The sequence below is a fragment of the Poecilia reticulata genome, linkage group LG4 (genome assembly GCF_000633615.1).
Source record: "Poecilia reticulata strain Guanapo linkage group LG4, Guppy_female_1.0+MT, whole genome shotgun sequence".
Taxonomy (NCBI): domain Eukaryota; kingdom Metazoa; phylum Chordata; class Actinopteri; order Cyprinodontiformes; family Poeciliidae; genus Poecilia; species Poecilia reticulata.
In genome coordinates this window covers 6131194-6202188 of record NC_024334.1, presented here as the reverse complement: position 1 = coordinate 6202188, position 70995 = coordinate 6131194, and the positions used below count along the sequence as shown (strand labels likewise).

The window sequence follows — 70995 nt, the reverse complement described above, 5'->3', positions numbered from 1 at the left end:
ACAAAAAAGAAAAACAAATCAATGCTTTGCAAGTGTGAGTCTGAAAACCATGTCTAAACCCCGATTGTGGTAAATGCATTTCCTCATTACTTTAGTCAGAATTTTAATTCTGTCAGACTTTGCTTCACTTTGCGGCAGCAGCAGAACTAGAAAGCTGTTTGCCAGCCTGACGGATTTTAGTAACGAAGAAAAAAAAAAATCTCTGCAGCCGATTGTGGAAAATAGCCCGGCGCTGAACATCAAAAACAGCTGCAGGTCTTTTATTTTCCTGCTGCGTCTGTTTATGTTTGTTCTACTTGTTTTTCTTCTTTCCAGGGGACGAAACCTACCAGGACATCTTCCAGGACTTCACCCACATGGCCTCCAACGACCCGGACAAGCTGAACCGCTACCAGCAGTACGACCCTCAGAAACCCTGACGCTGCGGCCCAGGTCAGACTTTCACCACTTCAAAAAAAAAAAAAAAGGCCTGGAGTGACGTCGGCTTTCCTTGCAGGATCATTCGGAAAGAATCTCATGTCACTTCTAGTTTTTGTAAGAGCCTGGAAGCACTTTGGTCAACTGAATAAAAAAATAAAAATAAAAAAACCCCTCATTCATTCATTCGCTTTTCAGTTTGACCTTCCTGCTGTCAGCCAATGGTACAGTGTTAAAGCTGTTTGAAAGGATCTCAGATGAAAACTGAACTCTGAATGTAGAGCAGTCATCGTTCTTTGACCAAGTTTAACTTCTCCCATCCGGATGTGCGAAACATATGTAGAGAAGTTATGAAAAAAAAAAAAAAAAAAAGCCTTTATTGTTTTTCATGAACGGTTTGGCCTGTACATGCTTTTACTTTATTTGCACAAGTCTCTTCATGTACTGGAAGCAAACCTGTTAATATTTCATTTGTGATTTTAAAACGTTGTTGATTTAAGTAGATTTGTAAATGTTAATAGTTTTAATGTTTTTGTGCCTGCAGATTGTATCATTGGAAGATTGGGGGGGGGGGGGGGGGGGGGGGGAAACGTTTTATCTTAGACTCTCGAACTAAATGTTGTGGCACAACAAGAAAACATCAGCCAAACATGTTAGCTGACAAGTTTTCTTTCACATCAATAATACATCATAAGAAACAAAGACAAAGCTACTTTCAGTACTGAAAAGGTGTCACACTTAAACGTTTTGAGTCATCAAATTTAATAATCAGGTGAGTAAATACAGAATATGGTTTATATAGAGTGTAAATCTAATCAAATTAACTTATCCTCACTAGAGCAAATACCTGGCAGAAAATGGAATGTTTTCCCAGATGTTTTGGGATCCTTAAGCTATTTTTTGGGGGGGGAGGGTTTTTTGCGCTAATGAGTCGGATCTTTGACTTCTTTTTCCCCGTCTCTTTCTTCCTGTTGAATCGTGAACTTTGACCCTCACCAAGGCACTGGAGGCCTACTCTTGCTGCTCTTTGAGTGACTTCTCTTCTCCAGTTTTGAATAATGACTTTACTGGAATTCACTAGCATAAAAATAAATAAATAACGTTTAAAAAAAAGCCCTAAAATGTCTTTGTAACCCTTTCTAGATCGACATCCTGACTGCTTTTGTTTTCTTAAACGCATTTTGATCAGGGCATGACGAGTTGTTCTGCTTCGTGTTCTTGTGTCAACAAATGAAGCATCTTTTCAACAAGGGGGGTGATTGCGAATTCACATGAGGCCAGCTTTACTCAGCTTCTCTTTGTCTTGAATTAATGTTCACTTAATGATCTGAAACATTTAAGTGTGACGAACAAAACAAGAACAACTGAAAACCCGTAAAGGGAAAAATCCTTTTTTCACTGCAGTGCAGCTGTTACCTCAGTGGTGTCCGAAGTCGGTCCTCGACAGCCGCTACCCGCATGTTTTACCTGGTTCAACACACCTGAATAAAATGACAGCTCATTAGCAGAAACAGGAGCAGGAGGAGGTGATTGGACCATTTGAATCAGCTGCGTTAGAGCAGAGACGTCTAAAATGGGCAGGACACCAGCTACGCCACAACATTTAGCTACAGAGTTGTTGCTCCTCTTCTTGCTCTTCTGCTGCTCATCTTGCAGAAGAAAACAGAGATCAGCCCAACAATCATAGTAGAAATGTCCGTTTTTGATCAATTTGCAGACAGTAGCAGTGCATTGTTTGTAATTATCCAGCCGAGCCGGAGCTGATGCATATGGGCAGACAGCAGAGGGTGTCATGAATGAGTTTTCATTTTTATTGACTGCATTTCTTTTTCAGTTGAGGAAAAGAAGCTTAAAGTGTTTTTGTTGAATGAAACTCAATTCAACGTTTGTATCTAGGATCTTAGTTTAGGAATTTGCCTACATTTCTGAATAAGTTCCCAAATGTAGAAATTCAGTTTTAAAGTTTAGATGGTGATTTCAGCATTTTGTGCTGAAATCAGGTTAAATATGACACAGCTCTGTTTTATCCTGTAAGTTCTCTCTTTTTTTTTGTAATCTCTTTGATATTCTGTGTAGATTTTTCTGATCAGAGGACAAATCTGTCCAAAGCAACATGGGATACAGTTTTTGTACATTTTGTACAGATGATTTCAAATTCTCAAGACTGAAGTATGGAGTTAGAGGTACTTGAATGATTTAAATAAGCTTTTATATATGCTGTTTGTATCCTTTGATAAACATAGCCTGTTTTTATATGTGCCGTCTGTTCGCCTGTATACATGTACTGTATAATACACCTGTAATGATATCTGCAAGGTCTTAAATACACAGAAACAAATGATTCACCTCCAATTGTTGGGTCTCTTTTTGGTTTGAATGGGCAGGAATGCATGGATGCTTTTTGCTGATTAAAAATGTAATCTTTGTTTTTAATTTGCTCAGGTTCTTTTTAGTTTGCCTCTACAATAAACTGCATTCTGAAATTTATCCAGCAGGGGGAGAACTGCTTCCACTCCCCCTTCACGCTGTGAATACAACCTGGAAATCAAAACTCCATCCATCCCTCTTTATTTTTTTACCTTTTTGAAATTCATTTTTATGGTGTCATCCGCAAAAGATGTTGAATGGCAAAAAAAAAATAGACTATAGAGTATGAAAGTTAATTTATGCCATGGAAATAACATAAAATCTCAAGAAGTCATAATTTTGACTTTCAAAGTCATTTAGAGATTAAAGTCACCATTTCTCTAAGGAGGCATGCTCCTGTGGAAGCCCATATCTCATAATCATGACATTATAGGTCATATTTATGACTTAGAAAGTCAAAATTATGACTGAATCTTAAAATGTATGTCTTTATATCTCATAATTCTGAAATCAAAAGTCAAAATTATGACTTTCTGTTGGACTTTTTTCTTTCATGGCAAAAATGAGTTTGCACGGTCGAGATTATGGACAATTTAAAATGTTTTTTTTACAGCAGTCAATGTGGTTCATCTGTTTGGTTACGACTGGAACAGTTAGCCGGCTAACATAAAGTAGACTCCACTCCTCTTATTACTCCACTAATGTATTTTCTTTTACAAGGTTATAAAGATTAATAATCCCTCCTTTGATTAATTGCCCCGATAACTTCTTGTTTCTGTCTTTTACCGTCCCTGCAGATTAACCACATCTGCCTCGTGACCCTAATGACCTAAACTAGCAGCGTGTTCGTCCCGCCTCAGTGTCCACATGGATGAAAACCGACCCGATGCCCATTAATACGTGGCACAGCCTCCTTCCTGCTTTAATAATCACATGGTGTTTATTTCTGCAGCTGTTTAAACAAAGTCCACCACAAACTACTGAGTCTGCCAACAAATCTGTTTAGTCTGCTGCTAGCTAATGTTCCTCACAACAAATGCCACAATAAAACTTCGCCTCAAACACAAAGTGCAGGTTAGTCGCTGCTGCTTGTTCGCAGATCACACGAGGCTGCAGGGCAACGCGCCGCCATCTTATTTTATTGGCCCTGGCCCGCTCTTGAGACTCGCTTTTTATTCCCAGTTCAGTTCAGACGCCGCATTCCCACCTAGAAGTCATCCTGCAAACATGTTGCCTTAACTACATTTGAGCCCGACAGAGAGATAAACTGATTTCTGGATAAATGGCACAACACGAGGAACTGGAACAGAGATGTTGCAAAAGCATTTTGCAGCTGAAGGGTAAACTTGAAACATTTCCCGATGCTCGTTTTCCTCTAAACGGTTAAGTCGTCGACCTGCTTCCCTCCTGTCCCGCCCTGCCTGCCTGCAGCTCGTTGCTCCTCTCCCTCTGCTCTGAATCTTCTCCTTCCAGGAAGTCTGCGGTCTGCTCGCCTGTGGAGAAACGAAGGAGATGTTTCCCCCCATAAAAACGCCACGTGAACAAATGCTCAGAGGGCCAAGCTCCCATTAATCCTGCTGCGACTGCCAAGGGCCCAAACTGTGCAGCGCGGTCATGTTAACAAGTCTCTACGTCCAGCGATAACTGAGGGCTTATTTTCTTTAAACAAAGGGAGCGTGCAGGTGTTTGTGGGATTAGATCACTTCACCAACTTTACATCCAAAAGCCAGGAGTGTCTTGAGTTGAGCGCCGTGTTTTTGGGTTGCCTGATGTCAACATGCCGACATGTTAATGCTGCTCAGATTGAGCTGCAGGTTCAGTCTCTGCTTTCTTCACTTCAGTTCTCCTGTCCAGGACTTTCCCACCTTCTGCAGTTTAACTCGGTAAGTTACCAAAAGTACAAACTTGTACATCTTTAAGTCTATAAGGATTTAATAAAAATAATAAACTCGATTAGTGCAAAAGTCTGGAGTCATCGCTCGTGGCTTTTTAAGGTGCAAAAATGCCTGATGGAGGGGTTTTATTTTATTCAAAAGAGGTGAAAAGCAGAGGAAAAAAGTTATTTTGTTAGACTGGCCTCTCTTGACATTGACTCACTGTCAAGAGAGTATTAGAGTATTAGAAATGTCCCTGTAGGCCTTTTAGACCAAAAAATTTGAACAGGTGTTTATCTGTTCTTGAATTTCTTTAGATCAGGAGATGATTGGTAACATTTTGAGATTTTTCAACTTTATTCTCAAGTTGTTGATTCCACATTGTGAAATACTTCTTGCAGCTCTTTAGGTGAAGCTAATTATTAAGAAATCTTCATTTGCTGCTTTAATGCGGAAGAAGTGAATCCTACTGCAGCTGATTTATCCGTTGGTAGATGGTTCACATTTTCCACAAGCATCCTCTGGTTTTTAAAAATGCTGGGGAATAAACCAGGAGGTTCCAGATTGCGTCCAACGCGTGAAGGATTACAGTTTGACAGAAACGGCGGATCGTCGAGAGTCACCTCAAAGCTCTCAGCCTCCACGGCGTTGGAGAGGAGCCGTCATCCTGTCAGAAACGCTGAAGAACATTTGTGCTGTTGTGGTCTTTTGACTCCTCAGCCCTGAGCTGTGGTGTTTACACCGCCGGCGCTCACAGCGAACAGAACAACTCGGGTTTCATATTCTGCAGCGGCCTTGTGCCGACAATCCAAACAGCCCTGCCCGTTTACTCCCAAGTGCTGATGATGAATGGACGGCGGCATGAATAGGCTCAGTGTTAACAGCACATGTTGGCGATGGAGCAATTTGCTGCACCATGCGCTGCCTTCACCTCCACTCCTGCAGTTTATGTCTCTGCTGCACGTTTCCCAGAATTAACACGCCTTATTTTCCCCCAGCAGGAGCTTCCCTGGAGAGCAGTCAGATGTTTCCAGAAGGTTTCTCCACCCGAAGGGGAAAAATGGGCCTTTTGCTGCTGCTGTTCCTCCAGCAGGTCTGCCCTCCAGCTGTTGGACACCAGAGTCCTACAGTCTGGGAAAGACTGGAGGCTCGCTCCAATATTTTCCAGGTCTGAAAAAGTTTGGAGGAAGAAAATTTGGGTATGAAAAGAAGTGTCCTTGCTTCTTCTTTTGTGTCCGTCTTTCCTTACCCCTCTTCCGTCCTCGTGTCCTTACTTCCCTGTGCCCTCATTTTCTTCCTTGCTTCCTCCTCATTCCTTGTTACTTATTTTCCTTCCCTGCCTTCCTCCCTAATTGTTGCCAATAGCTCTATATTTTACAGAAAAATACATCTTTACATGAAAAATATGCAAAATATGTGAAGGAGTTTGAAGGTCTGAACTCTCACTCTGCTGGTGGGTCATCTGTTATGTTCCCTCAAAGCAGCTGTGAACAAGTGGAAGAATAAATTTCACTCCAAGCTTTGTAAACAGCTACTGGAAAAAGACAAGCTTGTCTTTTTTTTTTTCTTTTCTCTGTTGACCTCCCAAAGTCAATAATAATTCATATTCTCTCAGAATCAAACGCTAATGTTCTGTAACAATATACAAAAGCTCTGGGGTTTTTTTTGTATTTCAGTATCTGTATCAGTATCAATGGATTCAACAAGGTCACACTCAAAATTAAGTTTAATTTAACAAAAACACTCAAGACTGTTATAGAACCAAAAACATCTAAAATTCTGCAGGCGTCACTTGCCTCAATAAAATAATTGTTTGTGATTCAAGAGAAAAGATAGAGATCAATTTTAAAACCACTGCTGTCCAAAACAAACACAGAAGCCCATCCTAAATCTGTCCATCTTAATCTTAAGACTTGTGCTAAAGTATTTATTTTATTAACGCTACTATCTTTTGCTTATGCTAATTGTGCGCTAACCTCAATTCAAATAGTCCTTGAGAAACCAAAAACCCTGAGCACCAATTAAATTTTGACATACTTTGCACATTCTACTGCTCTTTAGATATTGTAGGTGATTTATGTTCATATCCTGTTCTCTACCGTCTTTTTTTTTAGTTCCTGTATGTTTCTTGGTTGAAATAAAGTTATGGGGGAGAGAGCTGGAAGAGAGAACGCGACGAGAGGAAACAGTCTTTATCCTCTTCAAAATAAGAGCATGACTACCCAGATTTCAAACTTTACTCAACTAAAAGTTTACAAAACAGCCAAGTAAATTAGCACTTAGGAATTTATCCAGAAAGATAACTTGGGGGATTATAAACGCGCTAAACGTTTTTGAAGTTAGCAAAAGTGCTAAATGCAAAATTAGCAACTACATTTTGCTCAAGCCAGCTTGTTTTCCATGTCTTTTCCCCCTTAATTAACGCTCAGTTTCTGCTCACATTTGTCTGAAAATTAAATGTCTTCAATGATCTGAAACACCTGTGACAAAATAAAACTTTAAGAGTTTACATCAAATGGGATTTTAATACGAGACGTTTCCGTTATTAAGCAGATTCCAGAGTGGTGACTTTCATCTCCACTATAGCAGTCGTTTGTCTACATGGTAAATGCTGGGAGGAATCCAATCTCGTCTCCACCGTTTCCACGCTGGAGAACCCAGAAGTCAGCCTGACTTCACACTGCTCTCCTCCCACAGCTGAATGAGGAATTCGAGAAGCTTCAAGAAACTAATTAATCAGCGAGGAGCTGCTCAGGGATCAAACACAGAGTTCACACTCGCCACTCGTCCTGCACAGCTGCTGCAGCTGACGGCTGCCAGAGACGACAGCCAAGCGTTGTATAACTCTTTAAAATGTTTTGACATCGGCCGCCTCTCCCGAGTCCAGGCGTGCCAAGTGAAGATGTGCGCAGTGAGCTGTGGTCACACTGGGACAGGGAGCTTCCCAGTGGCTCCCAGAGCAGCACACAACCTGCGATACAATGACACACTTGTCACACTTATTCACACAGTGCCTTGCAAAGGCATTAAACTCCTTTTTCACATGGTCATCTAGTGGCAAGAACCCAAAGGAGCGTGTTTTTAACACGTTTTCAATTGCTCTGATCATGAATTTTGAGTAGACCTTCATAGACGTTAAATGATTGATTATTCTTCAGATGATGTTCTTGTAACAGTGAAAAATATGCACTTTTTTTTTCTTTTACCCTGAAGTGTGACAGCAAACAGTGGCTCTAGCGGGTGTTGAATCAGGATGGTTGATGTGACGGTCCAGAGAAACCGGGACTGGCAGGACATCAGGTGCTGACTGGAAACATCTGGGCTCCATCTTCCTGCTCTGTTTAAAACTTCTGACATGTAGAGTCGCTCTCACTCCTCCAACGAAGGCATGCCACACTTCCAACTTGTGGCATGCATTTTGTTTAAAAAAAGAATATCGAAAATCCTTTCCTTCCATTTTACAACTTTACGCTTGTCTCTCACATAAAATGTTGATAAAGCACATACAATTTTGTGGCGGAACTGAGGAAAATATTCAGTGTTTTAGAAACTTTTAAGTAGGCCTACTAAAAATATCTTACTTCTATTATGAGGAATCCACTGAATGCTATTATCTGCCGGTATGTTTTCAGCTTATTTATCTTATTCCATCCATCCATCCATTTTCTTCCGCTTATCCGGGGTTGGGTCGCGGGGGCAGCAGCTTCAGAATCAAAATCAATTCTGATTTTGGCCGATACTGATCGTCTTGTCTGAATATTGCTAAATGCAGAAAATGTCAGTGGGTTGGCAACAGTGGGGTGACTATTGATAACTGCAAACATGGAGACATGACCTAGTGGGCTGGTCTATCAGTCAAACGTCTCTAACAGGAGAGGAAAGCATTTGATTTTTAGAGCTTTACTGAGGTAGATAAGATCAGTGGATGAAATCACTTTCACATGTATTGGCGGATCACCAATCTTCAAAATTAAGGATCTGGGGAAGATTTATTGGTGCACCCCTAACATACACAATATGCAAATATTTTCTTTTGAAAATAAAAACATACACTGATTTTTGCATATTTGTTAACATAAAGTCACCATGTCATGATTTTATGTCACGAGACGTATAATTTGTCCCCTGAGCTACTATTTCCATATGAAGAAATCCATCACTCCCAACCAAAACCAACCAATCAGAGACAGGAGGATAGTCTTAGCCCTGTCAATCAACCTCTTCATGCTGTCAATCAACTTAACATTACAGGAAAACCATTTATCCACTGTCATCGGTGTCCATGCTAACTAGCCTTAACATTCATGAGAGGTTCCGTTAGCTGCAGCGTAGCCAAATGCAAGAGATCAGGGAGAAGTGGGATGAGCAGCACCACAGTGACAGTTTCAACATATATGTAAAAAAAAAAGTATCATAAGTTACATAGTGCTGCATTACATAGTGTTGCATTATTATTAAAAAGACACATAAAACATTATGCCTATGTCATTGTAGAAAACACCACATACTTAATTTAAACTAAAGGTTTAACAGGTTGAGTAAAACAAAAACAAATATACACACCTATTTTAAAGATGCCTAGTGTTGCTTTCCAGGAAAAGTTCAGGAGTGTCTGGATGCAGCTGTTGAGGAGAGGAAACAAAATAACCATATAAGGAGATATAAATATAAACACCAAAACATGCAAGTCTTCCAATAATTAAATCAATAAGTTTTTTTGGGGGTTTTTTTTACAATAAAATGAAATAATTTGTTCTGACAACAAATTTAGAACAGTACTATTTATATAGTTTTTAAGCTAAGCTACAGTAACCAATAATGAGTTTGCAAGTAGGCATTTCAGTAAGAACTCCCAATTGGAATTTTTTTTTTTGCAAACGTCACTTTTATTTACTCTCAGTGATGTTTGTTCCTATTTCAGAAATATGAAAATTAACTATCTGTATGTGCAATCCACTAACTTACAATTYATATGAGGCAAGAAGCTTCTGACCCATTGTAACAGTTTATCAACATAACCTAATCTCAACATGCCTGATTAGAGCACCGAACACGCAACAAATTTAACGCTGAAACACGAGCCGTCCCCACCCCACCCAGTCTTACCGTCGTCCCCTGGTCTAACGGTTTCCCTCGGCTCCAACATTACGTTCGTTCTCTGTCCCCTGGTCTAATGGCTGCTCCTGCTCCCGCTCCCCCCCAAGTTTACGTTCATTCGTCGTTCGACCCCACCATAATCCCCACCCGCGACATTTCCCATATACTAAAACCCCAAACTTGACATGGAAAGTATATTTACCGAAGTTAAATGGCCACCTACTTTTATGTTAACAACCGGGACATCAAATCATGTTATCAAATAAGAAAACTGCAGCTTGATATTTTTAAAAAGCAGGATTGAGACATAACATGACGCCATGAACGGTTAGCTTTCACGCGCCCAGTTCAGTTTGACTTGAAAAAATGGCCGGTACTTTGAATTCGGTAAAATACATGAATAGTAATACCGCAATCGCCGCATTTTACTTTTATAATACACAAGCAAACACAGCATTGTAAAAAAAAAAAGACTGCAAAACAGTCTACAATAATAGACTGTGCTAGGAGTCTCACGAAGTCAACTACAAATATTTCAAAACATTATTCACAGAAAAGCATGTGTTTTTATTTATTTTACTTTACCAGGGAGTGGCAGAAAGGTAACTCCGTCTCTTAATCCAACCAAAGTCCAAAAGATATATGCTCCAGGGTCCGGTTAGCGAGCTTCAAATGTCGTTTGACCAGTTTTCGCGCTTCGCGAAGGTTCTTGTTCCCATAATGCAATGCGTAAAATGGAAAATACGGTACAAATACCTGTAAAACTAAAAAACGGAGAAATTCCTTCAAATTCCTCAATACATTTACTCGTTTTTTTTTTTTACAGTTTTTTTTACAGTGCACGAGCGATATTAAAAAATACAATGAAACAGAAAACATAACTGGAGTGCGTTACATCGCTTCAAAAATACTTCGTTGGTGTTTTTTTTTTTTTATCTTTGTCTGCGATTAGAGGAAACATATTCCTGAGGCCAAAATACACATCATCATGTTTTGTTTTTTTTAATGTGTCCACCAAGAACATCCAGAACTCCACCATGGACCACCAGCACATCACTCGCTGGCCCCACTGAACTGCCAGGAAGTCTGCGAGACCTTGACCTGGTGGAAGCAGGTCGGGCTCTCTGGTGGGTCGATTTGTTTGCTTTAACCGAGCTGCTGACCCCGCTCCCTTTCATCGACTCAATCACCGCCATCACCGCATCCACAGACGGTGACTACATGCTCCGTCTGCCGGCCCGCTCCGTCTCCTCGACAGCTGCTTACAACCAGTTCGTTGACAGATATCAGCTCCTCCCCACAGCCGCAGCATCACTTTTTCCTTGTAAGGAGATTTGTAGCTCTTCTTTGGGGCTTCAGGGGTGCAAGTTTTTTTTTTTTTTTTTTTTTTTTACCTCAAACAGCAAAGGTTAAATTGTGGTTTTATAGGTGTAAGAGCCACACACGTCTGTTCCTAAAAGGAGTTATAGAAAAGGTCTTATACACCTCAAACTGTATCACGTCAATGGGATTTTATGTAGTAAATGGAATTTAAAAAAAAATACAAATGTAAAAATTGTGTTTAATAATTTTAGTCACACTCGTTTACTGATACCTCCAAATAAAATCCAGTGTCTACTACAAACATTCACGCCACAAACTTGGCCGTTTGGAAGAGTTGTTAGAAGAAACCATACGTAGTACCACTTGCAGTATCTCAAAAGTAGTGAAAAAAACATGTAGAAAATCTCCAACATACAGCAACCTGGTGAAACAAATTAAGACATACTCAAGTTTAACACAAATTATAATGATTTTGATTAACAGAATCAGATATTCAGTTGTCAGCATGCGTCTTTAGTCAGAGGCCTCTTCAGATTTGTTGCAATACTGACTGCTACGGAGATCCTCCCTGCCCACAGCATCATCCACAAGAAACTTTATTTTCCCTTCGCAATAAATATTGAGTGAGACCTGAACATTTACCTGTTTTTTTTATTTCCTTGATTTTTAAAGCTCAGTTAGTCATATCCATGCAGTCAGATATTTTGTAGACTTCTGTTTTTTACTCCGACTGATTGTGACAGCCGAGCTCTGAAGATCCCTCACCTGCCTTTATGAATCACCTGAAACAGCTGGAGACCTTCCACACGTTCTCAGTGGATTCCCGTCGACTGGTGGAGAAACTGAGACGATGATGAAGACGAGGTGGTCTGCCTCATCACAGAGGAAGCATTGAAGTGTGGCCTTGAACAGAGGCAGATGCTCCACATATCTGCAGCTAATCCCAGCGGTGATTTATGGAGATGTACTGGAAGTGAAGGTGAGGGCGAACATCAGCTCATGTTGGACGGAAAGAGGGAGGGGAAGGAGTTCGAAAGCATGACTAGAGACTCCATCTTGTTTGCTGCACACCTCCAGGAATGCAGCAGAAAGCTGTGGGCTCTATGTCTGGGATGTGCAGAGTGACAGGGATGATAGAGATTGAAACTCAAACTGGGACTCTGAATCAGGACTTTGTTCCCGGACGGCCAATTCCAGGAGATCCGGAAACAAAAAGCTTGTTAAACCGCCTGCCGTGACAAGAGTGACAAGAGGAGGAATTGATTAGACCTAAATATGTCTGGCCAGAAACTCACATGGATTTGTTCCATGATGGGAGCCGACAGGCAGCAAATCACATTTTTAGATGTTTCTTCTTTGCAGTCCAACATATGATGCATAGAAGAGCTGCCGGTGTCGTTGTTTCCTACAACATTTCCAAACCACTTTTGCTCAGGAAGCTTTGTTTAACCAGTCGACTGAACCCAGAGCGGGGGAAACCGGCCCCTAGAGACGATTCTTTATCCTGAGTCAAAAACCACAAAAAAAAAACCCACAATGAAATAAAATAAATTCCTCTGCAATGAGGATTAATTTTATAACATGAAGGGTTGGAGCTGAACATTTTATTTCTTCGCTGATTGATTTTTTAGGAAATATGTCCATCGCAGGAAAAGGAAAATAGTTTTCCAATCACTCTGAAGAGTTTCAGGTATTTACAAGATTTTGCCTTTAATGACTTGCATAGAAACCGGTAAGAAAATAAAAACATGATAGATCACCATTTTAAAATGTATTCTTAACCTGGTTGATGGTGCTGTGCAAAATGAGCAAAGTTTTACATTAAACTATTATTAAAGTGTTCTTCTTGTGCAACAATTAAGCAGATCAAGATGAATTTAGGTCAAAATCAACCTAAATTCAACCTGTTTATTGACGAGAATACATTCAATATTTTTTCCGTTTTCATCAACTGAGCTCTAAATAATAAGCTAACCAGATGGCTTTTGTTTTAACAAGGTCTAGTTTATTGTTGAGCAGATAAAAAAAAAAACATTTAGCCAATTTTAATTTTTAAAATGTATATTTTTTCTGGTCCATGATTACTTTTGAGTTCATGATTTTGGCTCACGTGACAAAAAGTTTGGACACCCCCTGATGTAAACACACTGAAACAGACCAACACTAAAAAGTCTCTCTTCTTCACTCTGCACTCATATCGCAGTTCAATCTGTGCAATATTTAAATAAACAAGTCTGGTCACACTCTTCACATATTTTACAATTCAATTTAGATTTTATCTGTAGGCGATTTATTAATATTCAGCTTATGTTGTTTTCAGATATTTTTATACAATATATACTGGGGTATATTTTAATTATTGAGCTGCTGTACTACTATTCTATTACATCTTTCAGTCGGATATGTGAGGATTAGGTTATGAAGGCGACTCTTCGGCTCCCAGTACTCAGCGCTAATGTTTCTACAGCAACATCGCTTCAGCTGTAAAAGTAAATCCAGATCAAATGTATGACAGTAGAGAAACTCCCTCAGGGCACGGATGGTGAAATAAACACCCGCTCTCTTCAGTTTTTATTATGTATTTTTTTCTTTATTGAACAGAACAGAAAAAAAAATATACAAAATGAGAAGGTGATATATTCTTTGCGTAGCCAATGAGCAGCCAGAACAGGAAAGAAACGTGTAGAAGAAGAAGTGAAGCAGGGATGTGGCTGGATATGAAGAGACACACACAGAGGGGAGGTAAGCGTAGCTATCTGACGTCTTCTTGTGTCTGAGGAGAGAAAAACAGAAATAATGAAAATTAACAAAATAATCAATAAATCTAGAACAGAACTGGGGACGTTTTTCTGAGAATTGCTGCAATTTGCTGAAAACTTTCTTATTTTTTGCTGTTGTCCAAAAGAGAAGCGCGATTACCTTTTGGATCAGGCAGTGGTCAGGACGCCATGACTGAACATGTTCTGTGCATTTAAACTGGACCTTATTAAACCTTCAGCCGCCCTCAGATCTGTTTGCACCATCCAATCCAAACCCATGAGGTCAGCCGGCTATCCTCTCTGCGCACATTAATCCGCCACAGCGCTTCAGCCTCGTGGAGAGACGATGCGGTAAAGACCAAGGACCTAATTTGGTCATTGACACCTCATCGGTCTCGCCACACGCAACCGTTCACCCCGATAAAGGGAGACGGGCAGCGGACTGTCCAACACAAACACATCAAGCAGCCAGGAATCCTTATGGCGCTTGAAGACAGATGGGTTCATGAGAAGGTTTCTCCTGCCGGCTGCAGGATGAGGAGTTCATGTTCACCCCATCGTGCTTCAGTCAGCGTTGAGTCCTATAGCTGCGTTTCTCTACACACAAAGCTTTGTCAATATTTTGCTAATGTCGAAAAAACTATTTTGCAATTGCTGTGTTTCCATTAAATAAGAAACACAATTAAAATCTCAACCCTAATTCCACCCTCGCCTCTTATCCCTTTTCTAGCCATCCTGTGTGCAACACAAGGTTAAAATGTTAAGCTAACCTGTTTTGATAGCAGTTTTCCTAACAAACTAATAGATTTCTGTCATTTTTTTATTTATTTTTTTTAACCACAGGTGCCAGTAAATGTGGAAACTTTTTTTGGCCAACAGGAGAAGCAAAAACTGCAAGAAAAACAATCACAGGGCTCATTTGAACATACCATTCCTGTGGAAGCATTTCTACTCGTCGATGTACTCGAAAGGCTCGGGAGGCTCAGGCTCCTGCTCTTCCTCTTCTATTTTGGGTCCATGAGCTGAGACGGGTTCCACCAGCTCCTCTTCCTCCTCGCTGGTGTCCTTCAGGATGATGATCCCCCCTGTGTGAAGCTGGTCAGAGAAGGATGAGAGGAATCAGTAAACGCAGCGGGCTAACAGGTTAAATACAGAGTGATATTTTAAATCATCAGCGCCTCAGACAGATGGTGGCTTGAAGCCAGCTTGATCTGAACAAAATTGAAAAAGTCAAGCAGGAAAAAAAAAATTATCTCCACCAAATTAAACAGGAAATCTCTTAATAAATGCTGTTACACTCAACAGATTTGAAGATAAGTCTGTAAAACCTCTCCACTTCCTAAACCCGACCGTTAAATCAAAAACAAACCCTTAAAAGGAAGGCGGCGCAACTGAACTTCAGACGAGCGCAGACAACCTTTTGGCGCTTGACGCAGCGCTGCGTACAGCACGATACTCTGAAGCTTTGTCTGCTGGACACAAGAATCAAACAGAGCTTCCTCTTTATGGGCCTGGGGCGAGCGCCTATTGGGTGACTGCACGCTGTTCCTGCCATTTACTGCACAGAGATGTCAACATTTACAGCAGGAACGCCAGATTCTGCTTTATAGCCACGGAGAGGAAGTTTCTGGACTTTTAGATACGACTCAAAAGCTAAAGAACGCAACAAACCTAGCAGCTTGTTTTGGAGGAGACGTCCTCTCTGGGATGTTGTAGGTAAGAAAATTACATGGGAAGCATGTAATTATTAAAGTGAAGAACTGTTTAGATGTTTCTACACATGAACACGGAGGCTGTGGTTACCGGTTTGAAAGGCTGGTAGCGGCAGGACTCCGGCATCATCAGGACCTTGAGCTGTGCCGGCATCACTCTGGCCGGGTTCTCCAACAGCTGGAAGTTTGGCTCCACCTCTTTCTTCTTCTCTTTTTCTTTCTCCTCATCCTTCTTCTCCTTTTCCTTCTCGCCCTCCTGGACTTCCTGTAACGGGGAAAAATAAACAGAAAAATCGACTGACTTACTTCTCACGTAAATGTCTGGAGAGAGTAATGACGTCCCTGGAGCTTTTCAAAATCACGTTGCAACCGCAAACTAAAAGGTTTTTGGGGGATTTTATGTGACAGACGAAAACAAAGTAATGAGAGGAATCCATCGTCTCAAATTAGAAAGTTAATTTGCAAACCTACCTACCAAGACATGGCTGCCACTGTTACCAGGGAAACATGACCATCAAGCAAAATGTATTTCTGCACTAAATTTGTCCATTTTTAATCATGAAAATCATACATAATTTGACCCATAGAAATAATTTTTTTTTTTTGGTGGATATTTTCACCATGGACACCATGGTTGTAATAGAGAAAAACGTTTGGTTCACTAACCACTAGTTCTTTTAATAATGCTAATGCTAAACGGCTAAACACAAAACACCCCCAGAAGCTAAAGTTAAACACACACAAAATATGATCTCTGCTAAAGCTAAACACATTTTAAAAAGTTAGTGTAAGCTAATACTAAACATTGAGAACTTTCTGTTTGTGTCATACATCTTCGTCTCCTTCCAGTTGACGACTGATATGAGATTTGTAAAAAGCAAAGTCCTGAGAGGGTGTCTTTTCTTGTGACATTTTATTACTTTAAAATTGCATGAATAAGATGATCATTGTGGAAAACATACGATGTGACAAAGTTCATTCAAGTCATAAAAATGGGTAACATTTTATGGCATTAATTGGTCTAAGAGGCTCAGAAATGGCAGCCATCTTGTAAAATGGCCACCATTTGAACTTGAATTCTGAAATTCAAGTTCAAATCGAGTCAAAGTCCGGACCTACACTCATAATTACTTCCCGTTCCAAGTTGATCCATCGCATAAAAACCAACAAATACATGACATATCTGGTTGGAACTTGCCAAAATGTGCAACAGTTCAAGTGGGATGAATACTTTTGTGAGCAGAAAGGTCCAACTGCCAAACAACGGCCCAAACATCTGCAGGCTTGTCTCTCAGCGCTGGAGCCGAGACTCGGCGTGGCAAAGCGAATCGAACATGCAGCACACACCCAAAGAAAACCCCAGAGTAAGTCTCTACCGGTTCTGGTCCGTCTCAAAGATCAAGAAAGGCAGTAGAGAAATGAAACGAGGTGTGTGTTCGGACTCAAAGAGCTTAAGTGGCTGAAGAATGAATGTGTGCTTCAAATACTCCAATAAAAGTCCATTTAACAGTTATTTTATTAGAATACCAAAGGCATTCAGTAAAGGGTGTAATAAAGTTTTCCCATTAGCCAATAAAAATACAGAATGCATTTGAACATTTAGTGTGAACCTCCCACAGGGGTAGAAATCTCCCAAAATGTCACTATGTCAAAAATATCCTATAAAATGTAAATGCAATTAGGTTTATTTACATCATGTTTAACCCAAACTGCAATAAAAGAATCCCTCTTTTAAAACCACAGCGATGTAAATGCAGGAGCAGTGAAAACAAAGGTGCTTTATGGGGGCTTCCACTCACCACTTCCATCTTCTCCTCCTCCTTTTCCTTCTTCTCCTTCTCCTTCTTCTTGGCTTTGGCTGTGATGGAGAGAACAGCGGTGGAAACCTGCCACGCAAACAGACGGAGACATTTCCACGAGGTAAGACAACACCACAGACAGTTCAGGCCTTCTACAAACATTGCTTTAAAAGCACAAAAGCTAGCCGACCACAAAATAAACATCTGCCGCTACGTTCTCCACCAGTATCTCGGAGCAACCGAGAAGAAACAGGCCAGAAGATGTTAGGCAAATAAACACTAACAGGGGAAGGAAATGATGAGTTCTGCCAGAGGGTGTGTGAAATCATTAACAAATCAATATGAAGCGAGATCGTTTTTCCCGGAGTAAAAATGTCAGAAATGCGCCGCGGCGCCTTCGTTCTCACCTTCTCCTTCTCCTTCTCCTTGGGAACCTCCAGAGCCGGTGGGTAGGCGAAGGTGGAGGGCTTACAGTTGGAGCGGTACTGCACCTTCGGCATCTGAACAGAAGAAGAAGAAGACAATCGTGACTTTTTAAGCGATGACAACAAGATTTTTATATCCTAACAGTGTTTCTCAACCCTGGTCCTCACCGCCCCCCCTGTCCTGAATGTTTTAGGTATTTCCCTTCTGCCACACACCTGAATTGTATCTCTGGGTGATTATCAGGCTTCTGCAGTGTTTGATGGTCATGCAATTATTTGAATCAGCTGTTCTGGAATAGAGGCACATCTAAAACATGCAGAGCAGGGGGGCCTGGGTCGAGAAACACTGTCCTATAACAAATGTAGCATATCCAACCACTTTGAAATTCTTGGTTTTTTATTATTATTTTTATTTCCAAAACATGGCTTGGTGTTTAGAAACCTTTGTTCCAGGCAGGCTAAGACACTTCCTGCAGGAGGTCATTAGGGTTGAAGACATATCAGGAGGGACTCTGGTCCGTTCCCCTCTACGTTTCTTTGCTGCTGCTTAAAAACCTGAAGCTTCACCGCAAACCAAAGATTTTCTGCAGGACTGAGATCTGGACACTGTCTGAGCCACTCTGACCTACATCTGCTTCTACTCCATCCACTGTTTTAGGTTGCTCTTTATATCCAAGACCAGCCTTCAACAATCTAGCAGAGTATACAGTGCTCACTGCAGGACAACCTTGAGAGAAACTATTCTGGTTTATCAAAGGAGACCAATTATAAAAAAACAAAACAAAACAAAAAAATCACCTTTTGCACCATTTGGGTCTCATTGTTCGTAGACCGATTCTAACCTGCCTACAGAACAGTATGTAGACTGAAATTTAAAATATTACCTAAATGGTTTTACTTAAAACCAAATAGGAACAACCATACTAATGCTAAAATAATATATTGGTTATTGTACTACGATATTTTAACCTTCATTTAGTGTTATTCTGATCCATTTATTGAGCAGGGATCTAAAATTTCAGTTGTTCTCCAGTGTTTAGATGCATCCCTGGTCCAGTGGTTGAATGATCTCAGTACGAGTTGCTAATGACCTAATCATTTAATTCAGATGAGGTGAAGCAGACAGACAGCTAAAAGCCCCAGAGGACTGGAGTTTGAGACCCCAGATATGCCATAATTACTTATAATTAGTAATTAGTCAGGCTATCTGGTCTGGTACGGCCTGCAGTCAGCTGCTCATAGCTGCTCAGCTAGAGGCTTAAATCAAGGTCGCCGAATTAGAAGCTCAAAGTGTCAGAAATGCGCCAAGTCTCTGAGTCTGTGCAATTCTGTTGAGCTTCGACATAAACAGGCCATATTCAAATACAAGTAAGCTTTCAAAACTGGTTTTCCCATATAATAATCCCAAACAAACAAAATCAATCTTTCTTTCAATTATTGCAGAAAGTGTTAACAGGCATATTCTATGCCGATTTCCAACCTGGCTTGGCCACCTGATTATTTTTTTAAATCAAATATTTCTTACTAATGCAATAACTAAAATTAAAGAAATTAGAAAAAGTGTATATTGAAATGTAATATTTAAAATTATCTTTTAAAAAGGACTTTTTTTCATTCATAACTTTGCTCAAAAAGACATTTGATCCACTAAAACGCTTCAAAATTAGCGAAAATGAAAGAATATAGTGTATGGTGAAGAATGACATTAACAGCATTCAGAGAAAAGAAATTGTAAGAAATATATTGATGCAATTTTGTTTTCTGGAAAGCATTATTTTAAGTGACCAAAGAACCCAGGAATTTTATTTAGAAACTAATTTGCAAAAAAAAAATCACATTTCAATTATGATAAAAAATTAGATGCCTAGTTTATGAAAAAAATAGTGTCATTAACTATTTCATATGTTAAGGGCTGAAATGGTAAAGTTGTCCAAGGGACTGAGGTGAAGCACCAAATGAAGAGTTAAATCCATTTCTAACCAACCTTCTGTTACAATAGCTTAAACCTCAGTTATTCATTCCTCCTAACAGCAGCAGACTTTATCTTCTGTCAAACTGAACCAGCGTTCTGTCATGAAGCTGCAGCTGCTTCTGTTTAGTGTAAACCTCCAGATTAAGACCAGTTCACTAAAGCTAGATGACTTGAGCAACTCCAACAGCAGCTTTCTGCTGCAGCATGTGGAACCAGCATGTTTTACTTCATCTTATTGTCATTTCTTTGATTCGATAACAAAGGAAGTTATTTTTCAGTCTACATGTGAGAGGTTTGTGCTTTGTGGTGCAACCAAAACTATGCAGCAAGTTGATCTGACAGCCCAAACCTCCCGGCGTTCCTGCATTCTTTCTGCATTATTTAAAGCAGATTCTTGTTCATATGCGGCTCATAAAGTGCCCTAGATGTCAGGTGCTCTTGATTCGAGAAGCAAAGAGGAGATAAAGCCTATTTAATGTCAGCTTAAAGCTACAGGATGTCACACTGATCCGTTGGCACCGCTGTTCGAATGGCTGGAGGCCAGAACAGGCCCACAGAGAGGAGCGGCACAGACGCTCTGCACTAAATACACAACGGGAAACAAAATGTTGTCAAAAGTGATTTTAAAAATAATTTTTACACCTTGTTCACATTCTGTCATAACCAAAAACATCAACAATACATTTTTTTCCCTCATAATTTTTAAGAGAAAGGAAATGATACGTAACTTTTTACCTAAAAAAATAAAAAATAAATAAAATAAAAATGTATGTGCACTTTTACTTTGGTCCCTTCACTCCAATGCCCCCAAATTAAATCATATGAACTAGGCGCCTTCAAAAATCGGTCCAGAAATGTAGACAATGGATTTTGATGAGGCTCACTGGTCAGACTAAAAGTAGTTTTGGACGATAACATTAAACCCAGAATTAAATATACTTTGCATTTAGCCCACATTTCTGCATAAAATTTGTGTTTATTGGTCTAATGTAATATTTTTATCTTAAATGTCTGGTTTTCATTTGGTGGAAGCAGAAAGTCATCATATTTAACAGTAATAAAGGCTTGATGTTTAATTCATCTATATATTGTGTTTCACTTTATAAATTGAGTTAAGTAAATTAACATTTCAATAATATTCAAATTTAGTAAACGGGCTTGTATATGTGCTAATTAGATACCTCTAATCCCCACAGATTATATTTAGGGGCATCAGAGTTAAGGGAATGTGCCACAGTTTTGAAAATCTGTTAAGAAAAAGTTAGTAATTTTTAACTACTTTGTGTTGGTCTATAGCAAAATATCAAAATAAATCATTCTGAATATTTCTCATTTGTATTCAGTTTTTGCTGATCTGTAAGCAGAACAGCAAGTGATAAATCAAAGATTTGTTAGAGGCAGCGGTCACAGGTGACGTTTCAGTACCTTCAGATCCTTGTTGAGGCCGATGATGGCTGTTGGTGTGAAGGCCAACGACAGGAAGTGAGACAGAGGGAACCAGAACCAGAACTGAGTGAAGACCAGCAGGCCGACGACCGACGGCATGTGAGTGTGGCCGGTCCTGGACTGGAGAGAGATGCTCACGTTGCGTCCACCTGGACAGCGGAAGACGAGAGACGTTTCAGGCAGAGCAGAGACGCAAGTCAATATGACTGAGAACGGAATAAAATATCCAGTTGATTATGTGGAAAGGAATGATGTGAAGGTTTGTGAGAGATAGTCTAACATATAACAGAAGGGCTCTTGTGATGGTCACAACAAATCATTGACTTTGTTTCCTTAAGCCGCTTTATAACCACATTGTCTGTATGCTGATTATTATTTTCCATTTGGGAACCAATCTGTGCCCAAACTTTTACTTCTGATGACTTTAGATGCTGCTCCAATATTTCTACATAATGTTCTCATAATGTGCTTTCTCTTGTTGTTTAAAGAGACAGTAATAGTTCAGGATGTAAACTTCTGATTTTGAAGATATTAATAAATAAATCTTTGACATTCTTTTATTATCGTGGGATTTATCCAATGGAAATAATTTTGGAGATTCTAACTCCAACAAAAACAAGAGAAATTTGGTCTTATTTCACTTCAAAAGTGGGAAAAAAGGTGCATTTGTGGCTTTTTATTTGGCGCGTGTAAACTTCTGGTTTGAACTGGATATTGGGACCGACAATCGGTGAACAAAGAAGTTCAACTTTTAAAACAGCTGTCATCCGTCCTGAACCATTTCATGCCAGTTGTGCTCTAAATGATGAGATGAGGGACTGTGAGGTTAACAAGGGCTCATTCCAGGAAGCTCACCGCCCAAAGTTGGCCGTCTTTTGACTCCGATTTGTGATGTTTTGGTCATAATTAACAAAGACATTGTGACAAGCCAAGTACACCCAGACAGGCACTGCCTGCTGCATCCTGTGATCAAACCAGATTCATTATCTTCAGCTTAGCAAAACACATTCATAATTTATCTAAAAAGCAGTGACTGAGGACTTCTGAATACTCTTGATTTTAGTTACATTGCTAACTAAATAATGTGTCAGACCAACACCTGGATAAGATGCAGACGTCTCTTCTGATGGCTGATAGATGATGTGCACTAGCGATGCCAATAGGAATATATCTTTACATCCATTGCTGCCATTTTTTTATATCATTTGGATTAAATTGAATGGTGTGTAGCAGCCCAGCTGACTGTATTTGATGTCCCCATATAGGAATATTAAAGATTATATTTAAGCAACATATGTGAACTTCTTAATTGTTTAACAAAATACCAAATAATCATTTATAAATTATACATATTTACTAGTTTAGGTCAAAAGGAGCTTCGTGTTCCAAACAAATTAGTAAGCCAGAAAAAAAACATATCAATTAATTTTCATTCTGGTATTTGATTTAAACATGACAAACTATTTTGTAATACTTTGGGGGAAAAAAACTTTCCATGACAGCATGACTCACAGTGTCACTGTGCGCTCCTCTAAATTAGATCATGTCACATTTATCTTTGGCGTCAGCTGAAAAGGTGAACGACACTGGCCGATGTTGCAACAGAATCCAGTGCGTTTCTGTCCAGAACAAGCAAACAAAAACCAGAAGACAAAAGGAGGGGAAGAATAAGCGGATGAACACGTCATCTCTGTGGGCGAGAGAAGTAGCGCATTTCCCAGGGCAGTAGTTCTTCCAACTAAAAATGAACTCATCTTAAACAATACCAGTTAAATCACGCGCCGTCGTCTCCCATCCATTCTGGTCTGAGGTCGTTGGGATGACTTCAACACAAGAGCCTTATCTTGACATCTGAACCTCCTTCCTCTGCAGCAGATTGAACGAAGGCCAGAATCACTAACGAGCTCCGCTCGTTGCGCCACAAGCCCGTTCTTAAAAGGCTCTTAAATACTTAAGAGTATAAGTGGGCTTCACAAGGAGCCCCCACCATCTCCTCCCGCTGTTTTTGCCAACTCTCAGATTGGAGAGCCAATTTTCATTCCAGGGAGTAGTCAAGGGGGGATGATGGGACAGCGGCGATCCTTTAGAGGTGTAGCGTGACTGTATAAAGTCAGGGCTCGTTTTTCTGGGTAAAACAGCAAATTAATAGACTATATCAGTAAAACTGAAGAGTCTGCCTGCGGACGCTCAAACTGCTGAGGTGAGAAAAAGAAGACTTGGATGTGGAGAGTGAGGAAGGACGAGCTGGAAGCTGACATTTCCTGCTTAATGAGGACCAGTGATCATGAAACTGACCGCTAATCGCTTCCGCCAGTGAAATTAAATACAATTTCCCTGCACCTCAAACACTACTAACGACCTGCAGGACCCAGAACACTTAAATATTTACGCTGCAAGAGCCTGAACATGCCTGATGTCCAGATCATATTCTCCATCTGAATATATTTCGGTATTATGCAGCAGAATACGATGTAAAGAAATGATGAAACCCACAAAGAAACACCAGCGATCAGAGTCTAGTCTGGGTTTATTCTGCTGATTTGACAAATAATGCAGGTCCTCAGACAAAAAAACCCCATCATGGGCTAAAGCTAGACAGATTGAGGGATTCAAAAGGAAATGTGGAAACTAGTAAAAAGAAAAAAATGCAAACAATCAGCAGCTTGAGCCATGTTTATGTGGGAGGTAGAAGTTGTTTGCTTCTTTGTTAGCAGGATCGCTAAACTGTTTGACTCTTTGTAAAATTGTAAGATGGGATGCCTGACTGTGAAGCGATCCACTGCTTGATGTCTAACTGGATCCAGAACTGGTTTTATATTGAGCCTTAGCAGTGAGATACTTTCACCCAAAACTGTTCAGTCCTGACAGGAAAACCAAACAGTGATACCAGGCTGACGGTAGGTACCAGCGTCTCACTGAACGTCTTTTAAACTCTCTACATTTGGTCAGGCTGCATAACCACAAACCTCAGTGGATCTCATTGGGAGTTTAAATGACAGACCGACACAAATTAGGTCCAAATTATGAACAGTGAGTGTTTTGGTGCATGTTTTTGCTGCACTAAAGTGAAAATTTCACAAAATCTTTGCAAAATAGCTAAAAGCTCAGTGTGCTCAGATGAAGAACATCTGGGAGTAACATTTTCCAAGCTCAACTGCATTGAGATCTTGAATCTCCCTGGACTATTCTGATATCTATTTGTTCTGATCTTGCCTTCCTGCTTCAATTTGAACCTTCAGGCCAACCTCTAGCAAGTTTTCTTCCTGGTATATCCTGTATTAGGCTCTAATCGTTTCCCCAAAGAACTAAAGAAACATATCCTCCCACTTGAGCTTCTCAGAGTTTACCCTTTGGCTGCTTCTCTTAAAGGGGCAGTCCTAAGAATAATGTTAAAGGCTTGAAAGAGGAGCGAAGTTGTGATGACGTGTTGAAGGTGCAGTCAGAAAGAGCAGGAGCTTCTTAAAGAGACAAAGGCCCAATTTCAAGGCATTAAATTGCAAAGTTTAATTCTTTTAAGTTATGTTTGATAAACGCAGCATTTTTATAACAACTGAGGTTAAAAGTTTCTTGATGGGCACTATTTGCATGGAAAATAAATAATACTGCCCCTTTTATAAAAGCCCTCGTTGCCTGCTATTGTTCCCCCACCCCATTTTCACTTTATCCCTTATTTAACATCTGGATCAGAAACTGCTCACTTATCTCCTAATCTCTACATGAAGATATCTTCATAAAAGAAAAGCTTGTGCAAAATATTTGGCCCCAGAAAATTGCATTTGGTGTTTTAGCAATCTTGGTCTCTCAATACTGAACCCTGATTTCTGGTCTTTACATCTGTTGGTCTAATCAGAGAAAAGCTTTGACATGTGTGACATTTTCTCTAAATGCCCAGCTGCAACTACAGCCAGCTCCTCTGTCAAGGTTTGGAATAAGAGACGGTACAATCCACCCATTATCTACCGTCATCTGGACAAACCCTGCAGCACTGTTTGTTTGATGTGCCTCAGGCAGAGTGAAGATCGCTTTTTCTTTTTAACTTACTTTGTCAAACTGAATAGTTTAATAAAGAATTTTATTTTATTTTTATTTTTCAAATATTTCTTCATTTCATATTTGTGTTTTCGTCATGAATGTTTCTGTGGTGAAAGAAAAAATACTCTAAAAACTGAAACGGAAGCTTATTACAAATGTATTACAAATAAGTATTTCCCATCTGGAAACAACTCAGGAAGAGAGCTGCTTTCTCTCAGTGTGAGCTCACCACTTCTTTTGTACATTGAGGGATTGTGGGATTTGTTTGAAGCGCTCTCTATATGATGATGTACAGCTCTCATGGACCTCACACACACACACACACCGACTGCTTGGTTGTGTCCACAAATACTCACACAGACATACAAACACAGAGGATCTGAGGCAAACAGTAATCACCAGGTGGAAGCCAACAAGAGCAGCATAGAGCTGAGGTAGGACCCCCAGGGCGCTAATGCACCTTAGCCTGATCTGTTCCAGAAGCGGCGCACACGGGTGGTCAGCACCCGGAGTTACTTTGTGTGGTGGAAAGGCGCAGAGAAACCACGAAGCGCAGTTTGCCTCGTGCATCGTGTAATTAAGCAATGCAGAGCTTTTTGTCCCCCCTGAAGGGTGAGACCACTTAGAGCAACTAGAACCACCAACCGGTTTGATCTCTCGCTCAGTGAGAGGTGAAGATAAACCCGCAGCCGCTCTGACTGGAGACTGACCTGCGTCGAGGATTCCCTGAGCCAGGATGGCGCCGAACTTCGCCATGACGTCATCGTGCTTGTCGTTGATCACTTTAGCGTAAAGCTGCCTGAACTGATTCACCTAAAAAAGAAAATATGTTCTTATATATTTTCAAGGTTTATGCAGTTTTCCCACAGTAAAATTCAAGCGCTTTCAAGCATTTTAGTTTTCAAACTTTTACAGCACCACACTCTGGAGATAAAAACAATACAAATGAACTCAAAAAGACAGCTTCAATTCACTATTACGTTACATTTATTACTGTTAATGTTATAGTTTTCTACATGGCAGGGACAATATAAACTATTTTTATGTTTTGAAATGTCTCTTACAAATAAAATGGTAAATGAACAAAAAAAAATCCTCCAATATCAATGACTTTATTATAAAATATAAGACAACCTTTATTTCAACTACACGCATCAAAACGATGTGGTTTGAATATCAAGCACTTTCAAGAACTTGACACAAAAATCAAGCTTTCTAAAAACACCCAATTGAAATTCAAGCATTTTCAAGGATTGCAAGCACCAGTATGAACGTGTTTTGATTTATGCCATAAAAAACATTTGGCAAAAATGTTTTGTCTGACAAATTACATATTTTTCAGGCAAAGCAAAACTTTTAAATATTTGTAAGAAGTATATCCAAATGCGAACACATCAAACTGTTGATGTGTCACACGACAAGATGAATCATATTTGAAGTGTTCAACATGTCTGCAAAGCATGTTGACCAGTAGGCTGACCAGTAGGCTACAATCACTGCAGTGCTTGTTGGACTGAAATTTATCAAATGCTGGACTGGATATTTATCAACCAAATAGGCAAAATTGAGGCAAAAACAGAACGGACAGATCTTAGCTTTACATTTACAGCTACAACTAATAAATTGTAAACCAGATATCTTTAAATGTGACACATAGCCAAAAAATGAAAAACCTGGAGGAAACAAACATAATATCCTTTGACGTTTAGTCATTTGAAACTTAAAAGAAAAGTTTCAAATGACTAAACGTTTGAAAGAAAAGTGTTCCTTGCACAATCCTGTATACCAGCTCAAGCTTTTAGATCTGTTGCTGTGCAGATGAGAAGTCTTTGAAAATGTGTCTGGCATTTCTTAGCAGTCAGTGACAAAGGCCGGGGCGCCTCGAGGCCGAGTGTGTGCAGTTGTGCCAGCTACGTTCTCTGTTTTAGTCTTCCCAAACAGATTCTCTCCTCCGCACAAATCTGATGCATTTTACTTACTCCAGTTTTTCTTGTTGAGGAACACAAAAGTCCAGATCAACTCATTGATCCAGGCTGCGGACAATAAAGCCAGCTTCCCGACTCACTCACCTTGGGACAGGTAACCTCAGTCTGCTGGATCATAATGAGGGCCGAGGCAATGAGGGCACCTTGTCTCACATAGTTTACCGGGTCGTTAGTCATGGGCTCCAGCAGATTGATCGCTTCCTGTGAAGGAAAAATAGAAAAGTAGAAAACAGAGGAGTAAGTTAAGCTGCATGTCATAAACCTTGAGGTGGGGAATTATAAATCTATAATCCAAAACGTTTCCACGTGGTAATTAGGGGGCTAAACGAATTGAATGATTAATGATAAATATTTCATTTGCATAGTTTTTCTATGAAGGACTGTCAAGAATTATTTGACATAAATAAAGGATCACTTGGTACTTTTTCCATAATTTGTGTAGTTTGCTTTGTCTTCCAGGCCAAGCAGTATTATTGCTGTGGTTTGGAGCTGCAGTTTAGAGACAACGGACCTGAGACCAGAGCAAACCGAGCCCAAGTCAAGACCAAAACTTTCAGGAAGGTGAGACCAACACCAAACCATTTTACTTGCAATAATTTCCTTTTTGCTGCAATCGTTTAATGAAAATATGCATGTTGCAGCAAGCTAACCTCTAAAACGGCTCCAGACTACATGGTTTCACTGGCTTAATTGCTTCAGTTAAGCGCATCAAAACAACATCAGAACCAGAAGGGAAGCAGACCAACAACTACCTGACTTTAATCCAATAACTCCCACTGTCTGGTAACAACGACTCTTGAAGAACAAATGCAACCAGCCAAACAATAACTAACTTGGCTTGAGCTGCAGGTGGTGGACTTAACTCACTTAGCGTTCTTTTTTCCATGTAGTACAGTCAGATAAATATTCATATATTTGCACTGGAAAACATTTCTTTCCTTTGTTTTACTCATCCTCGTTACATTTTCAAAGTGAAAAACTTTGCTGCATTTGCAGGAAGTCCAACAGATAAGAGACAGAAACAAGACTGAGTGGTTACATTTATCACAGCTTGAAATAGTCAAAACAAAGTCTTTTGTGAATTAGCTTTAATTCACAAAGGACACAGCAAAAACGAAATCTTACCATATATTTTTTTGTCTAGCTACTAGTGAAAATATCTCGGTACACTTTAAATAAGACAAAACTAACTTCCAAGTAACTTTTCAGCAAGATACAGAAGCTTGTTTTAAGTTAATAATTCCTTAATACTGATATAAAATACTAGTTTCACTGGCTAGTTTTCTCATGTTACAAGTGAAAATATCTGCCAGTGAAACTAGTACATTTAAAAAAAATAAATTTTAAGGAATTATTTACCTAAAATCTTGCTGAAAAGTTACTTGCATGTAAGGGGAAACTAAGATATTTGTACTAGAAACTAGATAAAAATTCTTGCAAAGATTTTGTGTACCCAGGCTGTCACTTGTGCAAAAACAAGAATCACAGTTTTGTTTAGCAGTTTGTTTTCAACCGTTTGTTGACGAACAGATCACTCCAACAGTGCTACTTTTGTTTGGTTAAATACAGGAAAAGACATTATCAGCAGAGGCAAACAGACCTCACAAATTAATGACATTAGTGTCATCCATATCTGGTTTCCCAGGACAACAGAGTTAACAATTACTCTCTTCCCATGAGTGGTGTGAAGGAGGGAGTGAACGAGGGAGGACAACCTCCCCGCTCTCCTCTGCTCTGCAGCCAGTCTATCATTGCAGCTTTTATGTCTCTTGAGCAGTTATGGCTGTAACTAACACCAGCAGGCCGGGCGGGAGGTGTCGGGCCCGCAGAGGAAAGAGCAACAAACCAGAATGATGACAGTGGAGGTAAAATAAACGACGTTTCATCAGCGCTCTCGGCCTAACTGGCTGAGACGGCTGCGCTGTGGGACGATAAGTCAGCGTGTAAAGCCAGCGCTCGTCTACCACATCCTGCCCACACTGCGTTGTGGGAGGGGGGTAATTAAAGGCATTTACTGTCTTATCCAATCAGCAACCCCGGTTGGCTGCTAAAGAACGCATTAATTAAACTGCTGGGCTGCTTCCTTCACTTTTTGCTCCCAACATTAGAGTTCAGTATTTCTAAAAGCTGTCTGGAAGCTTATAAACAACTGGATTGGAGCATAACTCATTCAACCACAAAATAATTTCTCTATTTATACAAATTTGAGAAAACAGTATCTGGTGACAGAGTGCAGAAACAATGAGAACTTTTCCTCCTATTTGCAGGAAAAGCTGAAAAATAGGTTGAAATTCTCCCAATGGCACAAAATTAGCATTTTCCCTGAGGCGACACTGACCCGGTCAGAAGAATATTCAAAGTCTAAGATGTTGAAAAATAAACAGCTGATCAGGTGCAAAACATTAACTTTAGTGCTTCGGTGCTGATCAGCACTCATAATTAAATACACAGTGAACTGGCAGCACCCTCTACATCTGCCTTCCTCGCTCTGGTTTCTGGACTTCAGAGAACCCGATCACAAGCAAAGAGTAAAGCCGAACGACAGCGTGCCAGCTCACATCACTTTAGAAGCTAATCTGCAATGAACTTTTCACATCTGAGTTTTTCTGTGCTGGCCTGCCATTATAACTCCAAGAAATGTCAACAAAACAAAAATCTAAATATTTTCCACCTTGTCGTAATAAGTAAAAGTATACAAAGCAAAGGGGAAAGTATGTCGGGATGTTTTGGACAAGTTCCTTTCCTGCAGGGGTCAAAAGAGGATAGCCTAGGCTGAAATCTTCTGTTGCATTAATTTCATAAACAAGCCAACAACCAGCTGCTTCATTCAGCCTGGATTATCTTTACATCGGTGACGCACACTTTGTGCCAGGAGAAATGAAAGATGGACTTGAAACACAAAGATAGCAAATTACATGTAAAAATTAGCGACAAAAAAAATACAGGTTTTTGAAAATAAACAAAGATTCACTAATAATTTTTAATCTGTAGTTAATAATCGGCACCTAATCAAAACCCATGAAGAGGATCGAATAAACGTGAAGAAACAAAGGATGAACTGACTTTGTTGCCTGTCCCAGCACAGCAGATGCCCAGAGCCATGGCCGCCCCGCAGCGAACATGAGGGTTGTAGCTTTCTGACAGGAGAGACACCACACTGGGGCACTGCTCCGGAGTCCTGCTCAGAAAAACACAGGGGAAAGAAATGATTAGAGTTTGAAGTCCACTTTCTTTAAAAAAAAAAAAAAGATTCAAGCTCAAAATGATCAGTTTCAAACCCGCACCCACACTATAACATGGCCTGCACTCAAAACAGAAGTGATTTCCAACATATTAAAGTTATTTAAATGATTTGACAAAAACTAATAACTTAGTTAATGTCTATTTTCTCTATCTTTACCTTTGGGCAAACCTGAAAACAAGGTATTTACTGAAATGTTACTAAAAATTTATAACGTGTTGGACTAAAGATGAAAATTACCTGAAAAAGTGTCAAAGAAATTGTCAATGAATTACATTTCTTTTTAACTAGTTCAGTGAGTGTTTTTGCTGTTGTCGCAAAAGGAAGCAGGAATACAAGCTGTTTAAATGATGATGCTGGGTAATGTGTAACAAACATTTAAAAAGCACATCATTTGCTCGCCTGCGTCCATTACAAGCACTCATCTAAACACACAATAAAAACCTGGGTTTTATTAGAAAGCCAATAAACTAGCAAGGATTTCCTTGTTGACACCTGGATTTAATTAAAGCTTAAGCCATGTCCAGGAAGTCAAAAAAAAAAAATCATAAAAAGGGAGGGATATATTCAGGGTAGTATGCTCACATAAAAACAAACGAACAGACTGCCAGAATGTAAAAAAATAAAAATAAAATCCCCTCACAAAAATAAGGTTTTACGTCAAACTTTTCATGTCACAAAGAGGAGTACAGTACACCAAATAAAAAGCAGAAAATGTTTTGCAACACATTAAGAAAATACTTTACAGATTAAAGGCATTTTAAACTCTGTATTTTGTAATGAAAATAAATCCCTGCCATATTTACAGAAAGCTCAGTATTTTTGCCCATTTCTACAGTTTTTAAAGATTTAAAGCTTTAAAAACTGCATATATTTCCTTTGTACAAACAAGAAAATATATGCAAAAAAGTGGAAATAAAATACATTTATACATATCTGAGTGTCCATTTGTGCACTTATAAGCGTACTGTAATCTTCAGATACTAATTTGTAATTTGGTTATTTGTGCAGCATAAATAACTTGGTATTTTATGTTTTCATTATTCAAAATGAAACCATCTATATCTGTATCTCCAGGCATCTCAACAATCAAGAGGACTGGCTCAAACTCTCTTTGCTTGAACATCTGAGCCCAGTGGGGACAAGAAGGGGGAGAAAAGCTTTACAGCACAACCACAACAGAAAAAAGTTCCCCCCACCAAAAACCGCTGCTGCCTCCCCCGGGTGACTGCTCGTTTCCAATGGGGGAGAGAACACAGAGTGGCAAATATAAACAGCGGGACGGCTGTGTTGAGGGAAATTACCTCCCTGAACCGCTGGCACGTGGCCAGCAAGAAGACATTCATCTGTTTCGTATCGAGTCTGGCTCGCAAGATGAAGGGGTGGGTGAAGTGGGGGGTGGATGAGACGGCGAATGAGACAGGACAGAGTGCGAGTCGACTGCAGACTGCGAAGCAGAGCCGGCGAGAGAGGGAGGCAGCGGGGCCGCAACATCTGAAAGTTTTAAACCTGTGATCGCTTCAGGTGATGCAAAGCAAACTTGGAGTTCCTTCCAGCATGTGGAGGGAAAGCCAAGTCGGCATCATGGATCGCTACAGTCTGGGACAGATTTAACTGCTGCGGCAGGGCGTTCGGCTTCATTCTTACGTGGAAAACGTTGCAGTAAAAGGAAGCAATAAAAGCTGTGGAAGAATATACATAGAAAGCCAAGATTGAAATGCATTTGGCTTTGAGCTGCAGCTTGGGAAGATACTTGAGGGACTGAGATGCAAAAGGAGCTCATCAAGCACCGAGCTGGGAAAAAGGTAAGAATTTGTTTTTGACATTTTCCAAAACAGCGGCATATTTTAGGACATGGATTTATTCTAATAGACAGAAACTACACTAATGAATTAGATGTAAAACCAAGTAAGCCATATTCTTCTCCATAATATCAACATGGGGATACATTAAAGAACAAAACGTAAAACTTTTTCTGCTGTTTTAAGTGGATGACGGGAGAATCGGCTGCGTGGGAAAGCGAGGACCTCTGTGATCGTCTTGCTGTGGAAGTTCTGCTCGTGATGGGATTATTCCAGCTCCGGAGTTTACTGCAGCGGCCCTGCTAACTTCGCACCCTGAATCTTTCAGCCATCGTCATTTCAAAGACTTGTCATTCTGCTCACGGGACGATGCATGTTGTGCACCGGCCCTGAGCGGCCCCAGGACACCCTGCGCCTTCGCCTGCGGGACCCAGTGACCATGCTGACCGAGCGTCTGACAGCAGAGAGATCAGAGCCACCGCCCACGCTCAGGCCTGCCGCGGCATCAGCAGCAACATGTTTCACCAGCTCAATAACAGTTCAGATGCAGACGAGGAGCCTGCGGCTCAGCTGAGATGGGCTGCCCTCCTCATCGTCATGGTGATCATCCCCACCATAGGGGGAAACATTCTGGTTATTCTGGCCGTGTCGCTAGAAAGAAAGCTACAAAACGCCACCAACTACTTCCTGATGTCGCTCGCGGTCGCCGACCTGCTGGTGGGACTTCTAGTGATGCCCATCGCACTCGTCACTATTCTCTATAGTAAGTATAACAAGATATTTTATAGCATAAAAAGTGTCCTATTGAGACAAAGCAAAGCAATAAAGTCTTCAAATGGAAAAGCTACATTTAAGTTTTCTTCTTCCCCACTCAATTTAACTTGTTAATTAAAGAGAAAACCTGACAAACTGTTTAACGGAAACGTTTTTCTTCACAAGAAAATCCAGAAAATTTCAGAAAAACTGACACTGAAAGTAGAAAATACCTCTAGGAAGCACCAAATACACACAGTAGAGCACACAAAAGTACTTGAGAGGAGCTAAGACAAAGGAAATAAAATCCCCCCTGTAGTTTAAGCAGTAAGGCCTGTACTGAGCCACTCAGCACAAGCATGAAATATGAAACGACATCTCCCAATTAAAGTTGTTTACTATTCAGAATAAAAACAGCGGCGTGTCTGCCCACTTACAAGTCTATTCCACGACTTCTACACAACAACACAGTTCAAGGCGAAGTACTGCAGTGAAGCTGTTCTTCATTAATTCAATTGGAAGGTAATGGGCCACATAGTAATTATGTGTCTCACACGGACAAACACACACACACAAATGGAAGATGGTGTTACACAAGGCGTCCTCTATCATAATGGTTTTCAAAAGAACTGGATGTGTCTGCTGCCTCAACACATCCCTTGTTCAGTTAGTTTTTTTCTTTTTGACATTTTGAGACAGAAAGAAAAAGATGAAAGTCAAAAAAAGTTAATTTTAAGATTTTCTGAAACGGAAAAGCAAGAAGTCTAAAAGTCTAAAAGAAATCAGGAAAACAAGAGGAGCTTAAAGTACAAAAACCACCCTCCCAAAACAGCTACATACGGTTTCAGCATTTTCTTTAATTCTATCACTGCTGTTGAGGTGCTTTTCAACTCTGCCATCAGTAAAGAGGAAGCCTCTTTAAAGACTGATGATCTTTGCTGACAGCTGTCTTTAGCCTCCGATCAGAGAAGATACAGCACCAAGTGCTGAAATGTGCAGGAGGAGGTCAAGGAGGCGTAAACAGGGACATATAACGTGTACATGAGGCCCGGGTGAGGCACAGCAGAGCTGACTGATCAACATGAAGCTGCCAGGACAACGACCAGCACCTCATACCAAACCCTCTGGCACACGCCACAGGACACTGTACGTAGTGACAACCTGCTGTTAGCAACAAACATCATTTAGAAATATGTAAAAGAACATAAAATAAATGGAATCTCTGTAAATCAAACCTGGTTTTAAGTGGGCTGTCTTTTGAATATTTAAGCAATGCTAAAAGCCACACTGGCCAAGTGGTAAAAATAAAACAGGTTGACCGATACTTTGTGTGTGTGCAATGTAAATCCAGACAGGTATTCCAGAAATGTTCCTTAGCTTTGTGCTAAAACCAGGAACTGTTCTCAAAACGATTTATATTCAAGTTTCTAAATATTTTTAGGGTAAGAGAAGTGGAAAACTTACTTACCCATTAACTTATATTCAACTTAGCAACAAAAGCAAGTTAAAATTTTAACTTTATTAGCCTAAATAATCATTCATTTTTTTGGCTTGTGACTCAACTGTGTTTACACATAAGTTACTAAATGTCATCCATTAAAGCATATAAAACTTAATACTGCCTCAAGTGGAGGAGTTTAAGTATCTGGGGATCTTGTTCACGAATGAGGGAAGAAGGGAGCGGGAGATCGACAGGCGGATTGGGGCAGCGTCTGCCGTGAAGCGGGCGCTGTACCGGTCCGTCGTGGTGAAGAGAGAGCTGAGTCAAAAAGCGAAGCTCTCAATTTACCGGTCGATCTACGTTCCCACCCTCATCTATGGTCATGAGCTTTGGGTCATGACCGAAAGAACGAGATCACGGATACAAGCGGCCGAAATGGGCTTCCTCCTCAGGGTGGCTGGGCTCTCCCTTAGAGATAGGGTGAGAAGCTCGGTCATACTTAAGGATTTTAGCGAGCTAATGTGATTACTGTTTTGATGGCAACTCTATAAATACACAATGCCAAGAAGAAGAAGCTGGTGATGAGCAATCGTGGGAGTAGTAGTTTTGTCACACCAAAGTGTTGCCTGAATTCCTCACTACAAAATTACAGAGGAGGCAAATACTGCTAGTACAATTCTCATGAAAAAGATAAATAAATGTAAACAAGAAACAATGAGCAAACTTATAACTAAATTATTAATTGTTCATCTGTTTTACTTATTTTTCTTGCATGTGTACAAGGAGTAAAAAGACCAGTGTTGCCTAAAAATCACCAAGTTTAAGTTCTTTCTGACTTTTTAGAGACCTTGCACAAAGCCTGTGTGTGGACCTTCAGGTCTGCTATTTTTAAGATCAACATTGTGATTCCAGAGAAGAAATATCTCATTTAAAATGCTTCTATGCCATTTTGTATTTTTTCTAACGATAATAAGACTCACAAAACTACACTGCAATGCTCAGAGCTCTGTAATTCTTAATGAGTACAAGTGAGGACCAAAACATTCTGGAAATTATGATGACCAGTGATGTTTGGTTGAAAAATATATAAAGGACAAATGAAAGAAAATGAAGGCAGTTAAACTGCTTTAAAATAAACTGAGAAGAAGATAAAATGCTTCTGTAAACTAAGTGACCACAACTGGGCAGCAGCCTGCTGACGAAGTCGAATATTATAACAAAGTTGTATGATTCACACATTCCTGTTTCAGTTTAACGAAATGAAAAGCTTGCCTGTGGCTAGGTGACTTTCACAGCCTATTCTGTTTATTCTCAAGACAAATTTAATCAACATTTACAAAAAAAAAAAAAAAGCCTCCAGTGAGCATCCACTCAAGGAGAAGGAGAGCTGCTATTCATCAATGAAATCCTCCCAAACTGACCAAAACTGTGAGTCAAAAATCTCCCCCAGTATGAAACATAAGTGAACATAATCATAATAAGAGAAAAAAAAATACAAAATATTTCCACAAACAGGCTTTTGTAAAGTTAATGGAGTCAGAGACAAAAGCCAGAACAAATTTCTTGCCAGTTTTACGCCTGGAAGTCAAAATAAACACTACTGTTGAGCTGAGTCTAAGCCACAATCTACATGAAGCACTTTTAGCTCCATAAACAGGCAGTGAACCCTCAGTTTCCAGTAAAGACATTCCTCACACACATAAACAAACATCAATTTTTTTACTTGACTGATGCTTGTAATCTCTTCAGCTTCCCTGAATCTCCCATAACAGTCAGAAAAGGGTTTCTCAACATAAGAAAACCCAACAAGTTCATTAATTTAGCTGCTAATTTTAGACATAATGAAATCAGTGATAGCTACCTGTACGAGGAAATAGTTGATAAGATTAACCATTATCTTGTCCTCTCTTCAGACTCTAGGTGGCCTCTTCCAGACTTTCTCTGCCCAATCTGGCTCTTCCTTGATGTGCTCTTCTCTACAGCGTCCATTATGCACCTCTGTGCCATCTCACTGGATCGCTACATCGCCATCAAGAAGCCGATTCAACACAGCCAATACAAATCCAGAGCCAAAGCCCTGGCCAAGATCGCACTCGTTTGGCTCATATCCATCTGTAAGCTTATTATTTATCCTTCTTCTAAGTAAAGAACTGGGTATTTTACGATCTCTGGATCGTATCCTGCCTTTTAGGTGACCCATGAGGAGGATTAGTGTTCATGCTTGGGTTGCTATGTTAACTAGCTTGTAGAGAGCCGTGAAAAGGTTTTTATTTTTGTCACATTTAGATGTTTTAGATCAAAAGATTATAGTATCAGACAAAATAAACCTATAAAATGCAATTTTCAAATGATGATTTTATGTTTTATGTGGAATATAGGAAACCCAAACCAACTTGATTATTAGGTGAATCAGAATCACCTAATAACATCTGTCTGGCGACATGAAGTGAGCTGCAAGATCTCAAGGAGCAACTAGAACAGACAACACCCATCTAGAAAGGGCTATAAAGCCATTTCCAATATTTATATTTTTTTGTGTGGAGTGCATTGAGACAACAATGGTTGTGAATGTGGCGCTTTACTAATAAACTGAATTCAATTGAAACGTAAAGCTGAGAACAGGGAGCGTCTGGGTGATATGGATTTAAAATCTTGTTACAGTATTTTGTGGTGTTATTGTTATAACAATAAAAGTAACAATAAGAACCATTTATTACTTCTTTTTTTAGGTAACAGTATGACTGTGTCACAGCAATTATAGCCCCACAAACACAAATTATGCTCTTGAAAAACATTCCCATTTGTAAATGTTTCTTTAAGAAACTAGTCACATAAAGATGTGTGATTTGTATTACTAAACTGCACACAAAAGCAGTATTTTCAAATTTATTAGTATTTACTGATGTCTTCATTGAACAGTGGAAAAATAGTAACACTATACTTTTACATGAGTTGAAGTTAATCGTGGCAATAAATCTAAATTCTTGTAAGAAATTTCTCACGATAAATGATACAATAAATGCCCACCCCTATATTACAGCTTATTTTAATGAGTCTAAAAAGACAATCCACTATAACTTAAAACATTAAGCTATAGTTGTTAATAAGGTAGATCAAACATTAGCTTCAGCAGAGTTTATCAAATATATAATATGAACTAGGAACCAATCCTAGTTTTTCATGTGGACTTTTAGGAAAACGAATTGCTCACTGCTGCATCTTCTATTTGTCACACAAATCTCTGGAGTCGTCACATATTACTCAGTAGTTTCCCCCTAAGAACTACGTTTTTGATTTAGGATTTTTGGCAGCTCAGGTCAAGAGTCAAATATCTGTCAGCTGCTATAAATGAAAATCTTTCATCTGGGAAAGAGATTGGGTAGATGAGTAACCGGATGGAAGGTTGTATTGTGGCCAATTTATCCAGTTAAGCTTTTCCATCGTTCACTGAGCTGCCAACAAAAACAATAGTGTTGTACTTGACCAAACATACCATAATCTCCTAGATTAAAACTATAATTATAAGATATTTAAAAACGGCTTCAGAGAGTTTTTAGTGTTTATTTTTGCCAATATTAACAGTCTTTTCTATTTTCCAGGTATTGCAATCCCAATCCCGATAAAAGGGCTGAAGAATCTTCACGACAAGAACATCACCTTCAACAGTAATCACACATGCCTGCTGAAACCAAACACTTTCTCAGAGTTCATCATCTTTGGCTCCCTGACAGCATTCTTCATCCCTTTGACCATCATGATGATCATCTACCTTCTCACCGTGCAAGTGTTGCGCAAAAAGGTTTATTTGCTGCGGTCAAAGGTGACCCAGCGCTTCAGCTCCTCACCGATCTCCACAGTTTTCCAAAGTGACCCGGCCTTAGCTTCTCCTCAAGCTGAGCAAATGAACATGTTGGATATCAGACTTCCCAGGCATCCAGAAAAACCAAACGCGGACGTGATGACCGCTCCCACGGAGAAGGAAATATCCTTCCGCAGAATGTCGACGATGGGCAAGAAGTCAATGCAGACTCTGAGCAACGAGCAGCGTGCCTCCAAGGTGCTGGGCATAGTCTTCCTCCTGTTTGTCGTCATGTGGTGCCCGTTCTTCATCACAAACATCACCTCGGCTCTGTGCTCCAGCTGCGTTGAGAAGGTTATTTCCCGTCTGATGGAGATCTTTGTCTGGGTTGGTTACGTGTCATCTGGGATCAATCCCCTGGTCTACACACTTTTCAATAAAACCTTCAGGGAAGCTTTCACGCGCTACATCACCTGCAACTACAAAAACTACCCTAGAGACAGGCTGGGACGGCAGCTTGGCTCGACCGCTGCAGACTGGAACCTTACAAGCATTTCGTTTAAATCTTCCATGGCAGAGAACTCAAAACTGTTCATGAAGCGGGGAATGAAGAACGGCATTGGACGAGTGAGCTACCAAAGTCCACTACGGTGCCAGCAGGCTGTGCAGTCACCAGGCGGAGTTCTGCTAAATACAATTCTTTTGACTGAAAATGAAGATTTTAAGCAGGAAGAACATGTGAGCTGTGTATGAATACATACACAGATGATGTGGCTTGGTTTGATGCATATTCAAAATCAAAAGACAAAGGCTTTCCCAAAATATAAAAAAACAAAGATTGGAGTCTGCATCTATGTGACATTAATGATGAGGCAACAAAACCTACATTTCCTTGCAAAAGTTTTACAACCCCTTTAACATTTTGTCATAGAGTAGTGCGTAATTATGAAATGAAAGAAAAAAAGTTTACATACTTTTACTAAATGTTTTACAAATTAAGATATATATAAAAAAAAAGGCCAGGACATTGACTGGGGCATCTTAACGAACATAATTTGATCTACACCTCAGGCTGTATCCTCAGACATAGTTGAGTCCCTCAGGTTTATCCTGCAATTAGCACCATCTACTTTCAAATCCACATTCCTGTTCCTAAGACGTTTTCCCAAAGCAAGCATGGTGCTACCACTACCATGTTTCACCCTGAGGATGGTGTGTTTGGGGAGATGTATCGTCTCTGGCATGAAAAGTCAACATTCATTCGTCTCATTTGACCAGAGCGCCAATTTGTTGGAATTGATTTAATTTAGGGGCATCATTTCCTACAACTTTATAATGATCAATTTAATCTTTATCACATTAAAAATCCTCAATACAGTGCATTAAATTTTGAGAATATAAATTGACAAAAAAAAAATCTCAGGGGTTTGAAAACGTTTGCAAGTCGGTGTTTCTTGTTGCATCATCTTTGCAGCGGGCCTTTAAACACAGGTTATTTTTTACCATGTAATTTGTTGATATACTTGAAGAGAAAGCTTCAGTTTCCAGACAGTACTCAGAAAAGAGCTGAAAAAAAGCTGCAACTGTTTCACTGAGCAAGCAGAAAGTGTTGAATAGGAACCCATTTAGGCCAAAAGACGTGACAACCTGGGAAAAACTCTGAATGCTGTATATAATAATATATTCCTCTGCTGATCCTTAAATTTGGACTGTCTAAATATGCTGTAAACCCTCTCAGACCACATGCTTACATTTTAAAACAATATGAATCTCTTCTGTAAAGGGCAAATTCTTTGAACTCTTGATACTTTTTAAATTTGCTGAATGAATGGGAGGTTCTCCTGTATGTGTATTGCAGCCTGCTGGTTTGAAATGTTAAAAATGGTTTTGGAATGGAAGTGTGTACATATGAACGAACAGAGATAAAATGGATTCTGAATGTTCTTTAATAAAAAACACCTTTGTTTTACCATCTTATAAAGCAAAAACTGCCCAAAGCACAACGAGATGCCAAGATACTGCCTTCTGAAAAATGACTAAATAAATAAAAGTTTGAGGGGAATAGAAACACAGTCTGGCAGCAGTTCCAGTGTGTATAGACTTAAAGTGCAACAGCATTAGGACTGGTCGATATTCGAGCGAGAAGTGATTCTTATAGTATTGATACATAATGCGATAAGGATATCAGTTGTGACATTTGTCCACTTTCTTCTTTCCTCTGTTTCTCATATGTGCTTCCTGCACTCTCTGACCTTTAGCCTTTTGGGCAACGTCAGTGTCCTGTGAGAGCGTCTGCTGCTGTGAGGACGTCCAACTGACTAAATATTACATTAGCATAAGAAAATGCATGTTCATAACACTTGGGATGTATTAGCCAACCAGTATTGCTCTCCAAACAGCATTCTCCAGAATCAGTACTGCATACATTAATATATCCGCAATATACTGTGCAACCATACATGTATTCAACTGCAGCTAATTTGTATTCATACATCAGATGACAACATTTTTCAGGGGCAAAAACAATTCAAACATATAAACACTTCTAGTTTAGATTAAACTCAGCCTAATTGAGAAAATAGGATTAACGAGAAAGAAATGCCAAGTTTACAGAGGTAAAAACAAAGCAGCAGAAGAAGAAAGTGTGATCGAGGTTTATTTTTACTTAGGCCTCCGACTCCTTTCAAGAGCTCCATTTATTTATAATGAAAGAGAGAAACACGGTAGACTCAAACTTGCAGTTGACCTGATTGCCTGGTTGTGCACATGACTAGATGAGTCATTGGGGTTGGAAAAGTGTGGACTAAGTGTAATCCTGTGGTTCATGAGTCTTTCTAAACAAAGGAGATTTATGGAGGGTTTTTCAAGCAATTGATCACATACACCATTCAGAGCCTTTTTTGGACTTCAGTGTGTACACACTGATTTTTATTTGACATGCCATTAAACAATGCTTGGATTTAATGATAAAATTCATAATAATGTAAGAAAGAAACGCATATATAAATACAATGCCTGGCAAAGGTATTCACACTCTTTAATACTTCCACTATTTTCTGCATTGTGACTGTCACAATACACACAATGCAAACCCTGAATGTATTTCATTGGGATTTCAGTGTGTACACACTGATTTTATGTGATAGATCTACAAAATATCATGTGTAATTGTGAAGTGAACGAAAAATGACAGCTTGTTTCCAAATTTCATCAAATAAATATCTTCAAACTGTGCCGAGCATAAATGTTTATCTCCATAACAGCTGCAGGTCTTTAGCAGTATGTCTTGACCAGCTTTCAACACCTATAGTCTAAATGTGTCCTTAATAAAATGGCTCCAGCTCAGCTAAATGGAGAGCCCCCAAACCACAGTTTTCATGCCTTTTCATAGATTCTCTCAGCATGATGCTGCCACCGCCAAGTTTTACCATAGGGATTGTTGCTGTGCAGGTTTTCTGCAATATACAGCTTCTTGCATGCAAGCCAAAAATTTTAATTCAGGTCTATCTGGTATAAAGAAAAAAAAAACATATATTTGTTGCCGTGAAATAACTCTACTTTATGCAAACTGTAAAAATAAAAAGTAATAAAAACATAAAAATAAATCAGAAATTCGTAACTCTCTCTCATTCTAGTACCAACCACAGCAAAAATACACTTTACTAAAGCAAACCTTAATGTATTCTTAACTTTACAAGACAACGCATCAGTTTGATTAAGTTGAAAAAGGCCTTTATGGAAAATAAGAAGCGTGCTGGTCAAAGCTGAAGGAATTAAAACGGGATCCTACCTGAAGAGGATAAAGCCAATGGACTCGACAGCAGCTCTTCTAACGTCATCGTTCACGTCACTCACCTTAATTTAAATAAGCAGAGTAATTAGAGAAAGTGGAAAAAAACAGACCTCTTCAGTTTTAGTTTTAATGATGTGGTTTCTCATAAAATAAGCAGCTCCACTGTCACACCCATGAACAAACTTGGCTTGCAGAGAGCGCCCTCTACAGGCCAACCAATAAAACATCAGTGATTCAGTATAAAAACTTCGCTAAAGAAACAAACTTGATTTTTTTTCTGCTTTGAACATAAAGTTTCTGAACCTTTAACAGAATTGTGAAAATCTTTATAGAAATGGTTTAGCTCAAACAGAAATCAACATATAGTTATTACAGTACAGCAGGATTCTTTTTTAAAAAGCTACTTTGCATGTGTTTTACAGCCAGGTGAATAAAACCCGTCCACCTGCCAGTAGAAGCGCTTTACAGATGAAACTCACAGCGACATGCAGCAGGCGTCGGATGGCCTTGTTGTTCCCAGAGCCGCAGTATGCCATTCCAACAGTGTACATACCAGATCGCCTCAAGATGGGGTCCTACCATAAACAATGACAGAAAGCAGAGTTGAGCTGTGTTTGTTTGGGTTTGAGTCCCTTCCCGCCGCTAACTTTAACAGAATAAAACCTGGCACAGAGTACAAAGTCTCACGTAACATAAAGTAAACAGTCTGCTACAGAGTGCACAATACATCAAACATATGTGCAGTGCAACAGCCTAATAAAGAACAATGGCTTTTAGTTTATTCTCAAATTGTTTTATGCCCTCCACATTTCCTCCTCCGATGATGAATCAAGCCAGTTTATTCAAAATCTACTGGGCAATATGTATTGTTCCGTTTTAAACAACAAAAGTTTGTTATCCTCTTAGTTGCTCCAAGTCAAACCTTGTCTCTGCAGAGGCTCTCGATGAGGGCGTCGGCCTCCTCCATGCGTCCGTACATGACCATAGCAATCCCCACAGCAAGGCCACGCAGGATCTTCTCGTGCTGCGTCTCCTGAGCGTAGCCCACCATGTCCTCGATCGCCTGGGCCGACTTGGAGCCCAGCATGACCAGACCCAGAGCCAGGCCTGCAGCTTCGCCTGGAGATCGTATCATACCATCAGCGTGCTTTGTTTTGAACTTTACCTCACTAAACATAAAAGCGATCGGTATAAAAAAATAAACAAGTTCCAGGGCTGCTGTGACTCACTGACATAATCAATGAGGATGAAAAGACCAATCTGTTGAAATATCACATGTATTGTGATATGCTGTGCAGCCCTAGTTTGAACTGCACAATTTATGTGTTTCGTTTTTTTGTAGCGTGAAATAGCCGCCAATTTTAGTTAAAAAATGGAAAAAAAACATTTTTTTTGAGAACAAATTATTTAGAATTCACAACAGTTCTTATATTGTATTTGCTTTGCCAGCAATGATTTGGTGATTTCAACAGCTTACCAGTGACGGCGTCATCCTGATAAAGGTTGGACTTCAGCAGGTCATAAACATCCTGTCTGGCTGTTCCCAGAGCAGCTAAACCCAATCCAAGAGCTCCGCCGTGACGGACAATCTACAAAAGGAAAAAATGAATCCAGACAATTAGGAAAAAAAAAAAATCTGTGTTTCTCAAGCAACATTATATATTAGATTCTGAAAGGAAATAAACAATATTAAAAAATGGGGGAAAAAAAACCTTACATCATTGCTGGCATTCTTGAGCTGACCGAGCAGATAATCGATGATGTCCCCACCATGATTGGCGTGAATGAGGCCCAGAGCATACAGGCCTCCTCCCTCCTGGTAGGCAGAGCCGGGGGAAGTGTCTTTAGGCAAATAGGTGGCCATTAACTGGAGCGCCTCTTTCTCATGACCCTAAAATTCAAAGTCAAATCACAAATTTAAAGAAACTAACAGGTTAGTTGTTTCAAATTTCACTTTATAACGATCAAGTCTTACCTTATGAATGACACCCAGACTTGCTGTGGCTGTAAACTTTGCCCAGTTAGTGGCTCTTGCTAACCACTCCAAGTTTTCTCTATAGGAGAAGAAAAAGTTAACTTGTTTAAAATGATTTGTGTTGCACATATTAAACTCTAGTGTCTTTTTATTTATGCTTTTTTTTTTTACCTGAGGAACTGGTCACTTGTGGTTCCTGTGTGCATAAAGGAGTTGGCGATGACTGTAGCTGTGTGACACACCGAGTTTCGAACTGCGTCCTGCAGCACCAAAGAATCAAACATTAAGCAACTTATAACTATCTGCCAATCATCTGAACATCAGTTTCTGCGGTTCAGCTCAGTCATCCAGCGTTTCCTACCTTTGTGTTTTTCAGAATCATCAGATCTGTGTTGTTATTTCGGATGAGAAACTGTAGGTGCAGCTCTATGGTCATCTCCCCGCTAAGAATTTTGATCATTTTGGCGTTCTGGTCTTTAGGTTCTTCCTTCTAGAACAATTCAGAGAGGTCATGAGGAAAACTGAAGAAACAGTTTTCATTATTTAGACAGAATAAACAGCATGAAATGCTTACAGTTTCTGCAGCCTTTCCAGCTGGTGAGCTTCCAGCCTTTTCATCAGTCTCCATTGCTTCACTGGAATCCCATCAAGAAATATTTTAATTAATTTTAGTTTGTTTACAATTTATTGGTCAAGCTGGCCAGAAAATGTGAACCTAAATAGTTTTCAGCTCTTTCTACCTTTCCTTGTCTGCTGTGGGGACAGTGCCTGTGTTTGTGGAGCCAGGCACTGCGGGGATGGGCGTTCCTACGGTGTGCAGGTTCTGAATGACGGAGGACAGGAACTGCTGGCTGGCGCTTTCGTAGAGGTCGAAGCAGATCTGGTAGGCCATTAGCAGGTTGTCTTCTTTCACTAGCTTCTCCAGGATGTCGCTGACAGCCTGAGGGTCATCCAGGAAAATCAGGCACTAGTGGGGAAAAAAGAACGCAAAACGTTAAACGTTGGCACAGTTCAGATGTTATTTATGGAACTAAATGGAACAAAGAGTAGTCTTTGGTTGGGAGGCAATAAGGGATCTGGGTTTTATTTGTTGTTGTTTAAAAACAGTAAAATTGTGATTGTATCACAATGTAAAAATAGATTTCTAAAACAACTATATATCAGGATATTTAGGCCAAAGATTATTTTTGGACAATTTTTTTCCAGTTTTCTACAATCTTGCCAAATACATCTGCTATTCTGAAATTATGTCTGAATGTTTAATTTACGCAGACAAGAAGAAAACAACTGAAAATGTCTTTAATGAAACTTAAGAGGAGGGAGAAAATAATAATGATGCATCTGTGCAAGAGCATAAAACAGCTATACACAGAGAGCATTTATATAGAGGTATAACAAAAAACTTGTGCAGCAAAAAAAAAAAAAAAGAAAAAAAAAAAGCCTTGACCACTTGAGGAATGTACTCTGCTCGCCCCCTGGAGGTGTGTTGTGGTATCTAGAACCAACACCTGCAAATAAATTGTGATGTTGAGTCCCCCTGTTTCAGAACTGTTCAATAAATTCCCCAGGGAGATTTGGAGGACAAATTAGTTCCTCAAACTCTTTGCTGTCAACAAAACATGTACATGGATGACAAGACCCAAGGCTTGACAGAAGAACATTACACAAAGCATCACACTGGTTCTATAGCCTGGGCTTCTTCCCCGTCATCTACCAGGTGTTGTACTTCGCTCCTGGTAAGGGGTGCAAAAACACCCCACCATGTATATTAAGCTAAGAAAAGCACTGTTCACCAAACTAAAACAACTCTATGCATTCCTGATGGATTTTATGGTTTTAAAATACATCAGATTCACAACCTATTATCAACAGAGTGATAACAACCCTCCATCAAACCCCAATTCCAAATTTTGGCAAATTTTTTAGCTAACTTTGGCTTTTACATGAGTTCTTTCACACTGCAAGGAGTAATGCTGCTGTAGGTAAAGATGCCTACAGTTCTAACCTACCAACTATACAAGCATTTCAGCTATATTTGGCTTTTTAGCTCATTTTAGCTTAGACACTGTCGTGACCTTACAGTTTAGCGTTGTAAACAGTGTTCTGCATGAATTTCTAAACCTTTTCAGGTGGGATTTTTGCATTGACTGAAAGTTTTCACTGCTATTCTACAGTTTTTTTCTGTTTGCATTTTGCAGGCTTTTGCTTTATTCAGCTGCGCCTGTCTATTTTTTTTTTTTTACATTTCTGCAGTTTACTTTAAATTGTTCTGCAATTTTTAGAAAAAAAAATATTCAGCTTGGAGCATTCATTCAGCATTTTTGTAACACTACAATTTTTTGTAGTTGTTGAGTTCAAGTTTACAGACACTTTTACTGCAGTTACCTGACAAACATTGATGAAATCTGGTTTCTCCAGATTCATGTACAGCTTGACCAACACCCGCAGAACCTCGTTACGGAACTTTTTGTTCTGCATCAGGGACATGCAAACCTTCAGGCTGTAAGCAAGGAGGCCGCTCACATCATTCTGAAAAGGACATCCAAAATAATCAATAAATACTACAAATCTAGACAACAAAACAATTATAATGTAATTTCATGAGAGAGAGACACAGACAGATGGAGAAAAAAAAACACACTTTCACAAGTTACATTTGATTAAATACATCAATGTTTGCAAAACAAATCTGACCAATACTTGTTTTGATCTGAAAATGCAATATATTTCACAAGATGCAGAGATATTAGGAAAGGTTTAAATTTGCAGTAAATACTACCAATGTATTCGTGAATGACAAAAGATACTGACCGATTCAAGGATGGTCTTCTCAAAAATGTCAAGACGCCTGGTCTCCAAGGCAATGCCAATAGCCTGTTTGTATTTGTGATCATCTAAGCAACGCAGGAACATCTTGTTGACGATGCCCTCAAGGCGAGGGTCGATTTTCTTCTTCTCCTCATCCTCCGACAGCTCTGCATTTTCCACCCGCAACTTGGTGTAGTGATCAATGCACTTGGCTGAACAGAATAAAGGGGATACATGCGTTAACTCTGCCTGAATAGGAGTAATATGACACAAATATGATTTTCACTTCCACCAGAAAAACGACTGTGTAAACGTTAGCATGTAAAGGTCATCATCTCACTATGTACTAAGTTTTACAGTAATAACAGAAGTATTCTTGTCTCATCACTCACCGATAATGGTCTCCACATATTCGGAGTCATCTGTAACACTGAAAAGATCCCCAGCTCCAAGAGCATAGTTCAGGGATTCTTCAAAGGCCCCAAGATGATAGAAAACCTTCGAGGCCACCAGGGCAGCAAATTCTCGGCTCCGAAAAGATTCATCCTCATACAAGACCTCACTGGACAAATAAGAAAACTAGTTTTATTTGACCGAAAAGGAACACACTGGAAATTCACATTTGTTTTTCTGTAAATGTTTACTCTAATTGTACACTTAGAGTAAGCATTTCTTGCTGTCCCGTTTTCATCATATTTGAATTTATTAGTTTATACTTACATTTTATCTACAGATCCTGAAATCTCAGCCCAGAAGTCATTCACAACAGAGTCTAGTTTATGCAGAGCAAACTCCTGCAAATTAGACAAAAACATTGTTTACAACTTGATTCATATATTTTAAAGCTTTAACCAAAAAAAAAAAAATTCTCATTTACTTTTTTATAAAAAGGACTGATACTAAAACATGAACTGCAAAATGTTCATAAATGTTTTACCATCCCAGGTAAAACTCTGCAAATAATATTTACCTTTAGCTTTGGCTCCTCTTCATCAAGGAGGGAAATAATCCCAGCTTTGTAAAAGACAAACAGAAAGACACTTTAACATCCTGAATTTCTCCGAATGGAAAAAACAACAACAACTCTCCACCTCCCTTGGCCCTAAACTACATTTGAGCACTTTGTCTCCTAGTATGAAATACAGGAGACACACTCCATAAGCAGTAAAATACAGAGAGGCAGTAGATTATAGCTGAAATATTTGGTCCCACAACCCCACACATAACTTTGGCAAATAAAGAACAAATATTTCCAATTCCACAGGATTTGTTGTTCATTGTGATAGAAATAAACACAGCTAAGGAGTTTCTGAAAGAATAATTCATTTCCATGTTGTGGAGAGAACAGATCATTTCAGACAGTTGAAATATTTGTTTCCCCAAAAACAAATGTTTTACTCAGTTAAACCTATTTGAACCGTATGAAGCCCTCCATACGGATTGTATTATCCGCTGTCACCGGTTGCTAGCACCGTGTGACTCAGCTAATTCAATGGCAGCTAGCTAAAGTTAAAACTACAAAATTAAAAACCTTCTTCTGAGACTCACCGGCAGATGTTATCATGACTGCTACTCGAATAAGTCCCCGGATCCACTAATTAGATTTAAAAGGTGGACGTATTCACAGGTCCTTGGAGAGAAAATATAAGATTTGTTAAATGTGTAAACGCTCTGAGCCAGCTACACTTCTTTTTGTCCAATAATAACGTAAGCCCCCGTTGGAAAGGACCTTTGTTAGCTGGCCTCCCTTCTGCCTGACCATAAATACACACGGCAATATTACTTTATTCGTCATATGCTCAAATATGTACAATAATTATCAATAAATAAAAATTTCATGAGAAAAAATAAGTTATTTTGTGTTTATTTTTTATTCAACAGAATTTGAGTGTAATTGGTTTATAGAAAGGCATTTTTAAAGACGACCTCTTTCGTTTGACAAGACTCCTCCTCTCCTACGTGCTACATAAATTATGTTAATTTGCAAAAGGAGGAACTTTTAACGACAGAACAGAACATATAAACTACTTGCCATGTATGGTGGATTCCACCCCAGATTCAACACCCAAAGAAAATATATACTAAGAGAAGGAGGCAGAGGACTATGGAGCCTCCATCCAAGATGAAACATGCAAGGTCCAAAAATACATCAGAAAGATGCCCCCAATTAAGAGACAAAGTGCTCTGTGGATGTCACATGACAATGAAAGTAGAAGAGACTGAGCTGGTTGAACCATCATGGAAGAAAAAACAGTCTACAGAATCCACCACAGACATATAGCTAAAGCAGCTGAAGTGACCACATTCTAATAATAGCTAGAGGGCAGGTCTGAAGAACAGTGCAGAAGCACTGATCAGTCAGTGCAGGAGGCCTTTTATTGGTCTTATATTTTGACTTCAAATGTCAAGTTTTTATTGTCTGCAAGTGGAAAATTGTCTTGCGCCAAGATATCTATCTATGTTTAATTATTCAACATAATGTGTTTTGCTTAGTGACAAATTCCTAAAATAAACGGGCTTTTCAAATTATATATTTGTAATGGACTTAATAGTTCAACACAACAACCACATTTCACAAAACATAAAATAAAATCCATACCAATCCATGTTAGTGTGTTTATTCATACAGACAATTAAACTGACATTCTAAATAAATACTTAAACTTTAAACAGCTGCATTTTGTTCCTGTGATGAACAATATTTAAAACAGTACTTTGTCTAAGGCACAAAGTTCTACTAGAATAAAAGCAAAAACATAAACAAAATCACATTGCTTCACAGCATTACAGAAAATGAGCTCTTTTAAAGGTCTGGGTCATTTATTTTCTGTGCAACAGATGGAGCTCTTCTGGGTCAGTGTCACCTCAGACAGTGCAACAAATTAAGCTAAAAAATGGAATAATATAGAGCTGTACATTATTTCAGTGTTTAAATTAAAGTATAAAGTAATAAACAAAAGACATCAAGAAAAAACCTCACTTTGGTTAAAGGCTGTTAAAGGAAGAGCTGACTTCACTGTACCAACAACCAGCTATTCTGTTGCTGCTTTCAACATGTGCTTATTTATGTATCGCACCTCAGCTGATCTCATCAAATACCCTGTTAATGTGGTGTTACAGTAAAACTATACAGATACAGTAAATCATCTTGAGGTTATTTATTAAGAACAAGGTGTCAGGCAGCATCTTTCAGGGTAGAAATCTGGTTGGCTGAGTGGTGAAAGTTTCAGCACCATGTAATAACCAGGCTGTTACACAACATAATGTTTGTTTTTTGCTAAACTTCCACAGTGAGGATGTCTGAGGATGATAGGTCTACAGCTGGACACGTGTCCTAACATCAGTGGTCCACTGCAGCTTTCACATGAGGTTCAGCAGAGAAGACGCCCGTTTTCAGAGGGAGTCCTTCCTCTGGGCTTCCATCTTCGCCTGAAACCAAACAGGATTTGTTTTTAATTAAGCCACCATTTATGCCTTTAAAAGTTTAGTCGTGAGAGTTTAGATGTAACTACACAGATGTATTTGTTTGAACTAATTCAGCTTCTCTACGTGCTAGAAAAACCAGAATGAAAGCAAAAAACTATAAAAAAAATAGACCAACACAAAGCAGTGAATAATTGTAAAGGGAAGGAAAATAATAATTTCTATTTTACAAATAAGGATTACAAAATGTAGAATGCATTGTTATACTTTACTCTGACAGCCCTAAAAAATGTTATAGAGAAATTTAAGGCAAGTTTAGGTTGCGAAACAATACTCCAAATTTTAAACATGTTCCAAAGATTTGTACAGTGTCTGAATAAAAGCGTGGTACGACTGCAAACCTGTAAAGATGTGATCAGCCCTCTAAGCCGTGCCAACTCTGAAGGAGAGGCAAAAACCCACAGCTCACGGATGAGCACTTCACAAATGTGAAGGAGTGGCAAAAACAAGCCCGCTGTTTAAAAAAAAACAAGGAGAGGTTCTATTTATAGATTGCCTTAAGTCATGCAAAACGTCTTCTATGTGAGGGAGAGAACAATCACACACATTCACAGGTAATGCTCGGCCACACCATGCTCTACATAGTGTTGGCAGCGTCATGCTGTGAACATGTTTTCCCCTGCAGGCTCAGGGAAGTAGGTTGTTGGAAACATGGATGGAGCTCCACATACAGCCTGAGCTGTAGCATGTTAGTGTTTGACAACAGCCCAGTAAAAGTCCAGGCCTGGCAGTAAATGAGATTATGTTCCAAGAATTGAAAATTAATTTTCATAGAAACTCTCTGTCCAATCTGGCTGACCTTGATGCTCCAGTACAAACAACAATGGGCAACAATTTCAGTCTCGGTTGCTGGAGACATGTCCATAAAGACTTGCAGCTGTAACCGCAAGGTGATTCCACAGAGAGCGGATTCAGAGAGTACAAATGCAGGTCACATTATGGTTTTATTCTTACACCATGCCATTTTTTCACTTCACGGTTATGTTCTCTTTTGTGTTGGTCTACGGCAAAAGTTGACGACCACAAGTAATCAAGACAACCCTACATAGTGTAAGCTAACATTTAGCTTACACTATAGTGTAAAACAACATTTAATAAGAATAATGCTGCCACCTTTTGGTCTGCAGTTAGAAGATTTGTTGTTGTTCTGCCTTGTGACTCCTCCCGTCTGAGGCCTGAAACAACACTGGACTGGCCACAAAGGCTGGCTCCCTCTTTCCCCGGCAATATCTGAAAGGCAATAATAAGAATTTAATGATCTGGCATCACATCTAAGAGCCTGATTGTTTTATGAATCCTGCCTTTGTTCTATGGACTTTGCAACTATGCCTGGGAGGGGGAAAGAATGTGTGCAAAAACGCATGGTCTTGTGAATGTCACATATTGACCCACATGTCACGGTGCATGCTGGTCCTGCTTTAGGACGATGTGGGGCCCCTCAGCTATGAACAAGTCTTGGTCACTAGCCACAAACGTTTATTTAACAAATTGCAGCAGCCTGATAAAGACTCTTGAGTAAACGAACTCAGAGATTTTTTGGCCAGCTGTTGTGTGCTTGGCTTTGGACAGTCAGTCCAAACTGGACCATGATCCTTTCTAACGTCGTATAAATGAATTTCCAGTGAATTAGAATAAATAAACCAATATGGGCTTATAGGTTTTCTTTGAAAGTCTCCAAAAACACTCAAAATAAAAAAAATAAGAGAGAGAGAGAGAGAGAGAGAGAGAGAGAGAGAGAGAGAGAGAGAGAGAGAGAGAGAGAGAGAGAGAGAGAGAGAGAAACTGCTTTTTAGACTCCACAAAACCTCATGGTCCAGGTAAAGTCCTGCCCAAAAGAGCCCTGCAGGAATGTGTCACTGTAATCCTAATCCTTAGTCAGTTTTTAAGTCATGAATCAAACAATAACCAAAACTTTTGTAGCTGTAACCAGCTACTAAGATTTAAACTAAATAAATAAATAAATGTTGTAGCTCAGTGACTTTCCCTGTTTTTCATTATCAAAAAACACAGATGTATGTCTCTTTGAATAAATGCTTTCCAAGCACAGTATTTTACAGTTTGACAACATCTAGACCCACCTGGCCGTGAGGTGTTTTAATTAATTGGATTTTGATATATAAAAGCAACATGCAACTATTTGAAAACAATTATGTCCTTCTAATTAAGCCTTTTATAGGAGGACTTTGTACAACAAATACTAAATTTACCTAAAAGCAACAGATGCTTTAGGATGTCTTTTTCATGCCTGTGTTAGTTTGGTCAGTATTTGTTACTATTTAGCCCAGAAGAATGTGTTAAAAACTAGATTTTGTAACCCAAATCTCCTGTCCAAATTTAGCCAATACAGAGACATTCCAGGCAGGTTTGCCTAGCTCATACAGTATCAACACCAAACACATTTCAGCTGCATTTTAACATAAAAAAAGGTATTTTCACTCTTCAGCAAGCAAGCAAGGCCCACAATTTCCTAAGCCCAGCCCAGCAAATTAAGAGAGGTGGTACCACTGCTAAAATTGGATTCAAGAGTTTGTAAAGCTAATTCCAGATGTGTCACTTTTTTATGCTGCACTCAGAGGTTGTTCTTGCATGAATTGTGCCCTAGGCAAAACCTCCCGTCTGTATTCCACAATATTAAATTAAGAAAATTGAGTAATAAATCAAACTAATCTTCAATGAATTGATGTCTACACCTGCTGTTTGGGATGCAGCGTAAACAGCTTTGCACGTGTTTTTCTTGACGCTCAGGATTCTGTCTTCCGTCTTCGGGATAAAACAGCCGACCCAAATCGTGTCTGGTGAGTGTTTGCGGAACACGGAGCGCATCAAAAGCTCCAGGACTTGCGCACAGCGCTGCGTCTCTGCGCTCTCCTGCTTGGTGTGTATCAATCCAATCAGAGCGGGCCGGGTGACCGGGCCACGCTTCGCGCGCGCCTTTACGTCCTTCAGGATCTCCAGCAGACACAGCTCGTTTGAAGTTCTCCCGATGAAGGTCTGTCTGAAGATGAAGACGATGACCGGGGAGTCTATAGCCCGCTTGGAGCTGTAAATATTAAACCTCCTGGTTGCGGTTCTCTGAGGGTTGCTCCCCGGTCGCTTCTCTTTCTCCCCGTCCTTCTCCAAGTCCTTGCTCTTCTCTGTTAAAGGTATCTCGTTGCTTTTTCCGGTCTCTGCCTTGCCTTCAGTGTCGCCCCGACGATCGCGTGGCGCACAGCATGGGAGCTGTCCTTCGCTGACCGCAGGGCTGCTGTTGTGAAACATGTCACGTATGAACTCCTGAAATATCCCGACGTCATCTCCGTCCACCTCCTTACTTCCACAGACATCACTGACTAGGTAAATCCTCTCCTTTCCTCCGATCTGAGCCACAGCCTTCTGAAACTCCATCTCCTCCTCAGGCACAGACTCCAAACCGGACATTTTACCCGCGTTCACGACAGCGCGGATTTGCTTTTTATTACAATTCTGAACTAAAATAAGGCATTGAATCCGTGGAAACCTGCTCCACTGGCCGCCGGCAGGAACTTCCTCCACGACCACAGCGAACACCAATGAGGAGGGATAGGGCGAAGGTTCGCCGCACGCTTCTATTGGCTAATATCATCAATGGGCGGCGCTAATAGTAAACGGTCTTCTTTGACAGTGATTAGGTTAATCTTTAATGACCGGCCAAATGCAATTATTGAAGTTACATTTGCATTTAATGCTTCCACTGTAATTCTCATGCTTTAATCACAAGCATATTAACTCTATTACACATTTTACATCATAGTAGTAGCACATTTTGAATGTATATTTCTGTAAATGTTTGTCTTATAACTCACAAACACCCCAAATTCAGGTTCTCAGAACATTTGAATATTATATAAAAGCAAAACAATTTATTTAAACTTTTTTTAACGTTTTAATGAAAAGGTTTTCCGTGTATTATACAGGAAACAACTTCAGTGTAGGCTCTTTTTACACAAGTTCCTGTGTTAATGCGGCTCTAATGCCACTCCTGATCTCTTATAAATCTCCTTGTAAATCCCCCCCAACTTCTTGAACTTTACTCATTACTAGCACTTTTTTTTTCTTCCACCTAACTTTTTATTATATAGGTACATATCACTCTACATAAACTGAAACACTGAATTAAATTCTAATTCACAGATGTGCCTCTAAATTTCCACTTTACCTTCAGTTTTCAGTTCGGAGCAGGTCAGGTGAGTAAAAGTTAAAATTTCCAAGAAAAATCAACTGAAATTTCAATAAGTCAAAATCTGAGGTTTCCCACAAACTCCGACCTCAAAATATCAAAAGATGGCTACATTTCTTTAAAAAAAACAACTTATTGAAAACTACATGTCAGTGTATTGTCTTTATTAGTTCGTAGGAAGTAGCTCAGTCACTTAGCAAAACCAACTGGTTTTTCAACTTTGAACTGACACATGTTCTAAGTCATTATTACTAAATGTAATCTGTGACTACTAAGGTAAAGGAGACATTACAAATGCAGCCATAAGCACTTCCTGGTTCACTACATTAACGGGAAAGATTCCAGTTATGTTTACATGGATTTCTGTGAAATTCTTTAATCTTGTGGGACAACTGGTGGTGGATGATGAAATCTCCCGCCGCCCACTTTCTTTAGTTTCCCAACTCTCATGGTGAAGAGTCTGGACTTCTGTCCTGTGTTGTAGATATCAGAGGTCTCAAAGGAAACAAGAGACACACAAACATGACAGTCATCATAACGCACAGACTTTAACCTGCTTTTGTTAAAACATCCTGAGAAATGTTTCACTTTCCTGCGAGATCAAAAAGCTGCTCGACCTGAAAGCCTGCTGAGTTCTCCTGACTCTAATCCTTTAATCCACTCACGCCAGGTCTGTAATTAAATGGACATGTCACTCTAAAATACGGCTGATTTCTTCATGTGGAAAACCAGATTTAAGTTAGTGCAGCTTCAGATTTCACGTGTGCGTCTGTTTCGTAATTGTTTACTAATGAACAAATGATAAACTGTACAGTTTGACTTGAACTAATACAAAGGTGCTGGTCTTTGGCCTTTGGACCTTTCACAAACATTGACTGGGTGGGTGCTGCAAGGGTTGTCTCACAGTTCTATCTGCAAAATCTTAACATGCTCACTTTATTACACCGAACAGGAGAGAGCAACACCAGTGCTGTGAAGAAAGTATTTTCCCTTAGATATTTCATCTGTTTTTACATTTTGGTCACACTAAAATGTTTCAGTATCGCCAAGTAAATTTTAATACCAGACAAATATACACAGAGTAAATATTTAAATGTTAATTTCAGCTATTAAGTGGTAAAACTATCAAAGCAACTTAATCAAATGTGCAAAAGAAATTGCTTACAAAAGCCAGCAACTGGTTCTGCCACTCCTGCCAGTAAAAAGGACCTTCAATTGTTATATGACCGGCAATGAGTCATTTAATTTGCTGTTGAGGAATTTCCCGCCCACTTCTTTTAGCATAAATATTTAAATTTAATCCAGAATGAGCGACCTATTTAATTATCTGAATTGAATTTCAGCCTGGACATTAATTAGGCTACCCAAAAACCTTCATTTTGTTTTTTTCCGAGCCTTTTGAAGGTGGACTTTAGATTACTGCTCTGTGCTACACAGCAAAAGAGTGCTTGAGCTTAAAGTCTTTATCTGATGATTGGATATTCTCCATTATTTACTGTTAGAGCAAGATTCGTGGTTCTATCAATTATAACAAATTGTTCCGGTCTTGAAGCAGCAAAGCAGCCCCAGATTATCGCATTATCAACATTATGTCTGATGATATGATGACATCAGAATTTAGTTGACAATCTGAAACATCTAATTGTGACAAAAAAAAGTATAAACAGAAGAAATGTGATTGTGGCAAATACCTTTTCACATTACTATTATGATAACTTTTTGTTGAAAGCGTAAAAAAAAAATCTGCAGAAACTTAGAGATAATCTTTAGACATACTGACCTCTTTGAGAAGAAGAAGCATCTGGGAGTCTAGACTCTCACTTAGTCCAATTAAAGACACATGGAGGCTTAGGCGAACTGTAAGGAAGAACATTTAATGACTCAACAGAGAAAATGACTAACATCTTCAATCTTCCACTATATCTGTTATTTTAGTCACAATAATTAAAAAAGAGAACAAATGTTGAAATTAAATGTTATCTTTTGACTGTCATAGCTGATTAAATATTCGTCTTACTGAATCAACCTCTGTATTTATTTAATTTTGTCAAATAAACATTTAGTCCGTTATTATTTGGGACCATTGGGATGTCACTTAAATACTGTTGAAATTGGGCAAAAACCTCATATGTTTTTTTTGTTTGTTTGTTTTCTTTTGAAAATTTACAATGTTGATTACCATTCACATCTATTTTAGGTCTTATTGAAGCACATAAAGTGAAAAGTATCAAAAAGAGCACTTTGACCAAACAGTATAAATTTACATAGGGAGTTTCATTTTGGCAATGCTAACCAACAGGACAAGTTGTGCAGCCTCCAAACGGACATTTATGAAATAGGGGTATGGAAAGGTGCTCTGGTGAGACGGGATCAAAATGAAATGCATCGGAATAAATGGAGAGCGCAAGGTTTGGAGAAAAACCCTGAAGTCGCCATCTGTCTCGGCTTAAAGGGCATTCCTGAACTCTTGTGTTTTGCTGCTCTCTTGTGGTTAGAGTTTTCCACACCAACCCGATGGGACAGAATCCTTGGTTTATCCAGCTGATCGCTCAGCCTATTGGAAAATATTCAGATGATCAAATGTCAAAAAGTGTGTAACATTACTCAAATATGCATGTAATTTTCCCTACTCAAATATGCATGTAATTTTCCCTTCTTTTGTTAATTAATGTTGGTGCACCCAGATTGAAGCTTGATCTAGGACACTATTTTTATAATCACCTGTGATTTTTCTGTCTGATAATAGATCTCTGAGAGCAGAGAGATGAGAAGCTGTCAGAGTTCTCACAGAGTCTCCAGCGCCAGCAGACCTTCTCGTTCTCTGATCATTATTCTCCATTATGTTGTCCTGTGGAACCTGAAGTGGGGTGAGCATTGCTGCGAAGCGCATAAAAGAGAGGAAGGTTATCTACTTTTGATTAACTTTTCAGGAAAAAATTCAGGATTCAGGAAATTCAGGAAAAAAAAGATGCAAGCATCGTAGTGAGTGGGTGATATAATTCACCAGAACTTGCTTGGGTTACTTTTGTTTAATGAAACTGTGAAAACGAAATCTTATTCGAAGCTTTACCAATCAAAAGCTCTTACTTTCACGTCGTCTGGAAACTGAGTCTTGTTTTGCAGATTTAATTGATACAGGCAGTTTGAACTCAAATTAGTCTGAATCACTTCCTATGTTTTTGTTAATATTTAGTTCATTTAAAAGTAAGGATTACATACTGACAAACATAGCTCCAAAAATCAGCAAAAACAACCAGTGTTTCAAATCCCCGAAGCAAAATGTGCTCTTTGTCATTGTGAGGAAAGCTAATGCAACTCCGGGAAGAAACATTGTGTTAGTGCCCTACTTTTAGAAAAATCACTCACGGGCAATACGGGGTGTAACATTTCAAACTGGTTTTGACTGTTTTGAAAAAGGTTCAAAATTCTGGTTTGATTCAAAACAAGGCTGAAAAGCGCAAGCAGTTTTCCTCAGAAGTCTCTCAATTATTAAATATTGTCCTCCCTTGTGTTACATAAATGGAAAATCTACTAATTGCCTACATGCAAATTGATGTGCAGCACAAAACTGACACTGCACATCACCATTAGGACACCATGTGAACAAGGCTTCAGCAGGGACAGGAAGCAGAAACTTGAGTCGGAGTAAAGGCTCGCCCTCTGGCAGCACAGCAAATCTAAACAAACAGCCTGAGCTTCAACTGTAGTGAATTACGCATCAGCTCACTTCTCAGTTATGGTCTGTTTTGTGTTTTCCAATAAAAGGCTAAAAAGTTTTCTGTTAACAAAATGGGGAAAACTGATATGTTTATTTTTCTCAAGACAGCCATGGACTCTTTTTGAGCTCAGTGGTCATTAAAACAGAAAGAAGGGAAACAAACATCTTCCTCCATTCTTTTGAATTATTAATAGTAAATTATATGCTCTGCTTGATCTTCTAACCCCCACTGATGTTTTATGGTAGGCATTTTTTCTTTATTAAAAAAAAAACCAAAAAACAAAAAAACAAAAACCTTTAAGCAGTTAATGTAATTATTTTACAAATTTAGTAAGACACTAAAGATTAGAAAATTAATTTATATTGGTTTAATGTTTTGTTGTGTTTTTTTCTGCATATAAAATAAATGAACAAGTTTAAACTACATGCTTGTTATCTTAAAAAAAGCAAACGTTGCAGGAATCAGGAGCGGTACTAGAACTCAGATGGCAGGATTAAAGTCCCAATCAAGATCAATATTAAGCATCAGACGATTGAACACCGATCGGCCACTAGATGGAGCCATTTCTCTACTTAGAGCATTTTATGTCTGCCAGGCAAAGTCCCTGACAGATTACAAACATGTACTACAGATTATTGCATTAATCTCAAACATTTCAGCCTTCAGCAGTGCTCAGTAAATGAAAAAGTTTAACAAACAAAATTGTTGACCCTTTCAGCCCTTTAAAACAAAACAGGCACGTCTTGAAGAGGAAATATTGAATATGAGCGAATCAGACTCCAAATGAGTATTTCAAGCCAGCTCATCTTTTTTTTATGTGGTGTCATTACTACAGACTGAGTCATGAGTGTCAGAGAACATCCTGAGTGTGAGGACACCATAGCACCATCTGTGAAGGCTTTGGGACATGCGTTAGCTGGCCAAGCTGTTGATTTGTACTCTGATCACCAGACGGGATTCAAACCGCACAGACGTCACTGAATTCCCCTCAAGAAATCTTCCTCAGTTTAAAGGTCTACCTCAAGTGTTGGCGAATTGTCTCCAGGTTGACGGAGGGAACTTCCCATGTGGACATAGCTCGCTCTAATGAAAGTACTGAGAGGTTTAAATCTTTTACAGGTGCTCATAGGTGTGTGTTGGGGCTGTGCTGCACATCAGCGATGCTGCACACACACAGGATTCAGCTGAAGTAAGAAATGACTTGACAGTTTGGAGCTGATGAGAGGAGCATGTGGAGTTCAGCTCACGACACCTCAAGCTGCACTGAAATAAAAATAACATGAACTGCTATGATATGCCTACAGTTTGATAAAAAAAATAAAAATAAAAAACAGTTTCATCATATTTACTAAGTAATAATTAAATAAAACTACTTAAGACATTGATCATTGTGTTATATAATGTCAACACCAGCTTCATTTAGTAGTAGCTTTTAGAAACGTATAATGCAGAGTGTTAATCATTTTTGTGGATTTGCAATTTATATAATACTACAAGCTGGTTTAGTGCTTGTCGTGTTTGCTGTCAGCTGCTTAACAGGCCTGCTTTTTGCAGATTGTCAACTACAGTTTTAAACTAATGTTACTGTAATGTGATACAAATAAAGTGCAAATAAATTAAAGGTTTAAAGTTTTCTATACAAAAGTTCCATCAGGTGGTTTGGAAAGGAAATAATAGTGCATGAAGTGAATAAATAGAGGAACCCGTTCTAAAGATTGGGTGCCACAGAGCGAAACGTTTGGTGTTTGGGACCAACGGCACAGCAGAGTTCCAGCAGATCAGAGATCCTGAAGAGTTTGACCATATTAGGCCCTAAAAGGTTTTCAAATCAAATTTAAAATTGTTTATCTGAGTCCGTAGCAATGTGTGATTTTCTGTTTGGAGAAACAGGAGTGACGTAAAAGTGTCAAGTGATGCTGTCTGGTTTTTTTATTTTGTCGATTCATTTTTTAGGTCTTCAGCTCTGCCACCTCCGCTTGTCCTTTTCTCAATATCTCCTAATAATATTATTTTCATTTCCACCATCAATATTTTTTTTATTCTTCAAGCTATCTTGAGTTTTTCCACATTTTGGTCAAGTTACAATCACAAGTCTCAATGGATTTCATTGGGAGTTTACGTGATAAACCAACTTAGTGCATGGTTGTTAAAAAACACAATTTACAAATAAAAAATTTGCATTTAACCCCCTTTTACTCTCAGGCTCTTAAATAAAGAGTGTAAGACTTTTGAAAACGGGAGTCTTCTTTCAGCCAGCTGAGAAGCAATACACAAAGAAAAAAACTCTGTTTGCTCGGTCATTTCTCTGGCATTTGATTAAAACCTCATTAAAACTGTCACAAAATGAGAAGCCATGAAATACAAAACGTCTTCCTCCCTAAATTAATCACATTGGTAAACTAAAGAGTTGATAAATTATTACGACACACAGGCTTCTTCCCCAACTGATGTTCCAGTTTTAATACAAGAATATCTTTGGTCAAAGTAAAGAAGCATGTCTTTAAGTGTCTGTGGGTTTCACAGCGCAAAGTCTTTAAACAGAGCTTGTTTTGTTTGGACCCAGCCTCAGAGGTCATTGTGTTAAAAGTTGTAGGAGCACAGAGCTGCAGTTCACTGGAGCAATGTTCATCAGAAAAGAAAGGACCAGTGTCCTCCAGGCGTCCCTCTCTTCCAGCAAACCTCCTGGGGTTGGACGTTTACAAAGCACAACAAACAGTCCACTGGAAGCAACTTTTCCAGGCCAGCGGACCCGGACACGGAGAGCCGGAGGGCTGAGGACGAAGGGAGGCACAGATGGTTACACCTTGAATATGCAAGCTTAAACCCACAGTGCATAAAAGGTCAGGGACAGGGAGAACGCCGGAGTAAAGTGGAGGAGGATGACTGCACAAACTGGAGCAGCCAAAAAAGATCTCTGTGGAATAAAGAGCAACTAAAACTTGAAAGAAGTCTGAAGAGTTCATTAAGGAGAGGAAAATGTTTGAGATGCACCAGTCAATGGGTCAGAGTGCAGAATTACCACGTTCTTGTAATTAGCTCTGTGTAAATGTAATACATCACTAAAGTGACAATAAATATATTAATTAATTCATTAACTCATGATCAGGTAACACATCAAAAATCAGCTTTGTTTTCTCTTGAAAATGTAAAAACTCCTACAATTAAATAACTGCCTCAATATTGTACTGTGATGTGATGCACTTTTTGACTTTGATAAAAATCAAATAAAAGTTAAAGACAAATGTTTTGATGGCCCTGTGAGGATAAACTTGTCATTTTTTCATATTCTGTTAAAATTGTCTGCCTCTATCAGTGCAACTCAATTTTTCTCTTTTATTCTTCACAGAAAACCAGATATCAGGAAAAGCCAGAGCTTCTCTGGAGAATATGTAGAGTTGGCAGATAGCCATGAGTAACTTAATAGAATGAAAACACGTGAATTACCAACATCTTTTAATATTGTCGGACAAAAACCTAAAATCATTGGGCATGTTGACCAACCAGCTTTTCCTCCAAATTTACAAATATATTGCCATTAAAAACATCCTTGAAAGTCACAAACTGCAGATCGTCCATTGGCAGACATTTTTTTAAAGATACATAAGAGATTATTAGTGATTGGCTGGCTGCTGCAATGCATTATTTTGAGCATTTTGATTGTTCTAGGCGATGCATAAAGCGTGCATCATCAATAATTCTGATTAAAATTAACTTTGCAGAATGAACCTTTAACTCTCTTCGTTTTTGTGCCCCACTTGTGCTTTTTTTTAATTTCTAAAAAAGATGCCATTTCTTAAACTGGAACCACTAGTCAGCATGATTGAAAATATTCTCACAATTTCTGTCATCTAGGGGGATGGCAGTCATATCACATCACATTGGTAGTGTTTTCAATAAATGCATATTAAATAGGAGTCAGATTATAAAATTTATATTAACAGGAATATTACAGATTTAAAAACTGAAAAAAAAAGATGTTGGTAGGGTTTTAGACAAGCTGAAAGCAATAAAACAAGGGAAACAAAGTCTTTATTTCACAATTAATACAAAATTACTCTCAGCGTATAAACAAATGACCTCACGTCAGACTTAATCTGTAAACTCCTATTTGTGAGACCAAGGTTTAGAGGTGAAAAATCATGACAGATGAGCTGACATTGAGCCGTCACGAACCATTTCCATGAAAACACAATGACAATGCCGTGTTGTCGAGGTAATGGCCTTGTCTGAAAATGCCGCCGTCCTAATATTTTTAAAAGTCTAACATCAGAGGACCTTCAGCTGTCTGGTGACGTTTTATAATGCAAATTTTGGAGATGAAAAGGCCAGGTTTTGAATTGCTGGCCTTGGCCACATTAATTGAATTATCCCCTATGAACTCCAGGCATGCAGTCACGTAAAAGCAAGCAACAGAAACACACAGAAAAGGCACCAAATCATTGCCCACCTTCTCATCTGCAGGAAGTAACTTTGTGTTCTTGCAGTGGGCACACCGATTTCGACAAAGCAAAAGTAACACACTCAGAGGCAGGTCTTTATCGTCTTGGCTTCAGTTCCACCCGCAAGCCACAGAAAGTGAGAGGAAGCAGGGAAAACGTCTAGCAATGTTCCTAATTCACCAATTACTACCTCTAATTGCTGCCTCCTGAGGAGAGGTTAAAGAGACGAGCCAGTGGCTCCCTGGGTGCGGCTGACTGGCTTTCTGCCAAAACGTCATCCATCCTGAGGCCTAATCGAGTTATCATATCAACAAATCTCCCACCAGGGGCCCCACAGCTGACATTCCCAAAGAGACACCCGGAGGGAAGCTACAAATTTCTAGCAGTGGGACACTGGAGGAGACGTCAGTGAAAACTACCTGCGGCTCCAGATCGGACGCCCCTACGAGGGACACTAACTGGACACTCAGTGAACAAGTGGATGGAGGACGCATAAAATTTAGTGAAGAGGTGGGGGGTGGATGCACTGTGGCATGCCGCAGAGTTTAGAGGTGAAAGAAGCCCCATGTGGTGGTGTCGGAGGACAAGGGTCAGATTTTAAGAGCCAGTCCGGCCTTGCCTGGGGAGAGGGTTAATCTACTGTTGGTGTGGGGTCAGAGATGCCCCTCTGCTCTCATACATCTTCACTGACAGCATCAAACTGTCAGAAAAGCTGCGGATTCGCTCCGTTCATGGGAGAGAAAGTTTCCACCCTCACTGACTCAGGCCGGTGTTGTAGCAACTGTCTAAGAACCGATGAGGGGTTCCATCAATCTGTGTATATTTTGTTCTTTGTCTCATTTTGGAATTACAGCAGGGATCTAACTTGTCATAAAAGTTCAATTTAATTACCCGCTGACATAGAGGAGGGGATTTTGTTTAATTTTCAACAATAGTAATTGCTGTTTATGTTGAGAATGTGTGTACAGTTTAGCAGAAAACCATCATGTGAAATAAAGAGGTTGGATTAACTTGGTTTGTGTTTAATGGTGCCTGCTTATGAAATCTCAGGCAGTATAAAACCACTTTTATTCATATGAATCATTAATTGTATTTTATTCCACATTCATTAAAGTTTCCCACAAAGGGTGCATCAAGATTCACACACCCCTTGAACTTTTGCCTTTTTACATTTTGTCCCATCCCAGTCAAAAACTATATTGTATTTGGATTATATGTAATAAAGCAGCACAAAGAAGTACACAGTTGTGACATGAAATGGTTTTATTCTGGCAAATAAAAATCTGAAAAGTGTGCCATGCATTTCCACGGAGTCGAGGCGTCTTAGAGCCACCTTTCACTACAACTCTGACAAATTTTTCTTTTGGGATATGTCTCTATTGGCTGTGAACATGTAGACACTGATTTCTAGATATTGTTCGTGGCAAAATAGTTCAACCTAAGTCAGATTTAATGGTGAGTTTCTCAGTGTTGCTACGCGTTTTCTAATTTGTATTGAGGTCTGGACTTTGGCTGGGCCATTTTAACATGTTAAAATGCTTTGACCGAAACAATTGATTCTTAAAGTTTACTGGCATCTCAGCGAAGGTCTGAAGGAATCAAGATCCTGGACAACTGCATCAAGGATGACGGCCTCTGCATGTAAAGCTACCACTCAACCCCTACGCCACACAAAAACCTGGTTTTAATCTTTTTTAACAAACACTGAACTCATTGTTTGGAACTACATGTTGGGTTGACGTGTACTTTTTAATAAATAATCAAGAAATCAGCTGAAATGGAAATGCATGTTTAAATCATTGTTCTGCTGGAACATGAACACTTTTTGCTGTTTTTTTCTCTCCATCCATCTTCTCAGTTTTCTGACCCTGGTCAATGAAAAGGATCCCTATAGCATGTTGTTGCCACCACAATGTTTCACAGCGGGACTGGTGTGTTCATGTGGGTGTGCAGTGTCACTTTTCATCAGCACATATATCATTAGGTGCATCAGTAGGTGGCTCAACAGGGTATTCTTTTATACTTACTTCACAGTTATGTGTTGGTCTGTCAGGTAAAGTCTCAATAAAACAAACACAAGTCTGTTGCTGCGACTTGATAAAATGTGGGGCGTAGGTATTTGGCAAAACCGGACATCTATGTGCTGATGGAGCGTACAGGCCTGAACATTCCCTGAATCCACAAGGATTTTAAAACAAAGCAATGGGGGTGAAGCCTGGCTCAGCGGACTCTCCGCACACGCACAGCCACCCGCACACACATACGCCACCTTTATGATCTTCACCCGCATTCGCAACGCTGATCGTGGAGATGTAATCAGATGGGTTTTTGTTTTGAGTGCACGATAAGATTCCTATCACACTTGAGTGCTGAGATGAGGCCCTGTGAAGTGCAAAGAGCGGGCCTCTAATCGACCTGACCTGCTTCGCTTGTTACTCTCTCTCTCATGTGCTCATTAATCGAATTAGCTATTCATCGACAAGTGGAGAGTGCACTGAATTAGTCTCTTCGCTCTGCTACCTCTCAGCCTTAAGAGTCTCCGCAGTAGCATGATGACTGGTTTCCATTGTTTGAGCCTCCGTCTCTTCAGTGGAAGGGGGGGGATTGACCAGGGCAGGTATGGAGCAGCCACAGGGGGGCTAACCTTTGACCCTGTTTGGGAGAGGAACTTGGGTCTATCCAGCCACACAATACTTTCAGCATATAGCCCTCTGTGGCTGCCTGCTGCTACCCACAATTAAGTCCTTTGCTGGGGTCTCACTGGGCAGAAAGGCCCCCTGGAGCGCTGACTGCTATCCGGAGGTCTTTCACCACTTTCCCCCTGATCCAGCTCCGGCTGCCATCTATGAGGAGAGGAAAAAACTCAATAACGGAGAAGACACAAGGGAAACAATGGTCTTTAGAGGGGCATCTTAACCCGCAGCAAACAGTGTCAACATCTGTGAGGAAGCCCATGGATAGATGGACTCTGTGTCCGCCATGGCCGAGAAAAAGGTCTTTCCTTATGGGCAGTCAAAGTGAAAAGGCTACAGTGTTGTTTTGTTGTGCATGAGAGGGATTTGGTACCCTGTCTCCTTTCAGCTGGAGTTGAACCACGCCGTGGTGCCGGAGAAGCAATTTGGTCTCGGTGGAGAGCCGGGGCAGAAGACGACGCAAAAGCCTGGAGAGCAAGGGCCTTTCTTCCCATGGCCCGCTCCTTCTGAGGGGTGAAAAAGATTATTGTCGAACACATTGAGCAATGAAATGCATCAAAGTCGGTGGGGAGCGTGGCCCGGATTGGGAAAGTGAAGGGTTGATGTTACGAGGAGGGGAAGAACACGGACACATGTAGCGTGTTTGCATGTGTGTGTGTGGAGGCCACACACCAGCAGAGACGCGTGGGAGTGGATTGGATTCTCATGTGCTGTCTGGGAAAGACACTGTCCCTCTCTCTGCTCCTCTATCTGCTTCCTTCTGAAGCGTGCAGTCTGCTCTCATGTGAACACACAGCTAGGATAAAGAGTCTCTTCATCACCCTTTGCAGCCTCTCTCTTCCATCCCGAACTGAAAAGGATTCTTTCACCCAGGCCCCGCGGTCTAATTCCCACTCATCCCAATTTATCAGTTACTGCCAATTGGAGCTAACTGGGAGCTTGTGGGAATCCAGGTGCTTATCATTAATGCTGCGCTTTTGTGGTTTGTGAGGATACGCTGCAGGAACTGTGTGTCATGTTCCTGCATGCCGACAATGGGGGGCTTCGTCAGACCGTGCTTCCCATGGAGACTCAGCATCCAGACACACACACACGCCCACACATGCAGATGCACAGAGGCATGCCTGCGGTGACTGTTGTGAAGCCGAAACATTCAGTAGCACATTATCCGAAATATCTTTGGAGTGTGTAACTTACACATCCTCTGCATGTGGATCCATCTGTCTCCTGGTTCGCTCACCTGTGCTTCTGCTCAACTTCTGCTAATATTATTATATCAGTATATGCTTTTAACTTTCCCGGGGTGAGCATTCAGTTTCACATTGAAACGTGAAAAGGGCCCAGCGTTTGAAACCCATCAAAGAAAACGGGCCTAATGACGAACAAAGACAGGCTGTGGCTAGCTGTCTCATCTGAGATCCAAATCTCCCTGAAAAGCCACATCCTGAAAAGTCACGGCGGCAACAAATGCATAACCCGGGTTAGATTTCCTGCAGGAAGTTTTAGAAGTGACACAACTAGACACATTCATGCAGAGATCAAAGCTCAAGTTGTATGAATGTCGGAGGAATTTTCTTGTACATTCAGCATCTTGGCGGTGGGGCGAAACGTCGCCCCACCGCCAAGCTAAAGCTAAAGCTCCTGCACAATCAAACAGCAGACATGCTGCTTTATGCCTGATTTTTTTATCTGTCACTGAAGAGACTTTAATGTCATCTTTATTGTGATGTTGATCAACAGTTTTCTGTATTTTCTGAACTGAATAGAAATTAAAAATACTGTTTATGTCCAAAGAAAGTTTGTGTAAGGTCTTATGAAATTTGGGACTATTAAACAGAATATGTTACAGAACTAATTGAAAGTAAAGAAATTATACAGCGCCTTAAAACAGTACTCATACCTGTATGCATTTGCTTTCATTCTCCTTGAGTCAATGCTTTGTCGAGTCACATTTTGCAGTGATTGCAGCTGAAGTCCTTTGGGGTAAAATTTCAATTTTACCCATTGTTTTTTTATAAAATATATCAAACTTTGTCAGATTTTAAAAAAAGTATATCTCACAGCATTTAGGGTGATGTAAAGCGGCATGAAGCATTCTACATGCAATTTTGGGTAGATTTGTTGTCTGTAGCTGTCTTGTCAACAGATTTTCACTCCTGAACTGTGGTTCTCTGCAGCTCTTCCAGAGTTTGTGAGGTTGTTATATGTTTCTTAACAAAGCTGATATATAGCAGTATTCCATGAAGCTGATATATAGCAGTATTCCATGACCAAATTAGGTTCTGAAAGCAATTGATTGCACTGTATTTTTATTCAGGGGTGTCAAGGTAAATGAGGCTGAACACACGTTAACCAAATTTTTCAGACATTTATCTTATGTTGGAAACTAAACATGTTAATTTTCTTCTACTTCACAGTTGGTTTATCGTATAAAAATCCTTATTAAATACACTAGTTGCCAAACACACACACACACATCAAGAACAGTTATTTCCTGTTCTCTGGCGAAAAAAAGAGCACATACCTAAAAAGTGAAAGTCCCGTAAAAGAAAACACTTTCCATGAGGTTTTTCAGCCCACTGGGAAACTGCAGGGGGCGGGGAAGGATGAATACCAACAGCTAGTGTCTTCAGCCTTTCAGTGAAGCAGTTGGTAATGTTCATTAGCACACCTAGAGTGCAGGCAGCATGAATGGGGAGACGCACCTTTATGCTCTAGCTCTGTGCCAGGAAGGGCCCGGTAGCATTAGATATGGCTGACCTGAGGCGAATGTTGCCTTTGGTTTGGGGCGAGAGAGTGCCAGAGCAGAGGATGACGAGAAAAGAAGAGGGAACACACTCCAAACTGGTAATCTTTTGTATTCTTTCCCCCTTGCTGCTCCTTATTTCCAGCACGCCGCTCCCTTTCCATCTCCTTACTGGTTAAGCTACTTAAGGCCAAATTACAATTATTGCATGTGGAGGTGGTCCCCCCCCGGCTCAACGTTCTCGTCATCACAAGATCCAGTAGGAAAAAACTCTGCCTCAAACACACATCTAATCGGTTGTTTGTTGATTGTCTGCATTAACTATGATTCACTCATGTGACTCAGTTGATTTTTCTCACTGTGGCTCACAGAATTAAGAGATTATTTAAAGAAAAAAAAAAGAAAAAGCAAGGCAGCATGACAGAGCATCATCCGCCTCTTCTAATTATCCAAGAATTCAAGGCGATAGATCTCACAACCGCAACGTATCCTATTGGGACTTTATGTGATAGAATAACACGAAGTAGTGCACCACTGTGAAATAACAGGAAAGGGATACATGTTGATGTTGTTAAATGAAAAGCTGAAAAGTGTGCTGCAAATTGCTAATTCCATGAAGAAAAACAAGGCCAACCAGTTTGCTTCAGAAGACACCTAATTAGTAAACTAAATTTACATGTAAGTGATTTAATCCTGTTATGAATGCAGCTGTTCTGTGAAAGTCTCAGAGGTTTGATGGAGAGATAGTTTGACAGACATCATGAAAACCATGGAAATCAGTGGACAGGTGAGGGATCACTTTGTGAAATATGAAACATGGTTAAGTTTTGCAACAATATATTGAAGGGCAGTGGTGGGAAGTAACGAAGTACAAGTACGTCGTTACTGTACTTAAGTACAATTTTCGTGTATCTGTACTTTACTTAAGTAGATTTAATAATGGGTACTTTCTACTTTTACTCCACTACATTTTACAGTAAGTATCTGTACTTTCTACTTCACTACATTTCTACAAAACTGTCGCGTTACTCGTTACATCCAAGTCTCGTTTTTTTCCGTTAAAATGTGAAGTTCAGGGATTTAAGGTGGCGCCGTAAAATCCCAGCAATAACGTGACTTAGTGTCTGTTGTCACCCATCGACTCCACCTTTACTTGCAAGTGGAGCTCCAAGACATGCGCAGTGGTTTCCTCTGAGCGTCAGTAATATAATAGCTGCATAAATCATAAGATATGGCGACATATAAAATCAGCAGCGCTTCACTTTCACAGACGGTGAGGACTTCGTCCAATTTTTAGCGTCACTTGGAAGGAAAGCTTAAAGAAAGGTAAGATCTGTGGACGTGATGCTAGCAAAGCTAGCTGTATTGACTGAAACACATGTTGCATCTGCRATGAAAAAAAGKTGTCACTCATGCCCTGAATTACTGTGTGGAGGTGTTGGCTGAGGTGTTGCATATATGGGACAACGCTGTGACCAAAGTGCAATATTGTAATATGACATTCATGGACGATCCGATTCTTCTGGACGGATCTTGACCAAGTCCTATAGTACTGAAGCCTCACTGAGAGCCGTTCTTTGTTCTTGTAATGCTCTGCGTACACTGCAGTAGCTATTTTATTTCATTAAAATATCTTTATATTTAATTGGCAAATAAATAAAACAAGAACGTAGGAACACAGAGCATGCTCATTGCTCTTTGTTTTCGTCACCTGTCATGGTGGAAGACATTGCAGCAGGAGGGAGGATGAGAACAGTCACGRYGCTCCTCCTGCTTGGTTACTTCTTGCTTATTGGGCCTTGGATAGTGTTCATAGTTGAGTGTTGTTAATTGCTATGTTTAATGGTGCAGACAATTATTATTTCTGACATTGGCAATATGGGCAACCGCCCAGGGCGTTATTTTTTTAGGGATGGCAGGAGACCTCTGTGTATTGTGGCACATAGATGAAAGCAAAACAGAATGAAGAAGAGTTTGAATTGTCACTGGATAATTTATTTCAGCTCTAAGTGTTTAATATCTAGGTGTTTTTATGGGAAAGTAAATCTTTCAGATCAGTTTGAGAAGCAATTTTGATAGGTGCACTTAATGTTATTGTCATGTAGCATGGGGTGCTGGTTTTGATTTGGTCTTGGGTTCAGTGGTCCAGGCTACAACTCTGCTACGAGGCTCCTTGGTTCCATGTCCTCCTCTGCCAGTTGGATTTCTTTCAAAATAAAAGCCACTAGTGGCAAAAAAGTGAAGTTCATGTTATGTTAGGACAGGAGACAAGATGTTTCCATCCCTGAAATTATGATGCATAGAATCAAATATCTAAGTCTAAACTATGTTACAGAGTAAACTCAATAAAAACAGGCTTTATCTGTGGCATTGTTCATTAAAATGGCACATTACTGATGTATTAAAATTAAATACGATTGGTACACTTAATGATATTAGTGATTAGGCAATGCATTCGGCAAGTACTTTTACTTTTAATACTTAAGTATTTTTAAAAGCCAGTACTTTTTTACTTTTACTTAAGTAAAATGTTAATGTGGTACTTTGACTTTTACTTAAGTACATTTTTGTCTGTGTATTTGTACTTTTACTTAAGTACATTTTTTGAGTACTTTCTCCACCACTGTTGAAGGGTGAACTTACTGAGACCTGGTCGTCCACCTAAACAGGCATCAATCAGAAAAGCAGAAAAGCACGTCTTCTCTTCAGATTTTCATTTGCACTATTTCTGAAAATCAAATATTAAAATTGTGCCAGTTGTAATTAAATCAGGAGAATAGATGGGATTTTAGGCACTGCAAATTTCACACATGACTGTGAGACACATTTTAAAAATATGTTCCTCACACCTGAGAACATAATAGACGCTGTTTTGGAAGAAATTAAGAAAACAACGCAGC

The 70995-nt window shown here is 39.7% G+C and overlaps 4 protein-coding genes and 2 long non-coding RNA genes across 10 annotated transcripts in view; 3 read left to right on the top strand and 3 right to left on the bottom strand.

Moving 5' to 3' along the window:
• The window catches only part of LOC103463472 (arf-GAP with coiled-coil, ANK repeat and PH domain-containing protein 2), a 51085-nt gene extending 48321 nt beyond the window's left edge, over window positions 1–2764 (top strand). For all 4 annotated transcript variants that reach the window (XM_008406838.2, XM_008406837.2, XM_008406836.2 and 1 more), the window contains one exon: window positions 316–2764. In XM_008406838.2, the coding sequence (XP_008405060.1) occupies window positions 316–419 (104 nt within the window). In that variant the 3' untranslated portion in view covers window positions 420–2764. The remainder of the gene's footprint in view (window positions 1–315) is intronic.
• Window positions 2765–3287: 523 nt separating this feature from the next.
• On the bottom strand, window positions 3288–10544 carry LOC103463474 (uncharacterized). The gene is made up of 3 exons (XR_533520.2): window positions 10341–10544; window positions 9222–9280; window positions 3288–4277 (listed from the first exon to the last, which is right to left on the bottom strand). It is a non-coding gene; the product is annotated as an uncharacterized LOC103463474 (long non-coding RNA).
• A 3097-nt stretch (window positions 10545–13641) lies between these two features.
• Window positions 13642–48532, bottom strand: psmd1 (proteasome 26S subunit, non-ATPase 1). Of its 2 annotated transcripts, none has more exons than XM_008406841.2 (25): window positions 48369–48532; window positions 47791–47834; window positions 47541–47614; window positions 47213–47382; window positions 46824–47032; window positions 46398–46541; window positions 44753–44979; window positions 44587–44647; window positions 44374–44502; window positions 44184–44272; window positions 44013–44091; window positions 43755–43928; window positions 43515–43626; window positions 42960–43156; window positions 42517–42612; window positions 42035–42099; window positions 30272–30386; window positions 27293–27409; window positions 25934–26036; window positions 21171–21340; window positions 17756–17848; window positions 17349–17435; window positions 15641–15814; window positions 14767–14932; window positions 13642–13851 (listed from the first exon to the last, which is right to left on the bottom strand). In XM_008406841.2, the coding sequence occupies exons 1-24, from the start codon at window positions 48382–48384 to the stop codon at window positions 14786–14788; spliced, it is 2892 nt and encodes a 963-aa protein (XP_008405063.1). In that variant the 5' UTR covers window positions 48385–48532; the 3' UTR covers window positions 13642–13851; window positions 14767–14785. The 2 variants fall into 2 exon arrangements, with proteins under 2 accessions (XP_008405063.1, XP_008405064.1); XM_008406842.2 differs by having other exon boundaries at window positions 44374–44499.
• Window positions 31470–41707, top strand: htr2b (5-hydroxytryptamine (serotonin) receptor 2B, G protein-coupled). Its single transcript, XM_008406840.2, has 4 exons — window positions 31470–32254; window positions 32438–33014; window positions 36359–36559; window positions 38045–41707. Exons 2-4 carry the CDS (start codon window positions 32768–32770, stop codon window positions 38995–38997), a joined length of 1401 nt encoding a protein of 466 aa, XP_008405062.1. The 5' UTR covers window positions 31470–32254; window positions 32438–32767; the 3' UTR covers window positions 38998–41707.
• Window positions 48533–49422: 890 nt separating the features above from the next.
• Window positions 49423–54139, bottom strand: LOC103463478 (uncharacterized protein C2orf72). The gene is made up of 3 exons (XM_008406844.2): window positions 52994–54139; window positions 51417–51533; window positions 49423–50249 (listed from the first exon to the last, which is right to left on the bottom strand). Exons 1-3 carry the CDS (start codon window positions 53718–53720, stop codon window positions 50161–50163), a joined length of 933 nt encoding a protein of 310 aa, XP_008405066.1. The 5' UTR covers window positions 53721–54139; the 3' UTR covers window positions 49423–50160.
• LOC103463477 (uncharacterized) lies at window positions 53298–60247 on the top strand. The gene is made up of 4 exons (XR_533521.2): window positions 53298–53381; window positions 53486–53636; window positions 57245–57365; window positions 59053–60247. It is a non-coding gene; the product is annotated as an uncharacterized LOC103463477 (long non-coding RNA).
• Window positions 60248–70995: the final 10748 nt, after the last annotated feature.

What these genes read in the sequence shown, in the direction of transcription:
- psmd1 (XM_008406841.2), bottom strand. An exon ending in AGAAGACCATCCTTGAATCG is followed by an intron (nt 46,542 to 46,823) that starts GTCAGTATCTTT and finishes TGTCCTTTTCAG; the next exon opens with AATGATGTGAGCGGCCTCCT. An exon ending in GCCTCAACAAGGATCTGAAG is followed by an intron (nt 17,849 to 21,170) that starts GTACTGAAACGT and finishes TCTTCTGTTCAG; the next exon opens with ATGCCGAAGGTGCAGTACCG.
- htr2b (XM_008406840.2), top strand. Translation starts at nt 32,768, where the DNA reads ATGTTTCACCAGCTCAATAACAGTTCAGATGCAGACGAGGAGCCTGCG. An exon ending in ACTCGTCACTATTCTCTATA is followed by an intron (nt 33,015 to 36,358) that starts GTAAGTATAACA and finishes TCCTCTCTTCAG; the next exon opens with ACTCTAGGTGGCCTCTTCCA. An exon ending in CGTTTGGCTCATATCCATCT is followed by an intron (nt 36,560 to 38,044) that starts GTAAGCTTATTA and finishes TCTATTTTCCAG; the next exon opens with GTATTGCAATCCCAATCCCG.
- LOC103463478 (XM_008406844.2), bottom strand. Translation starts at nt 53,720, where the DNA reads ATGTCCGGTTTGGAGTCTGTGCCTGAGGAGGAGATGGAGTTTCAGAAG. An exon ending in CGCTGCATCCCAAACAGCAG is followed by an intron (nt 51,534 to 52,993) that starts GTGTAGACATCA and finishes ATTGCCTTTCAG; the next exon opens with ATATTGCCGGGGAAAGAGGG. An exon ending in TTCTAACTGCAGACCAAAAG is followed by an intron (nt 50,250 to 51,416) that starts GTGGCAGCATTA and finishes GTTTGGTTTCAG; the next exon opens with GCGAAGATGGAAGCCCAGAG.